At 54.0% G+C, this 69,699-nt stretch overlaps 1 protein-coding gene across 1 annotated transcript; it reads left to right on the top strand.

Annotated features, from left to right (window-relative positions):
• The first annotated feature begins 19,687 nt into the window (after positions 1–19,687).
• On the top strand, positions 19,688–67,971 carry ITGA11 (integrin subunit alpha 11). The gene is made up of 30 exons (XM_059823675.1): positions 19,688–19,739; positions 27,267–27,378; positions 40,938–41,047; positions 43,124–43,215; positions 43,505–43,619; positions 45,150–45,277; positions 45,974–46,122; positions 46,848–46,992; positions 47,420–47,585; positions 48,647–48,717; positions 49,534–49,678; positions 51,428–51,576; positions 51,873–52,013; positions 53,079–53,282; positions 53,804–53,934; positions 54,628–54,794; positions 56,138–56,280; positions 57,418–57,528; positions 58,007–58,092; positions 59,443–59,650; positions 61,326–61,424; positions 62,844–62,920; positions 63,632–63,721; positions 65,029–65,119; positions 65,244–65,357; positions 66,182–66,268; positions 66,514–66,624; positions 67,038–67,133; positions 67,501–67,614; positions 67,879–67,971. Exons 1-30 carry the CDS (start codon positions 19,688–19,690, stop codon positions 67,948–67,950), a joined length of 3,576 nt encoding a protein of 1,191 aa, XP_059679658.1. The 3' UTR covers positions 67,951–67,971.
• Positions 67,972–69,699: the final 1,728 nt, after the last annotated feature.

Here is a 69,699-nt window from a genome sequence, read left to right as displayed (position 1 = left end):
AATTCCGTGATACGGCTTTCTATTTAAATGGGGTCCGGATTTAAGGCTGTGCTAAGCCGCATCTCCTGCTGGGGAAAGGCATCCGTTGAATTTGGAAACCCGGTGGCAGATTGGAAAGCAGCTGGACTTGGGAGCTCTCCTTGCAGTGCGGAGGGCATGGAAACGGGACCCCATTTTGTGCGGAACGTCCTGGCAAGAGTCCTGGGCTGTGGGAAGCCAGCCCGGGCAATTTAAGAAGGGTTTTCCATAGCTCACGTCTGTTGTTTGGTGGATGTGTTTGGCAGTTGCCTCCAACACGCATTTTAAAGGGAAACCTGAAACGCCTGGCCCACTTGCTCTTTTTCCCCACGCAGCACGAGCACCCCCAAGCCTCCCCGGGCTCAGGGGCAGCGCGGGGGGTTTCACACCGTCGGGGCGGGCAGAGTGACCGGGTCCCCTCGATCGCTCCTGCTGACCCCCCGCGGGCGACCTGCCAAGGATCCCCACGATGATCACCTCACCCCAAACGGGATCTGCTCTCCGGCTGGAAGACCCCGTGCAATACTTGGGAAAGGGGCTGGTGAAGCAGCAGCTGATGGGAACCCACCAAAGCCCCCCGCTCCCCCCAGTTCCCCCACCCCCTGCACCCCCTCCGCCCCCCTCTGCCATTCCCACCCGGTTTGCCAGGACGAGCCGGAGAAGGGAAGCGCTGAGACACTTCACCGAGTGGCTTTTGGGTGTCGCCTTCCTACGGACCTTCATTTTGGGTGCTGAGCCTGGGCACAGCGCCGCATTTTTGGGGTCTGAGCCTGGGGCACTGCAGCATTTTTAGGGGGCTGAGCCTGAAGCACATTGCAGCATTTTGGGGGTGAAGCCGAGGCACACCATGGCATTTCTGGGGTGCCACCCTGCAGCACTGCAGCACCTTTCAGGGCCTGAGCCCGGGGTACACTGTAGCATTTTTAGGGGGCTGAAGCTGGGGTGCCACAGCCTTTTGGGGGGGGCTGAGCCCAGGGTGCACTGTGGCATTTTAGGGGGCTGAACCCAGGATGCACCCCAGCATTTTGGGGGGCTCATCCCAGAGCACATTGCAGTGTTTTGGGGGGCTGAACCCAGGATACACCAGTGCATTTTGGGGGCCTGATCCCACAGCGCACTGCAGCATTTTTGGGGGGGCTGAACCCAGCATGCACCCCAGATTTTGGGGGGGCTAAACCCCAGGTGCACCCAGCATTTTGGATGCCTAATCCCAGAGAGCACTGCAGCATTTGGGGGGCAGGTGAAGGCAGGATGCACCCCAGCATTTTGGGGGACTGAGCCCAGAGCTCACTACAGCATTTTGGGGGGGCTGAACCCAGGATGCACCCCAGCGTTTTGGGGGGCTGAACCCCGGGTGCACAGCAACATGTTGGGGGGCAGAACCCCGGGTGCACAGCATCATTTTGGGGGGCTGAAGCCAGGATGCGCCCCGTAGTTTTGGGGGGCTGAGCCCAGGCTGCACCCCAGCATTTTGGGGGGCTGAACCCTGGGTGCACAGCAACATTTTGGGGGGCTGAAGCCACGATGCACCCAAGGTTTTGGGGGCTGAACCCCAGGTGCACAGGTACATTTGGGGGGGGCTGACGCCAGGATGCCCCCAGCATTTTGGGGAGCTGAACCCTGGGTGCACAGCAACGTTTTGGGGGGCTGAAGCCACAATGTACCCCAGCGTTTTGGGGGGCTGAACCCTGGGTGCACAGCAACACTTTGGGGGGCTGAGCAGAGGATGCACCCCAACATTTTGGGGGCCTGATCCCAGAGCGCACCGCAGCGTTTTGGGGGGCTGAGCCCAGAATGCCCCCCAGTGTTCTGAGGGGCTGAACCCCGGGTGCACAGGAACATTTTTGGGGGCTGAAGCGATGATGTACCCAACATTTTGGGGGGCTGAACCCCAGGTGCACAACTACATTTGGGGGGGGGGCTGATGCCAGGATGCCCCCAGCATTTTGGGGGGCTGAACCCCGGGTGCACAGCAATGTTCTGGGGGGCTGAAGACAGGATGCACCCCAGCATTTTGGGGGGCTGAACCCCGGGTGCACAGCAGCATTTTGGGGAGCTGAACCCCGGTTGCACCCCAGCATTTTGGGGGGCTGAAGCCTGGGTGCACAGCAACATTTTGGGGGGCTGAAGCCAGGATGCACCCCAACGTTGGGGGGCTGAGCCCAGAGCTCACTACAGCATTTTGGGGAGCTGAGCCCAGGATGCACCCCAGCGTTTTGGGGGGCTAAAGCCATGATGCACCCCAGCGTTTTGGGGGGCTGAGCCCAGAGTGCCCCACAGCATTTTGGGGGCTGAGCCCAGGATGCACCCCAGCATTTTGGGGGCTGAACCCCGGGTGCACAGCAACATTTTGGGGGGCTGAGCATAGAATGCACCCCAGCATTTTGGGGGCCTGATCCCAGAGCGCACCGCAGCGTTTTGGGGGGCTGAGCCCAGGATGCTCCCCAGCGTTTTGGGGGGCTGAACCCCGGGTGCACAGGTACATTTCAGCCGCGGGAGGCCAGGGCTGCCCGCATCAAAGCTAACTGCTCATGTGTTAATCGGATAGGGTGCTCAGCCCTCGCAGGGGACAGGCACCCCGGCAGCGTGCGGCACGGGCACAGGGGTGTGACAGGATCCGATGGGATAGGACAGCATACGATGCCCAGGACCCGCCAGGCAGAGCCCCGGCAGCGATGCACCGCGCCGCCAACCGGAGCCGTGTGTTTGGCACAGTGGCTATAAAGCCATTTGCATTCCCCGAGCTTTTTACAAATATTTTTGAGGAAAACAAATAAAAGCAAACAAAGCGCCGCCCGGGAAAGCCACAAAGCGTGACCAAGGAGCTGGGACGGAGGGGTGTGTTTCCAGCGACCAGCAGCTTCACCAGCTCTGCCAGAACTCAGCTCTATTTTACACGTGGTCATCGCTGACCTCAAGACTTGCGGCGATGGAGGCCGCTGGGGCACTCGGCCATCTGCGCCCTCCCGTGCCTCAGTTTACCCAGACAGAGCGTGGAAGCCACTGCCTTCCAAGCACTGACTCCGGGCAGGCGCGGGGTCTCTGCAGTGCTCTGGGCACGTTGGCCGGACAATACTTCACACCCCCAAAATAAAAATTTCTGAGCATCATAGCTAGCAGCTACGTTTATTTTCTAAATGCTTATTTAAACGCGGGCTTTTTCCGCCCAGGAGGGATGAGGTTTGTTCCTACCGCATGCCGGATAACCCATGGAGAAAGCGCATCAGCTCTCGCCTCTCCCGGCAGTTTTTAAGAGGCAGTTTGACCCTCCTGACGGTGCCAGCACGTGCTGCACACGTTTCATGCAGCTCCGGGTTAATTTTCCGGCAAATGTCAGCAGGGTCCTGTTGGAAACGGGAGTTTGGGGCTGGCGATGGAGCGCCCACTTCCGCAGGGTGAGTCCCGCTGGAAGCATGTCTGCGTGCAGTGCGCCTCTCGGCCAAATACTGCTGAGAAAAGGTCTCTCGCTGCCGCTTCGCACCAGTTTGGTCTCTGATTCTCCTTCCCTGCTTATTTTCATCACCTTCTGCTGCGGTGGCTGGGAGGAGAGAGCCCAATGGAGAGCTCAAACAGGGGGTTTTTGGTCGGCTTTGCTGAAGTGTGGGCGCATGTCACGAGCTCTGGCCGCCCCTGTGCTCAGCCCCGGCTGGAGCCACCTGGGTCTGATCCAGCGCAGCAGCTGCCGGAGCCAGAGCTGGCCCCAAATCCTGCCCTCTCCCAGGGGACGCACCAGGCAGGGACCTCCCCTCCAGCTCCGGCACCTGGGGCTGCTTCGCTTCCCTCTTGTCCCCCACGTCCCTGTCCCCAGGGCTGCTAAGGGAGCACCCCAGCACCTTGGTGCTCCATTTTGGGGCTGTAGCAGAAGTATGCTGTCAGCTGTGAGTTCAAAGATAAATGAGCTCGTTAGGCTGCAAGTGCTAATTAGCAGCCTGTGCTTAAAAGGGCTGAAGCTGGACCAAGGGCAGTATTTTGCTGGTGCTGCAAGGAGTTGTGGTGTCCTACAGCTCCCCTGGTGCAGGACCCTGTCCTGGAGTGACACCAAAGTCTTTCTGCCCAGTTTTGCACCCAGAGCAAGCGTCTTCCCAGGCTGGATCTGTGCATGAAGGATGCTATGAGGCAGCAACCCTTTGCCTGGCTGTGGATGGCGCTGGGTGGACCACTGCGTGCTCCTGTGAGACTTGTCCCGTCGGTGGCACCCGCTGCCATGCACATCTCATGGAAGAGGGGACCCAAGGTGGCTGTGACAGTGAGTGAGCAGCGCTGTGCGGGCAGCCTCTGCCTGGGGTGTGTACTGGGGTCCGTGGCTGCTCGACCACGGGACGTGCCACGCACTGACCCAGCGTCTGTCCCGGTTGGTCTTAGCAAAGCTCAGTCGTATCTCTAGCAAAGCCTGCTGGACCCTACTGGGTGCTGCAGCACCCATGGGTGCCAGGTGGCTCTGAGCACTTTGCTGTTGGGGTCCTGGGGGTCCAGCCTGGCCCCGGTGTTGGTTATCTGCATGGGTCTGCCCGTGGGCTCTGCAGAGGCGGCTCCTCTGAGCAGCACTGCATGGCCTGGCTGCCGTAAGCGGCGTTGGAGAAGGCTGGAGTGAGCGCTTAGCTCTCCCTCTGGGGCTCAGCTCCGGAGCACGCTGCTCGCACGGGCGCGAGTTACGTGCCTGTGGGCTTGGTCCTCTGCGTGCCAGGTAAATGTACCCCTGGGCTAGTGAAACGAGCCCTGAGCGTGTCCCCAGGCTCTCTGCGGGCGAAAGGGAGCTCTTGGCCCCCCCCTCCGATGAAGCCAGGCCAATGCAGCTCCTCTGCTGTCAACGTCTCAGCTGCTCAGATTTTCATCTCTCAAATAGGAAATCTCTCTGTGTAGAGAGAAATGCCTTAATCTCTATTCTTGACTTACTCTGAATTAGCACATACCTCTGTTTTCCTGGCTCAAACACAACCTGTGGGGCAAAAACCCCAGTGCCACCCTTGCTGGTGTGTGTCCCCCGCCCCGAGGTGCCCCTGACCACAGGGCTGAGCATGGCAAGGTCTGGCAGGGGCTGCTGCAGCCCAGACCAGGCGTCCCGTGCCACGCCATGCCCGCGCGCGTGCTCCGTGGCAGGGCATCACGCAGGGCTGGGGACTCCGAGCAGCCCCAGGAGGTGGGAAGTCCCCCTTCCTTTAGCTGGGATCATCTCCGAAGGGCTTTGGGGTGGGAGGAGGGTGCATGCTACGGCCCAGCTGCTGGTACAGGGTCTCTTCCCACGATTTCCCTTCCTGTGAGCAAGAGCGAGCCGGTGCTGTCCCGCACGGAGCAGCAGGCAGGGGAGAGCTGCCTGCAGGCAGCAGGGGAGTCGGCACGCTCATTTTTTACATATTACATGCTTTTCTGTGCATAAACTTGGCAGTTTTAATAGCAATATTTTTTTGTATCCATCTGTGAGCATGCACACGTGTAGGAGGAAGAGAGCGGAGGGAGTTGAAACAACAAAACATGGGAATTTGGGGATCTGGGGTGTCCCCAAGTGCTTTGGGCCGGTTGTGCTGGTAACTGTGTGGTTGTCCTTGTAGCTGCCGGGGAGGCTGCGTGTCCCGGCAAGCTCGTTAGAGGGTCCTGGCATGGGGATGTGGATCCTGACTCTTAAACAGCTTCACCCTCCCCAGCGGTGCAATAAATTGGAAGGAGGTGCAGGGCACAGCCTGCCTGCCCTGCACCAAGAGCTCTCGGGAACGAAAAATGGGCTTTTAACTTCAATCCTGTGCCATCCTTTGCAAGGGGATCGGGAAAAGGCTGGTTCTCCGAAGCCTCAACCGCTGCCACCTTTGCACATCATTCCCCCAGCCCTGAGCTAGGAGAGCTTTGCAAGGGAAATAAAAACACCTGGAGCATGAGAAAACCCTGCTGCCAGGCTATGGCAGGTTCGCTCGTGGTGCTGGGGAGTCCCGAGCAGCCCCCAGAATGCCAGAAGTCTCTGGAAAATTTCTTTTTGGGGTGTTCTAGCTTTGCTTTTTTCCCCTGCCCAGCTTGGCAGTGGATGGGGTGGGTCTGGCTGCAAAACGGCTTGGGTAACCATAGGGCTGGATCAAAGGTACTTGTGTTTGGTCCGGGCCCACTTAACGCTTCGAAAGGTGATGAAAAGGGGCTGTGTGCATGTGTGTGAAGTGAAAAATACTGTAAAAGATTCCTCTTCTATAAATCCCCGCAGCTGCAATGGGAGCCCGGGACAGGCTGCCAAGTGCTGCGGAGGAGAAACCAATCCACCCGCTCTGGTTTGATTTGTCTAACAGACCTAGGCGAGCGCGGCAGCCGCACAATAATTTAGAGCTCCCCTAAATGGTTTTCAGGTGTGAGTAGGTAGCATAGCACAGGCTGTAACACTAAATGAAAGGAATGGCTTTGCTTCCATAAATGTATTAACAATACATCATACTTAAGAGTAATAGAGACTTGGCTACATAAACCAAGATTTTTTTTTTTACATGATAGGAGTATGGAAAAAAAGTTGAAGAAGTAATTTCACAGTTGAGAGGTCCTACGGTGATGGTTATAGCGGGGTTTCTGGACCGGAGAGTCCAGAATGGGTCTGGATCTGGGGTGCTCAGGCATCAGCGGCATCCGACGGATGCAGGTTGTGCTGTTTGAGCGTGGTCCGGGTGCTGCTGGGGTGTCCTGCGCTGGGATCGCTGTGGAGCAGGGAGAAATGTCACCGCAGTCCCTGCCTGGGCACCCTCCGTCCCCGAGGTCTTGCTGAGCTCGGAGCTGGTGGGTGCGTGGTCTCCAGCAAGGACCAGACTGGTCCCAGTGAAGGGCGGCTGCTGGAGGAAGGGTCCCTGGCTGTAGCCCTCCCCGGCTTGCCGTGCCGGGGCTGCAGGATCACACCAAGGGCTGGACGCTGCCTTGGCTCCCTCCGTCCTGGGGACGCGGGTGGGATTGGGGCGAAGGCTGTTCAGCCTTTGGCGCAGGAACCAGCTCTTGTCGCGTTTCTAATGCGGAGCTGACCTACGAGGACCTGCTCCCTCGGGGCTGCGGGTGTCCCACGTAAGCAGGAATTTACAGTCAGGCCGAGCTTGCACCCGGGTACCCCGACTCCCCACAGCCTCCAGCCGGTATTCGTGTAACACTCCCGATACAATTCTGATGGTGTCGGGGGGGGAAAAGCACCTTTAAAGGGTTTGGCAAGTCCCTCCTCATTTTTAGAGCAGGCGGAGTGCAGTGTCCGGAGGTTTCATGACATCATTTGAGGCTTTTTTTCCCTTCCCCAAACAATAAACAAGCACGTTTGCCATGGGGCTGGCTCCCCTCGCCCTGACCACCTGCACGACTTACTGCATCTAATGAAACACATGTTTTCCCAGCAGTCTGGCCTGGAGGAAAACGTCTGCAAAATGACATATTCTTCTAGTTACAGTTTGCAAAATTATAATTTTTTTTCCTAAAGTGCTAAATATAGCCTCCTCGAGGCAGGAGCGGGACTGCATCTGCCGGCTCGGAGGTAGGAGGGAGCAGAGTTGATGTGCTGCAATGCCGGCGGCAGCCGTGGAGGAGCAGGAGAAGGGAGAAAGTCTGCTTTAATATGGGTAGCACTTGCAGGCGATGAAAGTTGTCTTTCCTCATTACATGCTTAATTAAAAAGGAAGCAAAGGGGTTGCTTGTGAATGCTCATGTTCAGCTGAGCTTGGCTGAGCCGAGGGTCCCTCCCGCGGAGCCTTTCCCGGCGCCCATCAGCCCATCCCGCTGGAAAAGGCTGGTTTTAAAAGCAAATGACATGGAAATAATTAAAACTCCAGGTTTATAAGATGATTTCAAGCTTTTTAAATCTGTAACTACCAAAAGATGTTGAGAGCTTTAGACAAATGCAGCATTTTACTAAGGAGGGGCTGAAATTGAAGCGAGAGAAAGTTGGGATGTGCCATTAGCAGTCGGTGCCACTTTGCACCCGGAGCCTTGAGAGAAGTGGATGTGGGCACCGATTCCTTGGGTGTTGAGGGCTCTGGAAAATGAGATTTGCTGAAGTTGATGTTAAATTATATACCGGCCTCGGTTTTTTTATCTGAAACCTGTCATTTTTCATATTAGACCCCGATGTCAACCCGCGTGGGATGAGTGGTGTGTGGTACTCGGCTGCGCTTCACACCGGTTTTTATTCCATCCCAACAGCATCCTGACATGGGGAGAGGTGCTTTTAGACGTAATGCTTGACTCCATCACGAATATGGCATGCGGACGGCATAGAAAAATCTGTATGCCCACGGAAAGAAAGCTCTTAAAACCTGCTTCCTGACAGATTTATTTAGTTTATGAAGGTGCTCATTTATTAAAGCGCTGCATTCAGTATGAATATCTTTTGCAAATGGTGTAATTTTTCAGTTGTAACTCGGAAAATACAAAGTAGACAGCCTGTGTTCTTTACTTTTATTTCATTCTGATGCCTGAATCTCTTTAGGATAGGATTTTATCAGCGACGAGCAGCGTTACGGGTGCCCAGGCTGCTCTGAGGCCAGGCTCCCCGGCAGCACCCCTGGGTCAGGGGGTGTCCCCCGCTTTGGGACAGGCTTCCACGGGATTGACAGCAGGGAGAGGTGGAGTGATGCAGACTGAGGGTGAGCTCCAGTGCCGTCTGCCAGAGGAGATGCTGAGGTTTGGTTTAAAACAGGCAAATTGCCGGGAAGGTGGGCAGCCCTGGGGATTAACTACTCCCCGCTCTGTCCTCCCGAGCGGGTGCCAGCCCGCTGCAGCCGCTGGCATGTCCCTGGTGCGTGCTAGCAGGGAGTTTTCCCCGTTCCTAATCTGTCCCAGGCCCCTGGCTGGTTTGGGCAGCAAAACATCTTTTTCCTGTTACAAGCCAGGGCAGGTTTCTTGCTGATGCTGCATCCTTCCCCGCAAGCCGGCATTTCTGCGACACTGACTCATCCCCGCTTGCCGAAATACAGTCGCTTCACCACCCTGCGCCTGGCCCCACTCCTGCTCGGCCCCGGGAACACCCGCTGGGGATGGTCCCGGGGGGGTGATCCCCAAAACAGGCAGTGGAGAGCGGGCACAGGACCACCGAGCAGCGGGGGCTTGGCAAGCCGCACTAGCCATTGCAGGCAGGGCTTCTGCGCGCGCTGCAACTTGGAGGCTAATAGTAATGCAACTTGGAGGCTAATAGTAATGCAACTTGGAGGCTAATAGTAATGCAACTTGGAGGCTAATAGTAATGCAACTTGGAGGCTAATAGTAATGCAACTTGGAGGCTAATAGTAATGCAACTTGGAGGCTAATAGTAATGCAACTTGGAGGCTAATAGTAATGCAACTTGGAGGCTAATAGTAATGCAACTTGGAGGCTAATAGTAATGCAACTTGGAGGCTAATAGTAATGCAACTTGGAGGCTAATAGTAATGCAACTTGGAGGCTAATAGTAATGCAACTTGGAGGCTAATAGTAATGCAACTTGGAGGCTAATAGTAATGCAACTTGGAGGCTAATAGTAATGCAACAATAACATGTGGGAAGAGGTGGGAGAAGCCAGAGGAAACTCGTTTGGGAGCTTGAACCAAAGGGAGGGTGAGTACAGACCCCTGTGGCTGGGGGGGTTCTTCCCTGCAGCTGCTATAGCAAAGGGGTGATTCTTCCCCATCCCATTTCACAGCAAATACCATGGAGGGAGCCAAAATCCTAGCAGAGGACAAGGAAAAACCTTAGCAATGCTGTTATAGGACTGTAAGCAAGCAGTGGAGTTAAACCTTCAGTGAATTCGCAAACAGAAGCAGGAGCGAGCAGCTCTGATGCTAGTGTGGTTTCAAAGCAGTCTTGTCCCTGGGATGTCTCTGAGCTGGTTTTACGGACTGGAGGGAGGAAAAAAACCACCCGCTCCTTGAGGTAATAAGTTCCTTAGCCTGAAATATTTCTCGTGTGGGTCTCCAGAATCCAGGAGGCCTTTGTTTAGAAGTTGAGATTGCGTTTTGGTGAGAGACCGTCTGACGGCAGCAGCTTTAAACACTTTCACATTTTCCTTTTTTCCATTTTTCTTGGTTCCTTTAGTCGGATGCCTTCGGGTGGCGTTTCCTGCTCTGCAGACAATGCCGCATGGCAGAGCCGCCAGTGCTGCAGCCAGCACAGCCAGCCAGGGGAGGGTAAAACGTAGGGTCAGTGTTCTCCATGAAGAACTGGCTTGCTTTATAATGTCTTCAACCTTTTTTTTCCAGAAAAAAAAATAATCTGAGAATGTGCTGGCATTCAGCTTTGGAGCAAAACCTCAGATTTCATTAAGAAAGTAAGCACCTTCTTTTGGCTGATCTTTATTTAAAAATCCAACTTTCCAATTCTTCTTTGGCAGAAGCAGGAAACTTTGCACTGACTCTAGTATCAAATCTAAAGTGGTGCAGATTGAGAGACTGCCTTGAGGACGATGGGTTTTTTCTGCCTTGCTCGTGGGCTGCGTGTCTGCTGTCCCCACCACCCGACCGGGTGCAGCTCTGCACAGCTTGGCCATGGCCAAGCTGTCATGTCCAAGGTCAACGTGCATCCCTTCTGCTCTCACAGGAGCTCCAGCAGGGAGGCTTCTCTCTTTATTTAAGCTAATTGCCATTAAACAGCTGCATTCTTGATACTTGGGCACAGTTTGCATTGTGCAAGAGAGCATTTTGGAAATCGGAAGCTCAACGCTGTCCCCAGCAAAGTCCGTTGGCTTCAGAGATGATGGCCAAAGGGCCACTAAATGCAGCTGAACTCACAGCTCCATGCTTGGCACTCAGGGCAATAGAAAAGCTTTTGATCTGACAAACGGAAGGGATACAAAGCCACTTGTGAGCAGATTCACAAACGGAAAGCAAAGAGGGGACACTTAAAGGCCCTAAAGGACCACGTGTGAAGGTATTTGCTTTGTAATACTTGTGGTGGGGAGGGAAGAGTAGAGCAATTTGCCTTCTGGGAGAGTGCACGCCGGGCACATGAAGCACACCGGGACACTCGCAAGAGGCAAAGCCCTCTCTGCTAGCTCCGTTGCAGGGCAGCCGCTGCCAGCCACCCCGCTGGGAGTGAGCCCTCCATCGGAGGATGCTGAAGTTAATGCAGGTGATGAATCACAGGGCAGCGGGGATCTGCCATCGGTCTGCAAACGCTATGGCAGAGGCAACATCCTGGGCTGCTGCCGTGGCACGGGGATGCTCCCGGCTGCTGGGCATCGGTGTTGGCAAGGCAGGGGACCGCGGCGCTCATCCTCCGCAGGAGCAGTCAGTCAGTAATGGCCTTACCAGAGCACGGACAGCAAAGCAGAGCACTCTCCAGACACCTGGAATGTGTTAAATCTGTCTCCAGAGTCTAAAAATGGCTCATTCTTCCTTTATTTAGAGAGGGCTGTCTAGAAAATGCCAGCACCGAGTGCCCTTGGAGTCAGGTGAATGGGGAGCTGGGATCCGATTTTGCTGCCCGATGGGGTTTCTGGTTTGGAAAGGCATTTGAGCTGCTTGGAGGAAGTGTTTTGTGAAAGTATGAAGGCTTGTTATAGTAACCCAATTGCATCTTGGAGTGGGTAGCATGCTTATTTTCTGCAGTGGACTGTTCTGGAGAAATGACCAAAAATATTCAATCCCTAAACTGCATCCAGAGGAGCAAGAGTTCCCAATAAAAGCGATGCGAGGGCTGGGGTCACCTTTTTGATGCCGCTGGCCTGGAGGGCAGGTTGGAAGCTGGCGTGGAAGCGAGCAGCGGGGAGGAGCTGCTGGGACTCGTGCCGTGACACCGCTGCTGGTTTTCATCTCGAGCCTCCACCAGATTTCAGGTCAAATTTGTATTTCCCTTTTCTGAAGGTTTGTGAATCCCCTCAAAGCTTGTGCTAAGAGAGGCTGTTACACTGCTTTCCTTTAAGAAGAAAAAAACCACTTTTTGGTCTCAGTGTAAAAATTCGCATCCCTTTCCTTACCCTACCCTGAAGCACGTTCAGCAAAACCACGGAGCTCTGCCGGAGCTGGCTGGGTGATGCTGCCAGGGCACTGTCCCTACCCAGAGCCCATCACCTACTATTTTTTCTCCCACCCTGCCTGCATTATCACCATTTCCCCCCCTGGTAGGGCCAGTGAAGCACAAAACTGTGCGGGTGCAAGCGATACCCCTTGTTTAATCCCCAGGGGAATGTGGGGTGCACGGAAGAAGGATGCAGCACCCTTCTCCCGGCTGTGCCTCCCCTTTTCACACAACAGGGAGGAAAGCAGGTTTGGAAACCTTTTTTCTTCCTCCTTGGCCAAAGATTTTTGTGCCCAGAGTTACTTTTACTGTTGCATATTTTCCCCTCCAGGAGGTTCAGCAGCATATTAATCAAGCTCTCCTCTGATGTTGTGATTTTTATGGACTGCCAACTGCACACAGCCAGTTTGGCATCTTCTCTGAGAAATCAAGGTTTAAATGGCTTTACCGTTTGTATTTAGGGCTTAGCTCCGTGTGTCACTTTGGTAGACTTAAACTGGAAAAAGAAAAAAACAACCAGAATTCATATTGCACAGCAATTGCCTCCAGACAGGGAAGAATCGCTACACGCGGGCAAAGGGAGGTGGCAGAAACCTGCAGCTGTGAATGGCACTGCTGTGGGGCGGGCGATAAAATAATATCCGTAAGAGATAGTTCAGAATAGTTACGTAGGAGGGGTTTTTCTTCTGCAACAGAAAATTTCCCAGGGGAAAGAATCTGTTTTGATTGGTGAGGTATTTAATTTCTTTCTTTGGTTTGAGAGGGGGTTAAGTGCTCGGGATGCAAGGGCTTTCCCAGGGCCTCTCTGGGGTGATGCACTGGGGATGCACAGGGTTCCCTGTATGCTTGAGCCTGCCTTATAGGGGGGGAAAAAACCCCAACCATATGATTTTTTTTTTGTGCTGTATGTGTGGAAGATATGTGAGCAGGATCCAAGCTAAGGTACCTGGGAACTCGTCTAGACAGCGTGTGCCGTGGGTCAGGCGGGGAATTTGGACCACAGTTACTCAGCACAAGCGCTACCCCAAGGGATTCATCCTAATAATTCATTATCCAGGCAGAGTGGATGTTTGTTTGTTCAAAGTAAGAAATAAACAGGGAGAGACTAAATAAGTAGAAAAAAATAATGCTGGCTAAGTAAACAAAAGAATTCCTCGGTAGCAGACACTTCTTTTACGGTTAGTGGTCTGTAAATACAGCATTGGGAAAGCTGCTTGGATCGTGAAGTCACTGCGGCAGCGCCGGACACCTGGGGAGCCTTGGGTCCGCGGTCCAGCTGGGAGAGGAGTGACCTTAAATATAGAGAGGACCCCATCCCCACAGCTGCTTCCTCGCCCCCCTGCAGTCCCCCCCAGGGGAGGCTACGGCTCTCCCAGCTCCCTGCCCTCGGGTCCTGGGGCTCCGGCGACCCTTTTAGAGGGGCTTCAGCACGCTTCAGAAAGTGCTTTTGGAGCGTAAAGTCATCTCTTCAGAGGTGGATGTTTATAGCTGGGCGCCCATTGCCAAGACAGCAAGAAACGCCTGACAAGGAACATCTCAGCTATTGAATTTTGTATATATTTTTGAAAAAATATTGTTTGCCAAGGCTTTGCCGCATACCTCAGCCTGGTGCCCCTGGGTCCCTGTGAGCCCTGGTCCAGCTACGAAAGTGTTTGGCCCCAGCACGAGCTTGGTGGCATGGAAGAAGAGGAGAGAAGCGTTTTGGCGAGGGCTAATAAATACGGCTTATGCTAATTGAGTGCTGGGAGCTAAGGGCCAAAGTTCTTCCAAACATGGTGGGGGTGCCAAGTCTCTGCTTTCCGGAGGTTAAATTACTTTCCTCTTTTTAGAAAAAAAAAAAAGCCAGTGGGTCTCTGCGGCACCACTTCACCGGAGGAGTTTCTCTTGGGTTAGTGTATGTTTTATCTCCCGATGTTGCTTCTGGAGCTGGGTCTTGCTTGTGGCTGCCTCCTCCTTATTTTCCCCGGAGAACCGGGTGGATGGGGGTCTGTGCCTGCCGGGGATGGTGAGTGCAGGTGGAAGGACCCTGCAGCCGGCACAGGATGCTGAGGGCAGGAACCCCAAACTGCATCGGCAAGGAGGCAGGTGTTGAATGTTGCTCTCGCAGCATAACTCAAGATTTTCCTGCTCCTGCAGGCAGCACCCCATGGGCGCTCAGCGTTTTCCTCTTCTTTCCCAGGCTCCGGTCTCCCTCCCCTGGACCAGGCTGTGCTCAGGGCCATCCCAGCTGGGACCTTGTTCTTATCCTTGGGTAGGGTGAGTGACAGGGAGACCCTGGGGCACAGAAATAGCCCTGGAGCATCCCAAAGTGGGAAACCTCCAGGTCACTCCCCTCAGGCGCTGTGCTGGCAGGGCAGGGGATGCTCTCGCCTTCCAGTCCCAGTCTTGTGCTCTGTAGAGACGTAACGTTTCCTGGCTTTGCACGAAGCTGACAACCTCCGGGAGAGGCTGGCTTTCTGTTTACATCAGCCTTTGTTTTGGACAACCAACTCTCCAGAGCTCTGAGCTCAGCGGGGCTGCGTGACGGCCAGGCGTGACAGCACCACGTGCTCCGTTGGCCCGTGCTCGCCCTCGGCAGACGGCTTTGAGCTGTTCCCCATCACCCAAAGGTGACGAATCCACTCGCACCCCACTGTGCCCACCTGAGGGTCTGAGCATGCCAAGACCCCCAGGGAGCTGCTGGTGGTCCGGCTTTGTGCTGCCTTTTCCCTTCCTGCTGTGTCAGAGCTGCTTGTGGGTGTAATCCTGACCCCAGGTGCTGAGCAGCGTTTGGTGCTCCTGAGCTGGGGGATATGTGTAACCTGAGCACCCAACCTGCACCCATCCTTCCCCCAAAACTTTGGGAGAAGCTGCCCTGGGAGCACCGGGTACATCCTGGACCCTCCGCAGCACCATCACCCCGGGGCAGCTCGTGATTAAATCCCCCCATGACACCGTCAGCCCTTCCTCCGTTTATATTAGTGAATTAGGGATTTTGTTTTCATTCCTGGCCTCTGTTTACATTCCTTGTATCCTAGCTTAATTCTTCCAAAACTCCAGAAGCGATAGCATCCAATACATGACACCCTCGGAAAGGTCAGGAGCGAGGAGGCATTTGCTGCGGGGAAAGGCTGAAGTTTGGAAAAAAAACCCGACCACACGTGGGAAAACCTACAGTGAACTGCTGGGATGACTTCAAAATGTAGGGGAGAGAGGTCAGGCAGCCGGTGAGATGGTAGCACGAGCTCGTGTAGGGTTTGCTTTCAGCTCTGGAGGTGTCGGGGTGAGAGCTTGAGCTGGGACTCAGATGCGTGGATGGAAATTAAAGTTACTCGTAGGCTTTTCTCTTTAAGCAGCACACAAAGGCTTGCCTGATCCTCCGTGCAGCTTGGGGTCATCCTCGCGCAAGCTGCAACGGCACTGTCAGTGCAATATTCTCCTTATCCAGATTTTAGAAGCAGCCCATCCAAGGACGTTACTTTGGGGAAGACACGAGATCTTCCCTTCGGGAATGGCTCAGGAATGGCTTGTGTAATTCCCTGACCAGATCTGCAGCCAGATGAACTTGCTGCCTGGGTTGAAGCCGTCCCTGCCTGCTCTCTCCTTGCTTTTTACCCACTTGCACTGGCATTTGCAGAAAATGCTGATGGTCAGGAAGGTAAAAACCTTGCCTGGGGCTCAGATGAAGAGTTCAGCTCACAAGTTTTGCTTCTGCTGAAGGGGATGGGGAGCATGGATGACCTCCAATGTGCACAAGCCTTAGCTTGCACCTTGACACTTTCCTTGGAAACTGTCAAGCTTGCAGAGAAAATAGGAGGGTTTTCTTGTCACAAATTTTGACATCTGAGCCATGAGCAGAAACTTTTCTTGGGAGCCAGACGTTTTTGGGGTTGGAAGCTTGAGGGCTGCACTTCCCCACCAAAAGCTGTTGCTTTGCTTTGTTTTCAGGAGAAAACTAGTTTGTTTCTCACTTTCTCCACCAATTTATTCCTGGCTGTCGGAGGGCCCTGAGGGCTCGATGCCACTCCCATCGCGTTGGTTCTGCAGCACAGTGGGATGCCCGATTAACCATCGAGGACGAATCCTGCAAGCATCTGCAAATCACAGCATCCTGACTCTGAGCACTCCCCTACCTCCATGTCCCCCAGCAAAACCCAACGTAAAGAAAACTGTCCCAAGGGCTCGCTGAGAGCCAGGCAGAGCTCACGGCAAATCTTTTCCTACCGCCCTTCCAAGCGCCTGCGCAGGGACCGGCTGTTTGTTTGCAGCAGCACCGGTCTCTATTGGAGATGGTCGGTGTGTGTTGGCCCCATGGCCGGCCGGTCCTCGTCCCCCGCGATGCTCATGTGCAAAACCTCTCCCCTTGCTGCTGCGTTCATCACAGTCAGCAGCTGGGAGATGGGGAAAAAAAAAAGTAAAAAATAAAAAAATAACCCTCCTTCAGCTGATTGAGTTTGTGTTTTTCCCCCGTGGCAGTGCATGGGTCTCCCCGGCTGCCCCCGGCTCCACGCCGCTGCAGGCAGAGCTTTGTTGGAAAGCGCTGCCTGGGCTGGATGGAACAGCGCTGAAATCGGAGCGGGATCCAAAAATGAAGTGAGAAGGCAGCTCTTAATATGCGCCCAGCTCTTTTCTTTTTACAGGATTAATATCATGTGATGAATACATGAAAATAATCTTCTGTAGGGTTTTTAGACATTAAGGAACCCTGCTGCTGAGTTTTCTGCTGGATGTCATGGGATGGCCCCATAACAACTTTTTGCAAGGGGTTGAAATACTATTATTTCTTTGGTTTTTGTTTTCCCATCCATCACTTCCACCAACAGCTGTTTACATTTTGGAAGTATTACATCAATATTATCACAGCACAGCCCTTCTCCTTTGAAATCTTGGCATTTCTCGCTGGTGCAAAGAGGCTCGGTCGCACTAAGACGTCCGAGGACGAGCGCCGATAACTCGGCAGGGGAGGGGTCTGCAGAGCGATGCAGCCACCTGAGTGACTGTATCATTTAAACCGGTTTTGCAGAAGATCAGTGGAGTGAGACCCCGCTCCCCTGCTATCCCAGTCGGGCCCAATTTAGGCTAACGAGAAACCCCCCGGGATTTGCACGCTGCTTGCAGACAACCGACAAAGAGAGGCAAAGCAGAAGGGGTCTGATGGACATCACTCGTGAAACCAAAGAGGCTCCTGGGGTTTCTCCTTTTGCTTTGCTGCACAAGAACCGTGGCCGGTGCAGAGAAACCTCTCGCGGCCGGTCCTTTGGCAGGAGTGGAAAAGCGGATCCCTCTAAATCCGACTTTCCACTGGTTTCCAGGTCAGGGAGTGTGAGGCATGAGGCAGCTGCTGCCGCTTGGTTTTCCATGGAGTTTTTTAACTTCTCAAACGCTGTGCTTGAGACCCCGCTTGCTCTGTTTGGGGAGGGAGAGATAACACGAGGCCCAGGACCCTTTCCCCGGTGTTATTTTTCCCATCTTTCCTCCTTAACCCTTCAAGCCGGCTGGTTCCAGCAGTCTGTTTCCAAACAACCTCTCTGAAAACAGAACCAGGATGCAAATGGCAGGATTATATAGGCCTTTTGTAGGGTTTTTTTTTAATTTTTTTTCATGAAAAAGTGGCTTGGCTTCCAACTGCATGGGAGAGTGTACTCCCCAGCGAGGGATTTCCCCTCGCGTGCCCCGTCTGCGGCCCCGGGCTGGGAGCGGGAGCAGCGAGGCTGCGACTTCTGCTCAGAGCATCCACTCCTCAGGGATCCCTCCCTCTGTGCTCTGCTCACTCTGTGTTTTAAATCTCATCTGTGCTTCCTGCCCAAGCTTTTTAATCTTTCCTTTTATTCCCTAAAAACTCCTTTTTAACTTTCACCAAGCCAGAAATGCATTTTGTTCCCTTCAGCTGTTGCTGTCCCCTGACATTCTGCTTTTTCCTCCAGAGTCATATAGGGGGGAAACAGCTGGGAAACGCCGTTAAGAACTGAAAATATCTGTCAAGCAGCATTTTGCTGGTGGAAGGAGCATTGTACAAACAAGCTCAAGAGCATCCGCATCTCTGTGCCGTTTTGGGTTCTATTGCTGCTTTGATCTGCATTCCAGACATGTGTCCTCTCCCGCCTGCAGACCCCAAACATATATTTTCAGGAGGGAAGAGGGGAGAATGAAAAGAAACTGGATCTCCCAGACACTCTGTTTCATCCAAGAGCGTCTCGAGCGAAGCTTATCTCCCTCCCACAGACCCCAAACTGTCTGACAGACACTCGGTAGGCAGAGACATCGGTGTTTGGACCCATCTCAAAAGATCTTCCTTCGCTCTCGGCTGGGTGGGAAGAGGGACAAAAACCCCATCAAGGATCTTTGCTCACTCTTCTGCTTTGAGGGGAGGAGAGCTGGCACCACGGCGGTGGCTGCAGCGGGCAGACTGCTCCGGCTTGGCTTTTCTCCTGGCTGCGAGGGCAGTCTCCTGGAGCTTGACCGCTGCAGGTAGCAACCGCACGTGGAGATGATCCCCTCGGCAAACGGGGATTGGGCTGGGAGACGGGTAGAGAAGGACCTCCAGGGTCACATCTGCCATCTGAAAATAAACCGAAGACGGGATTTATCTTTTCCATTTGGAAAAGTGGAAGCAGGGTGGTGGCTCATCCTACCTCCCCACTGGAGCCACCCCAGCTGGGCTGTGTGGTCTGGTCCGCAGGCGCCTGGGGCTGCGTCCCAGCCCCAAAGCCTTGCTGCAGTCGGAGCTGAGCTCCTGCTGGAGCTGCCTCCCGGGCGCCTCCTCCAAAGGGTGTCCCCAGCCCAGGGAGGAAGAGGATGGAGGGAGAAAGTCCCACCCTGGGGACGCTGATGTGCTTCGGGTGTTTGGGGCTGCGTAGCCCAGCCCAGAGGTGATGGGGCCCTAAATGACAGTGGTGGTTGTTGGGGGGACACTGGGGATACTGGCCCAAGAGCTGTGTGCGGCAGGAGCACCCCATCGTGCCCGAGGACAACCCTGGCAGAGGAGAAGAAAACACTCATTAGCAGTTTTCCTCCTGCTCCTTTGCTGTTTGCTTCCCAGCCAGACTCTCCTGGGTGCCCGTGCCAGCAGAGACGTGCTTGTGCCTGGGTAGGTGCTGGGGAAACAAAATGATGTGACGGGGTGCCCCAGCGCTGCGTGGTGCCCTGCGGCATCGCAGCAGCCTCCTCGGTGGTGCCGTGGGCACTGGCCCCGCTCTCTTCCACCCCGGAGGTGACATCTGTGCAGAGGTGGCACCTGAGCAGAGGCGGTACCCAGCTGGAGGTGGCATCTGAGCAGACGCAGCACCCAAGCTTAGGTGGCATCTGAGTGGTGGCAGTGCCCAAGCAGAGGTGGCACCTGAGTAGAGGTGGCACCCAAGCGGAGGTGGCTGGAGGTGGCACCCAACAGAGATGGCACCCCACAACCATCAGTGACCCCGTGCAGACCTTCCATCATCAGGCCCCCACATCGGGGCGAGGAGTCCGCGGGGGACCCCAATGGGGTGGCATGGGGAGAAGACCAGGGTGCTGCCGCAGGGTTGAAGTTCCCGGCTGGGAAGCCGATCCCTAAAGGGTGCCGTGGCCGTGCGAAGGCTGTCCCCTCTCCCGTCCTCTCCTGCTGTACCTCCTACAAGTTTCGCTCGTCCCTCCCACTCCCTCCCAATGTTCGCCTTCTGTCAGGGAGCCGGGAAAGGCTCGGGATAAGGAAAGGGCTCTGCGAGCGAGGCTACCAGTCTGGCTGGCTGCCTCCCGCGGATGCTCGGGGCCGGGGAGCAGGGCAGCCAGCGCTCCCATGGACCTCCCCAGCGGGATGCTCCTCGCCTGCTCCCTCTGCCTCCTGCCTGGTAAGCACCCGCTCCCCCTTCTGTGCCCACCCCAATTCCCCAAGCAAGGGGAAAGCAACCGGGAATAACTTTTGCTTATTTGGGAAAGGTGCTGGAGACAGCCCAAGGTTAATAAGGCTGTTGGAAAAGTCTTGCCAGGAGCAGGAGGGAGGGAGCGAGACGGGTGCCTTCTAGGCGGGCAAAGGGGAGTTGAAAGGGATGGAGGGCTTTGATGGGCTCCCAGGAAGGAGCGGGCAGGCAGGCGGGCAGCGTGGTGTCCTCCCGGCCCCCCTCCTCATCTGGGCTGCAGTTGGAGCAGGATTAGTTAGTGTTTTTCTGAAGCATCAGATGGGAGGGGGGGAAAAGCCCCCCAAAAATAAAGCCAGACCCTTTTACCTAGACTTAACTTTTTTGACCCACAGGTGGTTTGTCTCGTTGCACACGAGAGGGCTGTGCAAAAGAAAATTTCTTGGGGTTAAATAAGTTCAGAGAGGTTTTAGGCAAGCGTTCCGTTTCAGGAGGTGAGCCTCCAGCTTCCCCCATTTGGCTCAGGGCGTGCGGGATGAGCCCTGCCGGGGGCTGGGGTGGGAGGGGGGGTTCTGCTTCTTGCTGGCCCCTCGCCGGCGCGCTGGGGCTCGCTTCTTGCAGAAGGAAGCTCCCCGGCAGCGGTCATTTTTGCTGCAATTACATCTGGCATCCTTCCGCGCACAGCCCAGGCTCAGAGCAGCCAGGCTGGGACTGCTCGGTGCTGCAAAGGGGAAAAAAGAGCTTTTTCCCTGCTACCAGGAGCACTGCCACGGGCTCACCCCCCCACACACCAGCCTGCAGCGCTTCTGCCGCTGCAAACTTTTCTAAACATCCCGACGGAAAAGCACGCCAGGGTGGTTGGTTTTTTTTACTTCTCTTATTTTTTTCCCCTTTCTAATTGCACTGTTGCTTGATCCTTTAAAGCAAGCCGCAGCGGAGCTGCCTTTCTTTGCTTAATAGGGAACATGTGTCTGTGCCTTGCATGGCGGCGGCGAGCGTGGCGGGGCGCGGGGCTGCCTGCGTGGAGCTGCCGGGGCCGATCGCGCCAGCACGGAGACGACAGCACATCCCCAGCCCTGCTTACGTGGGCGACCGAGTCTGTGGGGTGAACTCCACTTAAAGAGATGCTGCCTGTAGATATATGATGGTTAGTACAGAGTGTAGTCAGGGGATGTGGCAAGTCGGTGTCTCCGCCTCGGGCTGAACAGAAATCCTCCACGCGAGCGTTTTCTGCCCGTGGGTGTTTCTGCCCACGGGTCTTCCAGCCCACGGGTGTTTCTGCCCACGGGCGTTCCTGCTCATAGGAGTGGACGGCGACGGCAGCGCTGCTGCAGCGAACGTGAGCTGTACACCGGTGGGAAGGGTTAATGCTTCCAGCGCTCCGTGGTGGTCTCCAGACCGGGATGGGATGCCTTGTGTCTACCACTCGATATATTTTGCCGAGGACTAACGCTGGCGTTTTGCCATCTGGACTAAAAGCAAGTTTGTGCGACGTGCGGGACGCCCCGGGGCCCCGGGCTGAGCTGAGGGTGCTGGGTTGGGATGTGCATCCTCGGGAAGGGTCCTTTCGCCATGTGGGCAGCGCTGCCTGTCCTGGTGCATGCCCTCGCGTGCAAACCATGCTCTGGTGGTGTTTTGCCCAAGAGAAACCCCCCTCCCCGCTCTCTCCAGCGGCCCCGGGGACCCTTCTGCACGTGGGCTCTGTCCCCGCTTTTGCATCATCCCACGGGCCAGGAGTCCCCGGAGGCACCGCGGCATCTCCAGCGCTTGCTTGGTTGTTACTCATCACCAGCAATAGAGCCAAGGGTTGAGGCAGGCGATGCCGGTGCCCAGCAGCCGGTCCCCTTCCATGAGACACCCTGCAGGGCCAGGGACCCCAGTGCCATGCTTCTGTGCACAGCCCGTCTTGGGGACAAACCAAGGTGTCCCTAAACTTCAGATCAGGCTAGGTCCTCTTCCCCGAGGCTTCGGAGCAAGCAGGGTGCAGGGAAAGCCCAGCCAAGGATTGCTGAGCGATGGCTTGTTGAAATAAACACCTTTGGTGGCCATGGATCACCCGGTTCCTTGCTGACACCACGCGCTGGCAGGGAAGCTGCGACTTCCAGAAGGATCCGGGGAGGATGCTCCAAGATGCAATAACTTCCCTCGTGTCAGACCATCCATCTGTTTTCCTTCGCTGGTTTGGTTTTCCAGAGAAGGTAGTCAACTCCTTCCCTCTCTAAAGGGTCACGAAATGGTAAAACCGTTGTGCTTGCTCCATGGGGCACATTTGGGATTGCCCAGGTGGGTTCCCAAGGGACCCTCCAGTCTGGGCTTTGACGGTGGGTACTTAATTTTGGATGGCTGCACAGCCCCAACAGTGGGACTAAGGGACCCCATCTCCTCATCTACCAGTTCTCCATCCACTGGCCAAGGTTTGGCCGGGGAAGGTCCAATAAACGACCTCCGCAAGGTGCATGGGGCTCTGAGAAGCCAACCCCTCCCCTCGGCCCCCACAACCTATCGCATTCCTGACGTCTCCCTGGGAAAGGGGCCATCAGAGACCTGCTGCTATTTATTCCTGATGCCGTTTGCGTTATCGCTAATGAATACGCTGCAAATGAATAATCAACACGTTCCTTAGGGCTGCAAAACGTGGCCATCAAATGGCTCCTCCCCAGCTTTTGGGGGGCCAGAAAGCTGGAATTAAGGAAGCACAAGGTACTTGTGTGGCTAATGCCCCAGGGCTGTTTGTCAGAGATTTTGTGGGTAGCCAGGAATGTTACAACACACGAGCCGGCGATGACTGATCCTCTGTTCATCCTCGGTATTCCCTGGCTCTCCATCCACCACTGCAGCAGCCACCAAACCCTGGGTTGTTTCCTAATAGCTGATGACAAACGCTGGCTTTGAGATAGCGACCTGGAGAGGAATTTGGTGCTTTCAGCATCTCATTCGGAAAAGAGCGCTTGATAGGAATTAAAGCTAGAGGGAAGCACAGGGACACGTGGTCCACCCTGCTCCTTCTCGGGGCCTGCCAGCTTTTGCCCAAATATCCTATGTCAAGCTTAAAGGTTTTCTAGTTAAACCAAATATTTCCATCCTAAGAAAAGAAAAAGTAATGTGCACGGCAGATGGGTTGCAGAGGAACATCCGATGCCACCAAAGCCCATGTGTTGGTGGGGACAGGGTCACAGGAGCCCAGTGCTGGGAGGCCAGTGGCATCCCCAGGGATGCTGAGGACGCAGGGGTCACAGCGGCGATGCCAGGGTCCATGGACCCACTGCCCCATCGCAGAGGTCACCTCTCCTGCATGGGCTTGAGCGAAGAGAGAGGAAGCAGGAGTGAGAACAGCAAGGCAAGTTTCAAAGTGCCAGACTGAGCTGCTTGAGCCCGGCATGCTCCGGGTTTTTGGCGGATGTGAGCTTTCCCCCAGCCACGTGCTCCTGGGCTCATCCAGTGAGCTTTCCTGCAAGAAAGCAAGAGCCCGGTGTGGCACGTGCTCTTCTCGTGTCCCAGCCGTACCCTTTTCCTCGGGTCACCTGTAGTGCCCCCAAATCCCATATCTCCTCCCGTGCTGCCCCTGGGGACCCCCAGCAGCCTGGCGGTGGGCAAGCTGCCTTTGCCCTGGGGAATTTGGCAGAAGAGCCCGTGCGGATCCAGACATAGGTTCCCATGGGCCGGATTCAGCTGCAGCCTTTGAGGTTCTTCCCCCCTCCATGTCACTGCCCCATGTCGGCTCAGCCTCTCTCCAGAAACTCTGCGCTGAGCTGCAAAAGTGTTGGAGGCCTGTGAAACAGGCTGGGTTTGCGCAATGCAGTCAAAAACATTGACTGCATTTTCCTCGCAGTCAAAAAAAAAACCAAGGAAATTCTTCCGGCAGCTCCACTGCCTGTCTTGCATCTCCTTAAATTGTAAGGGTTTGGAGCAAAGGCAGCGAGCTAAAGCCCCAAACCTCTCACAGCAGCAGAAGCAGCCTTGGGGCATCACAGCAAGCACTGCCGGGCTGCATTACAACACCTTCCCGGAGTGTCTTTGCCGGCGGTGAATCCCATCGCCTGCCCGAAGGATACAGGCAGGAGGCACAGGCAGAGGTATGGGCAGGAGGATGGTGCTGGGGCCCCGAGAGCATCCTCCTCCCGAAGGTTTTCCTTACAGGGAGGACTTATTTTTATTCTTTTTGGCAGAAAAGGTGGCTTTTATTCCCAGTATTGTTTCCCAAATGTGCTTTTTTTTTTTCTTTTCAATGTTTGACCTGACAAGAATCAAAAGTTTGGACTCGACAGAAGCTCCAGTTCGGAAAGGAGGTATTTGAGGCTTCCTGCCTTGGCAGCAGCGCAAGCAAAACATGTGGCTTTTGGTCACTTATTTATGACAGTGATGTCACTCCTGACAAGAAAATGAGGCTCGGTTCTTCGGGTTGCTAAATCTCCTTGATGACCTCTCAAAAATCTCCCATTAGTTTAAGTCAGTTTAAATATTCTCCCATTATTTTTTTTTTTCTTTCTGCCTCGAATGCACCCACATCTGTCGGCTTTCTGAAATTCCTCCCCTCTGCCACCCATTGCCTGGAAACTTTCTTCCAGATCATTTTGCTTTTCCAGCCCCATCGCCTCCCCTGGATCCTGCTACCTGCTGCGAGCGGGATGCTCTGGCATGGTGAGGGGCACGAGCCCCTTGCAGCACTTCTCCCCACTCCCCCCCCACCCAGTTCAGACCCCTTTGCACTTAGTGAAGCATTCCTGCTATTTATTTGGGGGTTTATGTTGCTTTTCACGACCAGCCTGGCTGTCTTTTGCAGGACGCTGCAGCTGCGTGATGGTGTCCTAAAGCAAGGAGCCATGGGATGGTGGTCCCCAACTTGTCCCAGTGTTTCCACTCCCCGAAAACCTCTGCTTGGGGGTCTGCAGTCCAAAATCAGAGAAACTCTGCTGAATGCAAAAAATCAGAAGAAAACCCCTCGCATCCTCTCTGACACTTGCTCTGCACCCAAGTGATGAAGATGCCTCTGCATCACCTGGAATTGAACCTTGCTTGAAATACAAAACCCCCTCCCCAAAAGACCCCCCTCGTCAGCCAGATCCAGGGTGTCACCCCATCTCGCCGGTGGCAGCGATGTGACACCCCAGGGTGCTCCCAGCTCCCCATGACCTCCCCCCCTCCCCTTGCCCATCACCGCTCTTGATGGCCGGTCCTGGCCTCTGTTTCTCTCCTGGGTAACGGTTAACTCAGAGAAGGGTTTAATTTGTTTTGTAATGTTAAATAAGGTCAATCTACCACAAAATATGCTGGCTCTCATCCCTCGTCTCCTTTTTTTCCCCCTGCTTTCTAGAATTTCTTTTTGTAGGATTTTAAAGCTCCTTACCTCAACTCTGCTTGGCGAGACTCCGCGGTTCTCTGCTTACGGAGCCAATGTTGCAGATTTGTTCCTATGACTGCAAAAAATCAGGTTTATCCCTAACATTCCTACCTCTAAAAACACTTTCCATCCTGAGTTTTTCTGCCTGGGAAGTGGCATTCCCAACCTTTCCTGTTGACAACCCCTTTATACCCCTATAAATAGCAAATGTGATCCTTCTGCTGCTTTTAAAGCTGTCCTTACTAGGAACGCCAGGATCTTTTATTTGCAATCGCAGATACTTTCTGCCCAAAGGCGAACAAAGAGCCGGGATATCCTGGCTATTGGTATCCTTCCCTGCAGCACCATCTCCCATACAGTTGCTGGGATCTGGGCCATGCCCCTCTATGCGTAAGCAAATCCATGGGGAAAATCATATCGTAAATGAAAAACACCTCCCCACAGAAGCCATGCAGCATTTGCACCCGTGGAGGGTTTGAACTTGATGCTGGCCTGAGACAAAGTGTATGCATCTCTGGATGAAGACCGGGATATTGTGGGGTGATAGCTGCCGGCTACGGGACATGGACCTGCTGGCTATGGGACATGGACCATGGGACATGGGTGGCTGCAGCATTTTGTAGTCACCAGTAATAGAGGCAACACAGTGCCGGAGCCCCTCGGCACAGAGAGGGCTCTTCCCCCCTGCCCAGGGGTTGTCTTTTCCCTCAGCCAATTTCTCCATCAAATGCACTCAGAGGGGCTTGTGGGCACAATTCGGGGCAGCTCCTGCACCCATGGATGGGCAAAGGGGCATCTCCAGCAGCCCCGAAACACCCCAGTCCTGGGGAGACTCACTTGACGCCCCTGTCTGCACACCCTGCTGCTGGGTCCGATCCCCCAAAATTTGCTCCCTGGCAAGCAAATGGCTCTTGAAGGTTGACCTACGTGGGCTGTGAGCACCGGGCTCCCTAGAGCTGGGACGCCGTGGCCAGGGGTTCTGCTCCCACTGTCCTGCGGGAAGGGACAACCTCCAGAACAGCCCTGGGGAGAGGAGTAAGCCCGAAAATTGCCCCATCTGGCTCTGAGCATCCATCCTTGGGGACATCCCCTTCCAGAGACGCCTCTCCCTAGCAAACCCACCCCCCGCAGCGGCACCGGCTTTTGCTCAAATGGGAAAAGTGAATCCCAGCTTTGGCTTTTTGGTACTGCAACACCCTCGGGGACAGCAGGAGGTGGCCCACAAGGACAGCCGGGCTGGGAGATGGGCTCTAGACCAGGCACATCTGGTGTGGCCACACATTTTCTATGTACCCCCAGCCCGTGGTCCCTGCTGGGGTGCTTGGGGACATGGTGGTCATCTCCACCATGAGCAGCTGCTGCTCCACAGCTGGAGGAGCAAAGTGTTGCAGAGCAGCATTGCCCATCGCAGGGAGATGTCAGGAGGCTTGAGGAGATGTCAGAGGGGAGGAGGGTGCTCTCCCCTCCCCTCCCCATGCCTGTCCTGGCAGCCCTGGCTTCAGCTGATTCACTTTTACAGCAGCCTAGAGGAAAAAGATTTTTTCCTTTATCATAAACCAGAAACACACTTTTGCTGCTGGTGGGCACCAGCTCAGCGGCCCCGAGGAGCACGTCGGTGCCTGCCGGGGTGAAGCCCCTTTGCAGCTGGACTGGGGAAGGGGCTGCCCTCCACAGCTTGTGCAGGTGTGGCCTCTAAACCCTAAACGAACCCGCTTAAAGCTGCAGCCCTGGGGCTGGCTACTCCCTGGGGCTCAGTGCTGGAGAGAGGAGTGCTGGGTGGCTGCAGGTGAGGTGGGACTGGTGTGCTTTGGCTCTTGCAGCCTCCTCTCCATCACGGCTGGCTGTGAGAATGCTGTGCCGCAGAGCTGCTGCGATGGGGTAAAATCACCCCTGTTTCATGTAGGACCCTCCTGGAGCATATTATACAATTTGGGGCAGCAGCATTCCTGGGATGGTTGAGGTTGAAGTCACCTCTGGAGATCATCCAGTCCAAGCCCTGCTCAATAAGGGTCACCTGGAGCAGGTTGTCCAGAGCTGCGTTCAGTTGGGGTTTGAATAGCTCCATGGGTGGAGACTGCACAGCCTCTTGGGGTGACCTGTTCAGTCTCTGACCACAGTAAAAAAGTGTCTTCTCCTACCATCTGAGCACCTTGGCTGATGGGATCCTTCTTTTCTCTCCCCAGGGTTCAGTGACACCTTCAACATTGACACCAAGAGACCCAAAATCATAGCTGGCTCTAAGGAAGCGTATTTTGGCTACACGGTGCAGCAGCATGACATCGGGGGAAAGAAATGGTAAGTGAGCTCTGCGCCGGGCTCTGAAGAGGAGGGGATCTAAAGCAACCTACCCAAAACGCTGAATATCTCCTCTTGCTCTGCCTGACCGCCGGTTTGGGGTGGGCAATGCTGCGGCTCCAGGGGAAACTGGGGCTTGCTCTTGGTGATGCTGGTGCCAAGCCAACCTGGGCAAAGTAGAGAATAGAAACCCTCTTCCTTTCAAAAAGAGGAGGTTTATGTGGCGGATAGCAGTGTATCTTGGTTTTGATAGGTGTATGTGTATGGAGGGTGCCATGTTCTGGGTCCTGCCTGGTTGCGTCTCGGTGGCAGGTGCCGTGCACGCGGCTTTGCTCCAGGCAGGTTCATGGTTCCTCGGGGCCCCTCGGCCTCCGACGCTTGCTGGAAACCCATCTGGGTTTTTGGGTCGAGGCCATCCCATTTTATATAGTTTCCACCAAAGAGCCACGGTCTGCAGAAGTGCTCAGACCTGCCTGTGTCCGTCAGGAGCGCAAGATGAGACTCGGATGGGCTTTGCTCGGGTTTTGGGTTTCGCGGCAGGTTTTGCTCCTCGCCAGGGCTGATCCTCTCTGGGGAATCCTGCACAGATGCTGGCAGAGACCCTTGGAGCTCTCCAGGAGCAGATCTGGATGCTGCAGTGATGAGGGCAGCTCAAAAGCCCATGAAATTCCCTACATTTCAATTACTGCGGAGCTGGAGGGTCTGCCCCATGGGTGGATGGCAGCCAGGCTTAAGGCAGCAAGCAAACGTGTAATTAATGCAGATGGATTCCTCTGAAATTCAAAAATCAGACCTGTGCTGCCTTTGGATGGGCTTTGCTGGTGCTGGTAGGGGTGCAGGGCTGGGTCCTGTCCTGTGTCCTCGAGCCGAGCTGATGTTTCGCTGCAAGGAGAGGCGGGGAGGTTTGGCTTTGATCTTGGTCTCCCCAGCTGCCGTCACAGCCTGAAACGTCCCCGCTCGCTGCTTCCCTTCTGTTTAATGGAGGGTCGGGGCCAGCTGCCTAGGCACGCTGTGGTGAGCCTTTCCGCTGGCTCCGAGCCCTGGTTTCCCACAAGGATTGTGTGCTTTTCCTGAATGGTACCGTGCATCCAGTTAATGGGGTGATGCCGATACTGCGGCCCCTGTGCTGCATCGGGGCTGCAGGGGCTGTCCTGGCTTTGGTGCTCCCAGCTGCATCCCGGGAGATGTTTGCAATTAAATCCATGCTGGTTTCCACGCTCTGGGTCACTGTTTCCTTCCACCATCCAGTAGAGACCCGAGTTAATATTCATAAAGCTTTGAATGGTGAGATAAGGTTCAGCTTTCCGCTGGGAGCGTGTTCTCTGGGATGGGCTGGGAAGGGAGGGGGGTGCCCGGGGTGCAGCCCATGAACCTCCCTCTGCACCATCGTAGAGACGAGTCCTGAGCATGTATTTTAGCACCCAGCATCCCCTCTGAAGTTCAGAGACACACATCTGCATGGCTGTGGTGAGCTTGTCCGCTGCTTCAGCTCAAGACCGAGCGCAGGGCTGCTCGTGGCGGGGCTGAGTCCCCCCAAAAGCGTGACCGTGCCAGGTACCAGAGCATCCTCACAGGGGGACATCCCTGTGGTCCGTGAGCAGGTTTGCATGCAGCACTCGGGGAGCTTTCTCCTAGAGCTGACCCTACCTGGGGCCGTGTCGGGGACCAGGTGGTCTCTTGGGATCCTTTTCATCCTTGCTGTCTATGAACCTGTGTTATGGGACTGTTACCCAACCAGCCAGCTTACGCTTAAACTAGAAGCCAGAAACATATAGCGTGGGACAGCCCTCCACCCTTTCTTTGCTTGAAAACATGGATATTTACCCAAATAAATGCTTTTTGCGGGGGGTAAAGAATCTTGGGCAGCCTGACAGCACAGTTGCTTGTGGCCAAAGCTACCGGAGCACGGCATAAACACGGCTCTCAAGTAGTTCCAGTAAATAAAGCAAGTTCCTGCAAGGTCCCCTGCTCAAGACCTGGGCGGGGGTGGCTGACGTTAACGCGTGACGTTGCTCCGCTCGGTGTGAAGTCTTCCATCCTCACCTCCCTCCAGGCGATGCTGGGGCACATCTGGGCAGCACCTTGAGCTTCATTCCTAAGGGAATCTCAGCCCAGCCTGGCGTCTCCATCCCTCTACCTGCTCCCGGGCAGGACCCAGGCACGTCTGCGAGATGGTGGGCCAGGGCAGTTGATGTGATGCTTCAGAGCATGCGAGCTCTTCGTTTGCACTGACCTCTGCTGTGAATTATTTTCTGTCGGGAATGGATCCAAAACACCAAAAATTTGGTGGTATTTGTGCTGGCGTCTGCACGTGACTCTGGCTCTGCAGAGGTGTCTGCGGGGTCAGGGCTAAGCCCAGGAAGGGCTGTTCAGAGATCGCGGTTCTCCGAAGCAGATAAGGAGCAGGAACCGAGTGTCTTTGCCATCACATTGCTCCCTGCCTCTGCTTCTGGTTAATATCCCTTTTCCACATCTCATTTCATCCTAAACCATGCCAAAAGTCTCCCCTTGAAGGAGAGCAGCGTAACCAGGTGCCAACGGCATGGAGGCACCTTGCTCCAAGGTGCTTGTGTGCCACCGTGCTCCTCAAATGACAAAATGACATACAAGGGTGCAGGTGGTGGGGAAACCCTCCTGGGACCGCAGCTGAGCCTTATTCCTGAGGAAGGACCCTCCTCGCCCACCCCTGGGCAGGAGGAGCAGGGCATGGATGCGACCGAGCCTGTCCCATCCCTCGGCCCATCTTGCAGGGGTCCTGGCCGAGGCGTTTGAGGGATCCGGTGCAATTCCCCCTGCCCCTCGGGGTTTGGTTTCCCTGCCAGGCGGGGACGGCAGCGGTAGCGAAGCCATTGGGTGTTCAGTGCCACAGCAGCTGGTTTTGCTGCTCTGCAGAGATTTCTGCCCAAAGTGAGCTCTCTGAAGGAGAGGCTCTGCGAAGACTGGTGGAAAACACCCATTTTTTGAATATTTTCAGCCCAATTGTAGCTATAGGTGCTGGTTTAGGGGTGATCCTGGCTGCACCCTGGCAGAGGGACTGCGATTCCCGTGCCATTTGGGGACTTTTATGCTTTTTTTTCTCATGCCTTCGAGCTGCCACCATCACTGATGGGGTGGTCAAGGGCTGGCTTCCCTGGGGACCAGTGAAGGGAATATTTTTCCTCCTTTGCCTGGCACAACACTGGAGCAAAGACCAGCTCTGGCTGGTTTTGGCCCTTCTCACATCTGTCCTGCCAACATCAGGCAGGACACAGCTGAGTTTTCTCTTCTGTTGGTTCCTCTGCATGAAAAAAAATGGATGTTCTCTGCACAGAATGAGTGTATGTATATACATAAGTACAGCATCTATTTGAATATGCAATTATGTAGTACAAAATGTCTATTAAATATGTGTACATAGTTAAAAAATGAAGCCACCATGACTCACTCTGGTTAAAAGATAAATGACCGAACAAACAAAACATCTATAGTATAAACCAAGGACGTACAGAGAGAGCAGGATAATAATTGTGCTGAGCCTCAGCCAACCCCAGGAGTTGGCAGGAGGCAGAAGAAATGGAGAAGCTAAGATGAAACCCCAGTTGCTGGTAAAGGCAGAAGCCAGACGAGCATCCTTCAAGACCATCCCAGAGGAGTTCAACAAAACCCACTGAAATGCAGAAGAGCTCACAGAAACTAAATGGTTATCTCAGAAGCGTGGTTCGTATAGGAGCGATGGTTATAACAACGTGCAGGGACCCGGCTGCCAAATACCAAATGTGGAATCTGAGGACTTTGGCACCTATCCTTCAGTCTGAGTCTTTTAATGCTGCTTTTGGCTAGCATGGATGGTTTTAGAAGGGTTTCAAGGCAGCTTTTATATATACATATATACACATACAAATTTATATATATGTGTATATATATCTGTGTGTATAGACATATTTGGGTGTATGTGTGCACACAAATTTACATATAATATTCTGAAGGTATATTTTTTGTCGTGACTATTTCCCTTTTTCTAACCTTTCTGGGAAGGAGTCAGATCATTTGCACATGGGGGCTGTAACTGCAACCCTGATAGTGGAAAATCTGTGGGGAAAGAATTTAGATTATTAAACTCCAGGGGAAAAAAAATGCTTGGATATATACTGCTGGAAAAGCTCATCGATTTGTGGGGTGGCTTTCTCTGCTCACCATCTTCCTGAGTGGCTTTCAGACCTCCCTCTCACACTTTCTCTCCCTTTTTCATTAAGCTGGAGGTGCAACCCTAGGGCTTTCTCCAAGTATGTGAATGGAAAAAATGACAACAGGCTACTGAAACTCATACTACTGTGCAACGTCGCTTCGTACAGGGGCAGTCAGGCAGCGGCTGCCCTGCCCCAGAGCACTCCTGGTGCAGGCAGGGCAAGTGGTGCTGGCGTTACGGGGTCTGAGCATCCCCAGTCCTCAGGGCTGGGCATCTTGGGTGAAACCTGGGGGAAATGGGAGCTCCCCGTGCTGCTGTGCTTGGTATAAAGTGGCCTGGCAGGAGTTTTGGTAGAAGGAGAGGGAGTTACTGTAAGGGTAGAGGTGATCGTGGTGTTGACTCGAAGGGGTGACTTGGCTTGGAGCTGTTCCTCTGCCCCAAGTCATGCTTTGGTTCATGCTGTTTTGGAGGTACTTAAGGTATGAATCGCATGAGTTCAAGCACATTTGTTGCTATGGGTGGATTTATTTGGGCAAAAGACATGTGTTCAAGAATGAAAAGAGTTTCCACAAATGCACGTGGGACGTATGTCCCTCAAACATGGAAGCTCCCATCCCCATGTGCGCTCTCCTCATGCTGCACATGGATGGTTGTGGCAAACACAGACTGGAATTGCCTTGAGTTTGGGGAGAAAATATTCTTAGAGGTCCAAAATCAGGTAAAAAAGGGGGAAAAAAGTTCCCTCCATCTTTCACCTCCCCTCTCCCAATTGCTTTTCCTGATTGCTGCCCATCAACCCATGAGCAGGAGCTGTGTCACTCCCTAAGGAAGGACAAAAGGCCCCGTTCCCTCCTCCCCCACGTGCACGGGAGGACATGCCAACCACTGCCCTCCGCTTTCCATTGCCACCAGTGCCCCCAGCACAGAAGCAGGAGAAGGAAAGGGGCCCGAGGGGTGGGTTGTGCCTCCACGGGGCAGACAGTAGTAGCCGTGATGCTCCATGCAGCGAGCACCGGGACTGCTGCCCCACGCCGGCTTGTGCCTGCGGATTGAAAATTTCCAGCTATGCAGAAAATGAAGCTTGAGAAGAACTGGCTGTGGAAGGAAAGCCCTGGGAATAAACATCCATTAGCCTTCAGAAGCCGTAAAAATAATAAATATAGCATTCCCCAGCTGGCTGAGGCCAGGGCTTCGCTGGTGTTGCTGGCAAGGTGGCATGGCCGGGGAGTGGGTCCCAGGTGGGCTTCAAGGGCTGCGGGTCTGGCATTTGGGGTGCTGGATGCTCTAGAGAGCTCTCTGGCTGCTCTCTCCCTCCTGAGCTTGTGTCTCGTGCTGTCCCGACCCCGCTTTGCAGCAAAGGGGTGCTGTGAAGCCTCGGTGCAGGGTTTGGCCCCTTGAACCCCCCCTGTGCACAGCTCCCCACCACCCTCAGCCAGAGCTCATCCTTGCAAGCACCCCAGGGCTGACCCCCCTTCCAAGGGTGCCTGGAGGGGGGCAGCCCTGAGCCCCCGTCCCCGTGGCAGCTCCAGGCACAGACATGACGTTTCCAGTCTGAGCGCGGCCAAAGGGAAAAGGAGGAGGGAGAAGAGAGAAAAATCTGCCCGGTGGATTTAAAGCTATAATTGTGCTGATCTGGAAAAACAGTTAAAGGGTTTGCTATTTCCCTACTACTGCGAGAGGCTTTCTTGGCTGTAGTTCTCCTGTGGTTTGGCTAGTGCCCGAGCGCTTGGATTATTTTGGTGAAAGGGTACATAACTGCAAAGCATTCCTCCGGCGCGGGGATAACGTCTGCTCCCGGCTCTCCCTCCCACCACGCTGGGGCTGCAGGCACGGCCGCAGGGTGCAGGATGCTGTAGCAGCCCACCCCACCTCCCATCTTCAGGGGTTGTCCCCTTTTCAGCACACATGGGGTCTTTTTTTTTATTTTTTTCAGAAAATCACGTAGGCTCTATTATTAGCATCGCTGGGCTCTTCGGGGCTGCTCCGCAGGTTGGTCTGTCCCTGCCTGGCACCTTCCCAGGGCGCCATGAAGGACACGGGACATCTGACATCCCTGGGGCAGATCTTCCTTGGCATAAAGCAGCACGGTTGTCGCACGCTCTGGGGTCGGTTTGCATCAGCCGGTTAGGCCCTTTCATTATTTTTTTAAATTTTTTTTTTAGAAAGCATTTGGTCTAATCGGAAAAATAGATGTGGTCTCGTGTTACTCGCTGTAGGACTTGCAGAAGAGAGGGGCTCATGGGAGGGCGTCCACTTCCAGACAAACCCAGTCTGCACCAGCAGCACTCAGCTGACACTCTTCATGGTTGGTGGCAGCAAAAAAGCAAAACTGTACTTGGGTTTTTTTTTTTTTTTCCTGCAAGGGACCCAAGGGGAGGCACGTGCAGAAAAGGAGATTTGGGCTACACGACAAATCTAGCAGGCGGAGAGCAGCTGCCCCGCAGGTTCTGGGCTCCCCGGCATCCCAACTTCTCCATCTCCCCTTCCCCACCTCGAGAGCCTGAAAATCGCCCCTGCCCCAACCCTGTGGGTTTACCCAGGGCTTTCCAAACCGCTGCAGCAAAAGCAGCATTCCCTAACCTACCTTTGCTTGCTGTGACACACAGGTGGGCTTCCCCCTCTGAGGTGCACCAGGATTTTTAGGAAGAAACAGAGGAAGCCCATCAAGCACGAGCTTTGGCAGTCAGGCCCTTGGCGCATAGAGGAAAATTGTCTCCTCAGCGTTTTTTTTTTTTTTTAAAGCATCCTCATTGCACCATAGCGTTAGCATTCAGGTGCAGCCCTAAGACCCCAGCACCCCTCCCGCGGTGGGAGGCTGGAGGTGGGTGGACACCAAGCCCTGCCTGTGCCATCACATTACACATGTGCTGCAAAATATCTATAGCCTCATTTATGAAGATCTTGATGGAGGAAGGGGGTCTTGCTCCTTCCCATCCCATATTATTCACCCATAAAAAGGCCTTTGCGATCACATCTTCATTATTTAGGGCTGGGGGCTTGGTGCCCTGGTCTCAGAGCACCGAAGGGCAGCTGGACGGAGCTGTGGTATTGGAGCGGTGACCCAACAGTGCCTCCAATGCAGAAATGCACGGGTGGGGGAACCCCCCGAACACCGTTAGCTGGTGATAATGGGTGACTGGGGAAAGCAAGAGGCAACTGGTGAGAAGCGGAGTCGCAGATCAGGGTTTGCTTTGGAAAACTCCAGAAGAAAGCCAGAAATCGCACGAGTCCTGATGGACACGTGCAGTCCACAGAGAGCATCAACCAGCACCTCCAACCGCCGCAGTGGAAACCCGCGGCCGAGCCAAGAATCACTGACGGGCCTCGCCTGTAAACACCTCTTTATTACAATATCCCTAAGTAAAAGGGAAAAAATTACACCAGGAAAAATAAGAAAGTATCATTACTGCCGACCACAATATTCTGCGAGTTCCTCAGACATGTTTTGCAACACGCCCGTCATCTGCTATTTTAAGGAGAGCGCCGGTAGTTTTGCTTACTGCGATGTCTGTGTAATTGCTGCAGCAGCGCGCGGGGTTCGGACGCTGCGCGCCTCCGTGTTCTGGTGCTGGGCCCCCCCGGGGCTCTTCCCGTGACGTGGCCGCTCAGTGTGGGAGGAGGTGGCCCGCCGGGTCCTGCGTGGCCACGGGAGGGGTTTGCAGACGCACTGTGGGAACGGGCTGTGTAATTAGGAGCATCCATTCCCAGCTCAACCCGGCGTGCGGAACAGCTGGTTAAATTGCAGTCGTGTTTACGTTTTGTTTTGCAATGAGAGGGTTTGTTATAAAGCAGAGAAAACGTTGATCAGCCCTTAAAAAAACAACAACCGAGGGTGCTCGTGCGTGTCGGCGGCAGATGGACAGACTTCTGCAGGCACTCCCCGTGCGGGAGCGGGAGGGGACAGGGATGGGGACAAAGCTATGCCCAGGGGTGCGTCTGGGTCTGGCCCCAGTCACCTCCGCTCCCTGCGCTGGGCTCTGCGGGGTTGGTGGGACCCAAACCTTAAAGCAAGGATGCGCTATGTCTTGGGAGAGATATCCCCTAAACTGACGGAACGTGGGGATGGAGCACAGCGACTGCACTGTCCTTAATGGGATAATATGGGGAGCATAGGGAGACTTGGGAGTGAGCGAGAGGCTCTAATGCCTCCACCGGGAATGCCTCTGCCAAGGGGTCATTTACCAGGTATTCAGTGGGCAGAACTCTCTTGCAAAGGGTGTAACATTCCCCTGCAACCACTGCTGAATAACGAGCCCGAATGGCTCGTCGGTGATGAGTCGGACCAAAGCCGGGTGCTGGAGAAGGGCCCCTCTGGAGCTGGAGATGAAGGATGTCAGCCCAGAAGCAGTGTTAGGGCTGGAGATGATCGGGAACGGATTGGGATGAGACGATGTTACACACAGGAGAGAAGGATGTGGATGAAATAGCCACAACTGGGAGGAGCATCCTCTCCTGGGTGGCAGCGCCCGGGGACATTGTCCTTTGCTGAGGGTAATGGAAACCTGATGTGGACAGTGCAAATACTTCCCCGCTGTAACCATCCTCTTCCTCCTCCTCCCCTGCCACACACCCCGGCCTCAGCTCCTGGGCTGGATGAAACCTCTCACTGCTGCCAGGTGGGAAAGCAAAGGTTTGCATCGCTCCTGGCTTTGTGCGCCATGCTTCTTCAAAACTGCTTTCTGAAAGTACCCACCTGATATTATTTAATGCCCCATTAACCCAGCGCACACCGGGATGGCTTGTTGGTGCTCCCAGAGCCAGCGCCTCTTCTCGCTGCCAGCCTACGCTCCTCTCCCAGATGCCCCAAGCTCCCTCGCTGGCTGCCCCCAGCCCGTGGGTCTGCCCTGTAGAGCAACGAAAAAAATCAGTTTGCCATCTTCCGAGATCTCTGCTGCACCTCCCCGGGCTTTGGGCACTGCTAAGGGATGGATCTGGGTTTAATAACGCAATCGCCATCGACTTGAACTCCCTCCATGAGACCATGATGGAGGTCAGCCGGCGCTCGGCCGCGGCTGTTTGTCCCAGGCGTGGTTTTGAGGTGGCCCGTGGTCACCAACGCGTGGGTTTTATCTGCTCGTGGTGAGCAGAACTGGCTGGAGCGGCAATCTGTCCATCGCTGCCCATGCAAGGCGATGGGATCCTCACCATCAGCAGAGCCCTCCTGCATTCTCTGTGCTCTTCAGTGAAGCCATCTTGTATTTAAAGAGGTAAAAAATGACTGGAGATTGATAAATTGATTTGCTAGAAGCTGCACAAAAAGCTGCTGTCAGACCAAGGGCTCATTTTCAGGTCCCACATCCTCCTGCGCCGCCGTCTCTTTGACTCCTCCGCTGTTTCTGCCTCTCCTTGGAATCCCACTAGGTATTTTTTTCCACCGTTGCCAATGTGGAGAAAAACATTTCAAAGTCCATTCCTCTGTCACGCTCCCTCCAAGGAGCCCCGATCCCATTTAAAGTTTTCCACAGCTGAACTCTCCCTTTCCTCAACCTCCTTAATCACTTCTTCATCCAGTTCCATCTTGAATAAATTAACTGCAAGTGAATTTGCCTTGCAGGAGATTAAGTGTCCCATTGATTGAAAAATGCTGTGAAAAGCATAGTTGCTTCTCCGTTCCTCCCTAATCCCTGCATTCCCGGATCACCAGCTAGACATACCTTCCTTCCCTGATTTCTTTCCATTTAATCAAAATATCTTAAGGTTCAGAACGAGCTTTGCAACCTCTCCGCAATGCACCCGGGGAGCCTGCTGCGCCGGGGGGGTTATTCCCTTAAAAAGTCAGGAAATTCCTGGATGCAAAAAGGCTGAGGGGTCTCTGGGGTGTGGGATCATCATGCGTACGGGGCGAGGGGCTGAGTACATCCAGGCGAAGGTGCTGGTGAGTAAAGCCCTGGCAGGAGAAAGTGCAGGTAAAAACCAACAGCGCTTTAGGGGCAACAGGCAGAAATTAAAAATTTATGCAATAGCGAATAATACATGAAGATAAATAGGGACTAAAGAAATGAAGCAGAACCGGACCCAGGACTGTCGGAGGTTTGATGGCGGTGGTACACCGCTCCGGGAGGGGATGCTGGGGACGGGCACATCCCTTTGGCTCAGCCTGGAGGTGCAGCCAAACTGCCAGGGATTTTTAAGCGCTGGACTCTGCGACAAATTTCCCAGGGAAATGCTGGCTTCTCCACCGCCTGATGCCTTCAAATCAGGGACGGATGTTTTTCCGGGAGATGTGCTCCAGCCAAACATAATTTATTGGGTTCAGTGCTGAGATAACTGACATGAATTAATGTCTGTGACACAGGGAATTCCACCAGATAATGTTTTGACTAAGGGGAAAGAAAAAAAATACCCCACCAATTCAATCAGTACCGAGCAGGTGTGGCTCTAATTGTTTCACACACCGAAGCACGGCAGCATTTCAGATTTTATGTTGCCCGGTTGTGCTAGAAGCACCGCGCACGCCGCTCCCGCACGCGCAATAAAATCATTTACAACAGTGGAGAAAAACGCAAATTGAGCTCGACACACCGTTTTGCTGTTTGCTGTGAGACTCGCCCAGCCTGCAGCCACGGGCACAGCCGTCCCGGCCCGGGAAGCGGGACCCAGCACGGGCGCTTTGCTGGGAAAGTGCTTTTGCAGAGCAGAGGCTCCCTGGGTATTTCCACCAACAGCCTCGTTTTCCTTCTTTTTTTGTTTTTTTCCCAGGATGAAAGTTAAAAATATGTCCTCAGACATGTTGCCCTGAGCAGTCTGCGCTTTTCACATTTAATCCCTTTTTTTTTTTTTTGCTTTTGTCTTCCCCATACGGAGCGCATGAAAAGGAAGGCGAGGGCGGGCTTGTTTGCTTCTGATTTTCTTTTAAAGCTCCGTTTATTAGCCAAGCCGTGACGCAAGGGCCTGCCGCTTCTCTCTTTGCAGAGGGCTTTGCTTGTTTAGCATCAGGCCGTGACCGGGCGAGGATTGCAGCCCTCGGGGAGTGCAAGGCGGGGAGATTTGGGGTGACCCAAGGGTGCGTGGGGAGGGAGAAAGCCGGGATGGAGCAGGGGACGGCTCCCTGCTGCGGCAGGATGCTCCGATTGGATTTAGGTGATTTGAGTGATTTTGGATGGGACTTTTATTTTTTTTTTTTAAGGAAAAAAAAGAATGTTTAGAGCACGGGTTTACAAACCACAAAGGAAAGGAAGAGGTTTGTAAGCAACCGGTGAGCTGGTGAGCAGAGCAGCGTCTCTGACAGCCGACTTCGGGGAACGCTTACAGCATCCCTGCCACCGGCACCTTTCAAACAGCTGGAAAAGCCTTTTCCCGAGCTGCCAAGTTTCCATGAGAATCTGACAGCTTCAGCTAATTAATCATTTAAACTTAACCGAAAAGGGAAAACAATGCCATTGTCTCTGGGAGACAAAAATTCTGGTTTCATGAGCTTCACAGCCCCTTTGCATTCATGGCAGCGTCTGTAAATATTTGGGCTTTCTTTGAGCTTCCAGCCCTGACGTAGGGCTGGGGAATTGGGGGAGTGGGTGGTTTGCCCTCGTCATCGCCTCGCCTTTGGGAGAGATGCTTCGACCTAATAACCACTGGTGTTTGGGAATGTTTATTAATGGGTAGTGCGATAACAGTAATACGTGACTATTAATTAATGGGAAAGTCCCAGCTGGGATTTCCCTGCTGGGAGGTGAGGGGACGCATCGAGGTGGAGCTGCTTGGAGAAGTTAATGTTAAATCCTCTTCATGTTAAACTCTTCTATTGGAATGAAGAACTAGAAAATGAGAACATCATCTTCTGAGGTGTCTCAACCTTCATTTCTTTTCACCTTCAAGGTCTTTTTCTCTCCCCCTCCCACACTCTTTCACTACATTTCCCGTCTTCCACCTTCCCCCCGTCTCTGACCCTGAGCAAACGCGCATCGATAGTGCGGCAGAGGCAGAGGGAGATGAGCAAACTCCTTGTACAGGCCAGAGAGAAGGTACCAAATCTCCCCGCGTTTCTGGATGCTGTTGAGGACAGTTCCAGATGGTTATTATTTTCCCCTAATTAATCTCCTCGTTAGCAATGAAGCTGTAAGACAGGAAGTATTTCCATGAGAATCCTTAAATGCTGCTTAGATTTTGGAGCTTTTAATTTGGTGAGCAATTCCATTTTATAGGGATGGAATAAAAGAATGAGTGTTTAGTGTCTTTGTAGAAGCAGCATTTAAAAAAAATGACCATTTCTGGTCTAACAGGGAACATCTGTGCCGGGGACGGTCGCTTTGCCAGCTGCTGGGTAGGGCAGCGTGGAACAAAAGAGGTCCTGTTTATCTGGGGTTCCGGACTCGGATGGTTGCATCCACCGATAGGATTTTGACAGCAAAAATGCAATGGAGCAGATTTATTTTGGGGCTAACACATTGGGAGTTGAAGATGCCAAAAAAACATGGTTCGGGGTATTTTTGAACTAGCTTGGAAGGAACGGCCAAATTCCTCAGGTCCTGCTCTCCTCCTTTGGTTTGCTGTTTTGTACTATTCTGGTCAAGTCCCCAAGAAAAAGCGAGAAAAATGCTTGCGATGTCCCAGATACATCCCGACGAGTGGCCTGCACCCTTGGTGGTTGTTTGGTTTTTTATCAGCTCCGCTTATTTTAAAGAACAGATAGACACCCAACGTCCTCACCCGCCGCTGAGCTGGGGATCCTCACGTACTGCTCTGGGCTGCTCGTAAGTGAACAACCCCAGGTCGGAGCAAAACTCCTGGAAATTCACTTTTTCAGCTTTTTAGTGGGGAAAATTCCTCACAGCTCCTAGTGTGAGTTGCTGTTAGTGTTATACCAGCTCTTTGCTATTCCTTCGGGTATCACTAGGCAGGACTTCTTCGTACGCATCCAAGTCCTGAAGACAATCCTGGCATGAAAAAGTTCCTACCTGAAGCAGTGGTGGGAAGGCACACCTCCGTTCCCCGCTCCCGGGGGCCAGCCGTGCCCACCACGGGACCTCAGACGGATGCTGAGGGTTTCGGTGGCGGTGCCAGCCGTGAGCCGAGGTGGTGATGGGGGTCCGCCGCTCCTCCCCGCGCCGTCAGACGGTTGGGCAGACCTCGCTGGCTGCCAGGCATTCGTTCACCCTTCGTGCATCTGATGGCCATTACTTCCAAGCAGCTGAATCATCGTCCCCGGCTTATTGCTGCCTGCTATTGTGGGATGGGGAAGTCAAAACAATGCTTTTGTTGCTTGCGCCAAGTCAGGTCAGGGGAACGACAGCGTCTCCCCAGCAAGGGACCCTCTCCTGACACCTCCCGAACCATGAGCCGGGGGCTTGGGCTGAGGGATCCCTTTTCCCGGGGGGTTTCCCCTCCGGCGGTGGCCGTGGGTTTGCTCCCACACCTCCCGCCCAACCTCTGGGCACTGACGGACCCTTCTTCCCCGCAGGCTGGTGGTGGGAGCTCCCTACGAAACCAACGGCCAGCAGAAGACGGGAGACGTCTACAAGTGCCCGGTGACCAGCGACACCCACAGCAACTGCACCAAACTCAACCTAGGTACCGCACACCCGCGGGGCAGCGAGGGGGAGCTGGGCATTTTTAACACGGTGCTTTCTATCACTGCTTTGGTCTGTAAAGATGCACCCTGTCACATTGCCCCGATTATCCCCAAAAGCGTGAAGACTGCGTGTTTTAGGAGGATTTTTAGATAAGGAATTATTTCAGGTGTTCACGTTACTCCTGGTGCTGAGCTTTAGGCAACATTAGGGTAAAACCAAGCAAACTGGAATAAAGTAAAAGAGTTATTTATTTAATATAGCTTAAACTGGCTTATTAAATTATCAGCATAAACTTATCAATGGATAATGGTCCCACTAGCAAATACCTGACTGCACATGGCGGTGTCCGTATTCCCCCTCCGGGGGATGCTTGGACAACGTGCCCACCGCAGCAGGTTCCCTGGGCGCAGGCAGGTTTTCTCCCAGCACCCAGCCTGCCCCCGTGGCTTTGGTATTTGGGCAATTATCACCCAGCCCCACCACCCCCCGGCCCCATCCCTGCCGTCGCAGGAGGAGAGAGGCCAGGGGTGCTCCGGTCCCGCAGACATCCCAATCCCATCTCCCTGGATGGAGAGAGCGAGCTCTTTCTTGGGGTTTCTTGGGCTGGTCCAGCACCGACTGTGCCGACGGCACTACAGCGTCATATCGGGATGTGCCCTCCCTGGGTTGGGGCAGTGCAAGGCGTGAGGGGATGAGTCCCCTTTGCTGCCCAAAGTGGGACGCCCGACAGGCACGTCGCTGTCTCAGTGGGGAAAGTGAGAGCTGGGGACTTTCTCATGGTCCTGAGGAGCATCGCTGGGGTTTGGGGGCAAGGTCTGGGATTTTTTAACACTGGAGCAGCTGGAGCATCTGTTCTCACTTTATTTTTCATCATTATGAATCTAAACTATCCTGGGTTTCTACCAGAGCTGATAAGAGGCGAGGAACTTTGGATCATCTGCAATATTTGATTGATTGGCTCCAAATATTTTCTTTTTTTTTAAACATTGTTTTCTTTTTCCTTTTTTTTTTTTTGTTATTTGCTATGAGAACATAGAGATTCTTCAAGGAAATAATTCTCTTGTGTGTGTAAATTTGGATCTTGCTAAAAAGCAATCTTTTTTCCATTGGAAACAAGTTTCAGATGAAAAGATTGGTTCCATGAGCACATCCTATTTTACTTTTTTCCCAATTAACTCGTCTAGTTAGCGCAGTCCAGTTAGTCAGCATAGCTGGGTACCAGAGCAGGACGGTGGGGCCTCAGCATCTGCAGCCGGGGTCCTGGGGGATTTATAACGTGGGCTAAAGCCCCTTTGTCTCTGGTTTTGCTGCAGCGTGCATGCAGACAGTGGGTCGGAGCAAGCTCAGGGTGCATGGCTGAGAGCCGGGGCTGCAGCCGGCTTGTGGATCTCGGTTTGCAACCAACACCTCAATTTTACCATTAATTGCCCAATGTCTTCCCCTTCTCAGTTGGCTTCTTGGACAGAAGAGAAAAGAGGAGCCCTGGGGTGCAGGGAGCTGCGTTGCCCAGACCCCCTGAAGTGGGGAAAGCGTGGCGGGAGCTGGCACTGCCGGACCCCCCCAGGCAGAGGCAGCTTTGGTGCCCTCAGGAACTGGGTTGGGCAGCATTTGCGTGGCAGCTGAAGTTTCTTACCGTTAGCAGAAAGACAGGGTTGTTCCCGGTTTCTGGGCTGACATGGGAAACGAAAGCAGTGCACAAAGATAAACCAGCCACTAAATGCCTGCTGGCCTGGCAGTAAGAGAAGAGATGCTATAGCTGCTCACAGGGGTTGCTTCCTAAATATTGACTGTGTAAGAGATGCCGTCTCTGACTCACAGCTTCATCCCCTAGCAGACGTTTCTCTTTGTTGGTTGCGGCATCTAAGAAAAAAAACAGTTCTCATCTTGACAACTGTTTCCAAAAAAAAACCCAAAAGCACAAACTCTGCAGTGTAAGCACGCCAAGAGGCTCTCCTCCGGCGTTCAGCTGGATTCCCTCTTGCTCCAGAGATGCTGAGGAGCAACACGGGGACATGGGCTGGGTGGCTGGCATCCCTGCCCGGCGGCTGTCCCTAACCGCATCCTCTCTCCGAAGGACGGGTAACGCTCTCCAACGTTTCCGAGCGGAAGGACAACATGCGCCTCGGCCTCAGCCTGGCTACCAACCCCAAGGACAACAGCTTTCTGGTGAGGAACGGGGGCTTCGGCACAGCCGGTCTCCCTGCGCGGGGAGGTCGCTGCGAGGTGCGCGTACATCAGAGTGTAAAGGCACGCAAAACCAGATGCACCTTCATAAGCACATAACGTCGTGCAAATACGCCTCTGTGTATTTATATATACGCTGTGTGCACTGCGGGGCTCAGAAACCTCGCCTTCCATGGGGAAAAAGATGCCAAAGGAGAGGACAGCCTTGCACGGCAGCAATTAAAAAGTGGTGGTTTCAAACCCATCCCTGACGCTTGATTTTTCCCCCCAGGCCTGCAGCCCTCTCTGGTCCCACGAGTGCGGGAGCTCCTACTACACCACGGGCATGTGCTCCCGGGTCAACTCCAACTTCAGGTTCTCCAAGACGGTGGCTCCGGCTCTGCAGAGTACGAGAAAAAATCTGCCCCGCAGCTCTAACCCCGCCTTTGAAGTCAGAGGGAATTTCTGTTCTCTAATCGCTTCAGTCCCATTGAGAAAACAAAGCGATGTCAGTGTTTAAGCGAAGGCAAGAGAGCAGAGGAAATGGTTGCAGGGAAGTGATTCAAAGGGGGTTACGTACACAGACATCTGGTAAACATTTTCCTTTTGACTGACACCCGGGGAAGACAAAAAACACCTTATTCTTCCAAAACCAGAAATAAAAGTATCCAGAATATTTTATCAGCACAGCTAGGAAGGCGAAATAGGGAAAGAATTCAGACCTTGGCCACACAAAACAAAGAGCTCGTTGACTGCAAGCTAAATATTTTGGCCCATGTTTGTAAATTTGGGTACGTGATTTTATTTTGAGGTATTAAATAAGCTTCTGGCTTTCCTGTAGGTGGTAAAAATTGCCGACTCCTGTCCTGCACCGCCGGAGCTCCCAGAAGCTCCTTGCCCCCACCGGGCACAGGGTGCGATGCCCCAGCTCCATCACCCGTTTGGTGTCAATTAATTCTCACGGCATAGAGCAGGGCACGGGAAAAAGTGACTTTTGGGGGGCAGAGGCAGTAGAGGCAGAGCCCACCACCAGCGTCGCTTCCGTCTTTATGGCCAGGAGATGCTTTTAGCCCTCGCTGCAAAGAATAATTGTTTTTTTTAGAGAGGAGGTGGTTAATGAGCAGAACGTTATCGTTTAACGAGTGGGATGCAGAGGGTCGGTTCTTCTCCGTGGGTCCCGGGGTGAGGGGGGGATCGAGATGGTGGCACGCAGCTGAGGAGCACGGTGATGGAGCGACCCACGTGAGACCCCAGTCCATGGATGCGCTAACCCATAAACGCTTGCAGTAGGCGAAAAGGGCAACCGATAAATATCTGTCATTGGAAAATTCAGCATCTCCTGGTTTTCTGCTACTTTTCTAAATAGTGTTATAAAATATATGCAAGCTAGAGAGATGACACTGAGCAATTTTCCCCGCTGGAAACCAGTCGACTGCCTAAAACCTTCGCAGCTCGTTCCGCGGAGCCAAGGCCTGGGGTCCTCGCCGGGGTTTTTGGCTGCCTTGTCGCTGAGGATTTAACGGGAAGGGGAGGAAATGCCCGACTTGCGTTGTATGGCGAGTACAGGCAGGGCTGAGGAGTGACTCAGGGGTAAAGCATCGCTCTGCGGGAGGAACGGAGGCCGGATCCTGCCTGCAGCGGGCCACTCTTTGAAGTATGCAACTATATTAGACCGGATAAAGGTCCAAATCTGAATCAGAAAAGATACCACTGAGTGTTATTCTTAGAAAGCTATCCGGTCTTTTCTCGGCAGAGAGGATGCTTGTGGCTTCTCTCTACCTTGCTGAAGCCCTAAGGTCTTTATGAATGATTGAAATAAGACCTTTTTTCAAACAAATCATAGGAGCAAGTACCTGACTGCGAGGAATGAAGCCATAAATCTCCCCTTTGCAAGCATTGCCAAGGTCTTTCAATAAGACACTGCGTATTTTTCACAGGATGCCAGACGTACATGGACATAATCATAGTTCTGGATGGATCAAACAGCATATATCCTTGGGTTGAAGTTCAGCACTTCCTGATAAACATCTTGAAAAAATTTTATATTGGCCCCGGCCAGATACAAGTAAGCCCCTGCACAAATTACGCGTGTCCCCCCCCGCGTCGTGCAGAGTCCCCCGGCCGCGCTCACGGGGCCGTTTCCGACCTCCCTTTTTCTGCCGATACGCTGTAATTTGGCACCGCGCTTTTTCAGAATGAACTTTCAATGTATGGATTTTAAAGCCGAGCCCATGGAAATACCGCTGACATTAATGGCTTTAACTGAGCTATGGAGAGAGCAGCACCCCACACCCTGACGGGCGTGGAGAGGGTGAAATCATGTGGAAATATAGAAGTATTGCCCTGCGCGGGGGCAGCTTGTTGCAGCTGCGAAGAGCTCTCCATCCTCTTCCTATTAGTAATCATGGGCTGATTTCGGCAGCAATTTGTGCAAGGATACCCTCGACAATTTGCACAAATAACCCCCGGTTTGGTCCCATCTAGAGATGCTGTGGGTCCGCAGCGGGCACAGCACATCTGCATCACCCCAACCCCTTAAGGCAGGGCAAGGGTTGCTGCGCGTGGGTGAAAGCTGTCAGAGAATGGAAATAAAATTGAGCATTATCAACCGTCCCGTAGAGGGAAAATGAGCAAATCGGGACAGGGTGATTGATTTTCACCGGTGGCTGTTATTTCGTGTGGTCGACAAAGCGTGCTCGTCGTGTCACAGGCCCTTACTATGCCTTGTTGGCATCCTTTGTGATATTCCTTTAATCCCTAGGTCGGAGTTGTTCAGTACGGAGAAGATGTCGTCCATGAGTTTCATTTAAATGACTACAGGTCTGTAAAAGATGTGGTAGCGGCTGCCAGTCACATAGAGCAAAGAGGAGGTACAGAAACCAGGACTGCCTATGGGATAGAGTTTGCTCGGTAAACATCTCTCACGTTCCTGTTCATTCTGATAACAGGTTTAAAATCACCGTTTGTTTTTCTTCCCTCTCTCCCCCTTCACTTTTCCTCGCTGCTTAGAAAACAGGGGATACCGCCGGGCTAAAAATGCTATTGCAAAAAGGCTCAGTCCTTAACTGGTGCTTTACAAATGATGCTTTGTAAAACCGCTCCATCCTCGGTTGCAGCTGGACCAGAAGGAGGGGGCAGAGCCTGACTCCGAAAATGCAGCCTCTTTCTGAAAGCGCTCAGCCCCCAAACACGACCCCACATCTGCCCCAGGCACCGTAGTTCTTCTGCAGACCCCCGTCGGGTACCCGGGAGCTCAGTAGAGCCCCGACCCACCGCTCCATCTCCTCTGTTACCTGGGACACGTGCCTGCTCCTGCACTTTTTTGCCGCAGCCCGACCAGTATTCCTGCTGCAGATTTAGGGCATTTTGCTGAATTAACGGCTGCTCTCCCGCAAGAAGCCAGCTCCATCGGTGGAAAAATCCCCTTTGAAAGTCCTAAAATGTTTCCCGAGAATCCTGCACCCGATTGCACCTCCCCAAGGGCCAGCAGCCCACCAAACACCTCTCGGCGCTTTACGATGCGGGCGATCGGGCGCGCGTCTCGGCAGCCGCGGCGGTTTCGGCGAGCGCGCGGCGGTGGGAGCCGCGACCCTCCTGGTGAGGCTGAGCAGCCCAGGGCATCTCTTCAATTGCAGCTCGGAAGCGTTTCAGAAAGGTGGCCGGAAAGGGGCAAAGAGAGTAATGATTGTAATCACAGATGGAGAGTCGCACGACAGCCCAGACCTGGAGAAGGTGATCGAGGACAGCGAGAAGGACAACGTCACCAGATACGCGGTGGCGGTAAGTTGGGGGGGAACACTTTCGGCAGCGAACAGCTGCAAAAGCTATGCAGAGCTTGGCAGCGCCCCATGCACCCCAATGCGATGGGGCTGACAGTGCAGCCCACCTCCACCGCTCCCAGCGCATTCGCAGGGGTCCTTGTTGTTGGTCCTGCTGTTGCAGGAGGCGGTGGGATGCTCGGCACTGCATTGGGACAGGCAGGACCCTGCGTTGTGCCAGGCTCCCAAATTGCATGAGGGGTCCCCAGCCTGGGCTGCCTGGAGGAATTACAGCAGCTCCTCGCCCCTCGGTTTGCTCCCGCAATGGGGTGTCGGACGCCAAGGCTTTCGGGCTCCTTCTATATGGACGCCCCTCACTTGGGTGCTTTGGGAGAGCTCCATCCATCGCATGAAAACCCCTGAATCTTGCATTTCTGTTTCAAACCTAGGTATTGGGTTATTATAACAGAAGAGGAATCAATCCCGAAGCCTTTTTGAACGAGATAAAATTCATAGCGAGCGACCCAGATGACAAGCATTTCTTTAATGTCACGGATGAAGCAGCACTCAAAGACATCGTGGATGCGCTGGGGGAAAGGATATTTAGCTTGGAAGGTGAGTGATGCTCGTCCCCGACGCAGCCCAGCTGGCCAGGCTGCAGCGGGTTGCTTCAGATGTGCTGTCGGTCCTCGGTTTGCTGAATTTGAATGGGTCACACCGGGGGTTTCCCTAATATCTGTTTGATACAGAACCTAAAATCACACTTTGAATATCTTCATGTATAAAGGATTGTCTTTATTTTGAGTGGTTTGCATCCCTCAAGCATCAGGAGCACAGATGCCTCGAAAGGTGACCCCTCATTCTTGCAACCATTATTTGCAGAGCCGTGATGGCTCTGTCATTTATAGCAAACCTTTGAAATTTGGCATGGGGGCCATCTGGGTGTCAGCATCTTTCTCGCCCATCAAACTCCATTCAAACCCAGCCGGGTTATAAACAGGCAAAAACCACACGCCAACTGCCAGGGAGTCCCTGGGGTGGCAGGCATTGCGGCGTTATGGGAATAACGTAGGGGTTTATGGTTTATTGGCTGAAATTAAATATCAGGAAATATTTCTGGTCTAAATGACAGAGCTTCTGTCCACCTTGTGACAAGTTTGTCGGTCTCCAAAACTAAATTTATCTAAATTTCATAAGAAAAGCGCATCCTGAGATGAACAATCCAAACAGAAGATGGAGGGCTTTCACTGGAAATTAAATATCTCAGGGTTTGGGGGAATTTCGGTCAAACCAGCTCACAAACTCCCCACCAGTTTGCCAGTTATCTCGGTCCACCCTTCTCAGTGGAAGAACGCTTCCCTGGGTGAGAAGCTTCACCCAGTTGCAATTATGAAGAGAAATCCTCTAAATCCACATTTTTGTGTGACCTTGCAGCTAGGAAATCAGACAACCGCACTGCGGCAGAGCTCCCAGTATCTATCAGCAGCACAGGTTTGTGTAATTGTGGCCATTTAGGGAGAACCAGGCTCATCTGTGGCAACTGAGGTCCTTTGTGCCCCAGGTGGGGTGGAGGTGGACGCTCATCCCATCCCAACCCACCGAGGCACCGCTCAGCCCCTCCAGGAAAGCAAAGCTCTCCATTAAGTACAAATTCCCTTTTTTTTTTTTTTTTTAAGGAACCAACAAGAATGAAATCTCCTTTGGCCTGGAAATGTCCCAAACTGGATTTTCATCACATGTTGTGGAAGTAAGAGAGTAAATGCGGGGATTTTTGCCCCTGCCTGCGCGAGCAGGCACCCCGTGCTTTTTACCATCACCGGCAGCTGCAGGTGGGGAGCCGGGAATTTTGGGCAGGTTATTAATCATGAAGCTAAATTGCTAACATGAGCATAAGGAAGAAAATGCTGTTGCTGCCGGTTTATCCCATGGGGAAGGGAGCTGCTGGGAGACCGGTGCTTTCCTCAGGACCAGCCTGCAGCAACTCCTCCCGATGCCACGATCTCAAGGTGCTGGGATGTGCCATGGGGGAAGGCGCTTGTTGGTGGTGGGATGCGGAAGGTGGTCAGCCCCCTTCCACCCACGGGCTCAGCGGGCTGGCAGGTCCGAGCGAAAAGCCAGCAGGAATTCCCGCTCGGGCTTTTCCTGGGGAGAGGAAAAGCACACTGAAAAAATATGGGTGGGGTGGAAATGTCATTCCAGCATGTTTAAAAATCTCCATCTTTCCAGGTGTGCTTTGGAGAATGGTTTGCTTGATTATTCTTTTTATTATTATTGATTTTTTTTTCTTTTCCATTTGTGAGATTCCTCCCCTTTTCTATAAAATGTGTTATTTCTGGGAGGGACCATTTGCTGTTTTTCTCTTCTGCACTCTGCAGCCTCCGATAAGTATATCGTCTAGGATTTGGGCTTTGAGGCACCCCCATATGTGTTCTCACACAAAACCAGCCCGTCGGGTCCCCTTGTCCATCTCAGCATGAATCGGCTTTGCCCGTATGGGCAGCGTGGAGCAGAATTGTCTCCATTTAGCGAGAAATACCCTCAAACTACTCCTGCTTTCCCACAGGATGGGATCTTGCTGGGGGCAGTGGGTGCCTACGACTGGAACGGAGCCGTCCTGAAGGAAACCAGCAGCGGGAAGGTCATTCCCCTGCGGGAATCCTATCTCCAGGAGTTCCCGGAGGAGCTGAAAAATCACGGAGCGTATTTAGGTAAGAAAGCCAAATGAGGCTCTGCTGCCAGGGCTGAATTCATGATTTTATGCTTAATAATAGGAAGCACAACATATTTCTCAAATGACTAATAGCAGCCAGCGCTCCCAGCGTAGGCGGTACCGTGCCCGGCTGTTTGCGAGCTCCCGTCGGTGGGAGACCTGTGTTGCCCCTTGCTCAGGGATGCAGTGTACGTGAGCATCCTCACCTGGGAAGAGTCCAGTGTGGACCCCGGTGTGCACCACGAAAGTGATTTAAATGCAGAAGTAGCTCAGACACCGGCCAGCCCGGCTCATCTGCAGCGCTTACTGGAATAGCTTAAAAAGCACCGATGAAATTTCATGCCTAGGGAGGAAATACCGGCTGGGTTAATCCATTCCATGTGCGACCATTGAAGCTCCGGAGTAAAAATATCAGCCTGGTTTGCAAAACGAAGCCTCTCTCCAGAGATCTGCGTGCCAGGCTGAGCTGCCCCGTGGCAGGGAGCGGGGTGGGATGCTGCGGGGACACCCGCCCGTGTGTCGGGGCTCTTCCCTCCGCTGGGGACGTGAACAGCCCCTGGACACATGGGTCATCTCTTTGGGGTGACAGCAGAGTGTCCCCCGGACTCGGCTGCAAGTGCCTGGAGTGGGGGTACCCATGACAGTAGGTGGGAGCTCAGCTGGGCTCTGTCTTTCCCATTGCCTGGAGTAAGAAAACCAGAAATATTAAGGAAAAGCCGGTGCATCCTGTGGAACAACCCGGCTCGCCCAGCGCTGGGACCTGGGGGTTTCAAGGCTGATGCTCAGCTTAGGACTATCCCCCCAGAGGGGAAATATTTAGGGAGGCAGAGACCCCAGGTAAGGTGAATACCCCTGGGAAAGGGGTCTGTAAACCCTGATAATCCCTGGAGATACTCAAAATTCAACTGGATGTGACCCCGGATGATCTGATCCAGCTTCATGGTTGGCCATGCTTTGAGTTTCTGATAATTTAAGTAGCATTTAAAACTGACTGTGAACATGCAGGAACCTGGAGCTGGGTTTGAAAAATAGGATTTTGCAGCCCCGGCGTTATATTCCTACATAAGCCCATCTGCAGACGGGCAAGCGCCGCAGCCCAGCGTGCAACGTGTGGTGTCGGTGATCCGGCGCAGAAAATAACCCCTCTGGGTAGGAGAGAGGGATCGCTTACCCACTTACGCAGGGTTATTTCCATAAGGACTCATGAGCAACGAACGGCCTTCATGGATTCGTGGCTTTTATTGGGCTGTGTATGTTAACGTCAAGCATCAGCAAAGTCTTTCACGCTTGGTTTCGGATGCGGTGTTGCCGGGGTCTCGCAGGAGCGGAGCAGTGGGTGCCGCAGCCTCCCGGCATGCACGCACCTTGTTAGCGTTTGTTTGACTTGATGTCAGCCGTGAAGTAAAACACTTATCAGGCCGGGAATTGGACTTGCCTTCCATGAAAGAAGGATTTTGCACGGGGTTTGCCGGCTGCGTTAGGCAGTGCCAGAACTCCTGGTGCAGCTGCACTGCTCAGGGTGTAGGTAGGACCTGAGCAGGCGGCTCAAAGCCCAGGGTCAGGGCGCTGGGATTTATATGAATGACTTTATCTTTGAAGAAATCTGGGTTTCTAGCTTCCCGATCTGGGAGGCAGCCAGAGTTGTGTCAGCAGCTGGGGGCTAATGGGAAGCAGAGCACCCGGCAGCGGCTGGGAGCAGGCAGGGAGCCGCTCGGCTGTGCTAACCCCGCGCCTGCCCCCCTTCCAGGTTACACCGTCTCCTCCGTCATATCCACCAAGCATGAGCGGATTTACGTCGCTGGAGCGCCCAGGTTCAACCACACTGGGAAAGTCATCATTTTCAGCATGCACAACAACCGAAACCTCACCATCCACCAGGCGCTGAAGGGAGAGCAGGTAATGCCGGGGCACTCGCTGCCAAGGATGCTGCACGGATTTTTCCACCTGGCATGCATGCTCCTCCATAAATCCTCCCCCTTCATTTTGCAAATTGTTCTGTTTAAATGGCTCAGCAGTGTAATGCATCCACAGGCAGCTGGGAATCACCTGGCTGTCACTGCACCCCCAGCTCTGAACCGCATGGCTGTAGCAGGGATGGGGCTCGGAACGCCCCTGCGGTCCCCGCCGGGGAGGGTGGCAGTGCCCCTGCACGCCGGGAGCATTGCTGCGATCCCCTCCTCTGCCTCCTCCAGATCGGCTCCTACTACGGCAGCGAGATCAACTCCCTCGACGTCAACGGCGACGGCGTCACTGACGTTTTGCTGGTGGGAGCCCCCATGTACTTCAGCGAGGGCAGGGAGAGGGGGAAGGTCTACGTCTACACCCTGCGGGAGGTACGTGGCAGCACCACGAGGTGAGCCAGCGATGCCACAGGGGCCGGGGCATTTGGGCACTAGCACGGGAACTGTGTCCCTTCATGTCACCTCCCTGGGGTGGCTCCGGGCTGTGAGCACCCGCCAGCTTCCATCAGACATCACAGGGCACGGCACCGGCTCCAAAGGCAACAGAGCTTGGCAGCGCCTTGCTATTGTGGCTGCTGCAAGACTCGAGGAGGATTTCTCTGTTTTCCTTGTTTATAAACAATCTCAGGGGGTTTGCTCGCTGCCAGCGAAGGGAGTCCAGCCTGCGCTGGAGCGGAGCCACCTCGTCTTGAGGCTTCGCTGCTCCTGGCCAGGCAAGCTTCCCGGTCCCAAGGAGGTGATGCACAGGGTGCAAGGCGAGGTCCTGCTGCTCCCGGCCTCGCAGAGGCAACACACGGGGTGCAAGGCACGGTCTTGGCAACGTGGGTGTCTCTCCGGAGAAACAGTCCCCATCCACTTTGCCTCCCCCAAAACCGTTCCCTCCAAGGGCACCCTCCTGCCCAGGGTCGTGGGGGGGGCAAGGTCGGTCTCTCCACCATCGCCTCAGGGCACAGACGGAACATGTGCCTGCCCCCGTCCCCTTCTCTGGCACCCAGCCGCACTCTGGGGCAGGACCAGCTTTCCCGCTGCCCTCAAATCTGGGTGAAAATGCAGTTTCAGAGCCAAAACCGTCAGGCTCCAGGGGCACACGGGGCAGTGAGCAGGTCGTGCTCCATATCCAAGGCTGCAGAGCCCACCTGGAGCAGCAAGAGCCCCTGTATCTAAAGCACAAATTTTATGCAATTATTTACGTAGGTTGCTATAAAAGGAAGGCAAAGCAGGCATGGGGCTGGCACGGGCTCATCCATCCCCATGGACACGCTGAGCAGAAAGTCCCGCAGCCCCGGGAGGGATCTCGCCTCATTCCTTAGAGAAATTGCTCACACAGCACTGCGTCTTGTCTGCTTGCCTTTGAGGGTTTTCTCCTCTTGCCAGGCTTGCTGCTGATGGTTTTGGGGTTGGGTTTTTTTTGCCTTTTCTCTTTGGCTGGCCCAGCAGAACCGCTTCGTTTCCAGCGGTGCCCTCGTAGATCTGCAGAGCTACCAGAACTCCCGCTTCGGCTCCTGCATCGCTGCCGTGCCAGACCTCAACCAGGACTCCTACAATGACCTTGTCGTCGGGGCGCCTTTGGAGGACGAGCACCAAGGAGCAATATACATCTTCCTCGGCTTCGAAGAGACCGTCCTGAAGAAGTACAAGCAGGTACATCTCCCGGGTGCTTCGGTTGTCCTCATCCTTCATCAGAACAAATGTCATTTATGCCCATTTTAAGGACTGATAGAACACATTAAATTCACGTGCAGTATTGCATTGTTAATTATTATTGCCAGATATTCTCTCTTGTGAGGGGTCCAAGACAAAGCGAATGTAGGTTATGAAAACGTGCTTGAAATCAGGGGCAATGCTTAGCGCTCGGTGCAATGGATTACTATAGATATTTACTATATATATATATTTACTATATACTATTACTATAGATATTACTATAGATATTTCTCACAAGTGTGAGAAATAGTAAATATGCAGAGTAAATTCAGCAGAAATCTCTGCATGGTGACTCCAAAGAGAAACTGCTCTCATTCCCTGGAAAATTATATTTGGTGCAATCACCTGGAAAGGGGCATCTTCAGTAGCGTGGTGGAGGTCGGCATGGCGAACCCCTCCTTCGCAGGCAGGGATGCTCCTGCTGGAAACCAGACTGGATCCTCCCCTTTGCTTTTCAGCGGATAGCAGCTGCGGACCTCGCGCCAGGCCTGATGTATTTTGGATGCAGCATCCACGGGCAGCTGGACCTGAACGAAGACGGGCTCGTAGACTTGGCCGTCGGCTCTCTGGGGAACGCCGTGCTGTTGTGGTTAGCTGTATCTCCTTTGGCACTCTCCTCTGCCCGAAGTTCATTGCAATATGCTGACATTTTTTGGGGGAAAACTGATCTCCCAATGATCTGACCCATCTTTCCACAATAACAACCCCCTGTCCGATGGGGCCATGGGATTTCAATGCTGTTGGGCCCTAGAAGGACGTCAGAGTTAGTTTTGCATTGAATTTCGACATTAGTCCCCCAGGAGTTTTAAACCAGCTATTTGATTTGTGGTGATTTGCCCAGGCTCCCTCTGTTCTTATTGAATAAGAACAACTTAATATTTTCAAATATTGATTCATGTTTGGAAAGTCCCTTGCAGCTGTTAGGACGGAGGGTAGCTGTGCCCAGCAGAGATGGGCCACCCTGGGGTCTGCCTTGGCAAGTGCTATGTGCACACAAGGGGCCAAATCCTGCCCTTGGTTTTGAGCTACTTCACTGGCGTAAGCAGGAGTCAAACATGTGCAAGAGATTTTATCCTTCAAATACTATATAGATGAGCTGAGAGTAGATCAGCATGCTGTGATGGCCTTCGGTCTTCTTCAGCACCTTCTTGATGTTGCAAAAATGGGTGAAAAGGTGTGAAAAGGGTAAATCGGGAGGTATGGGAGAATTTTGGAGGCTGCTGCAGATGTCTGCGGGCATTCTGTGCTGCATCACATCTCCCGACCCTTGCTTGCCCCGCAGGTCCCGCAGCGTGGTCCAGATCAATGCCAGCATCCGCTTTGAGCCCTCCAAAATCAACATCTTCACCAAGGACTGCAAGCGGAATGGGAAGGATGCCACCTGCATGTCAGCCTTCGTCTGCTTCACCGCCGTCTTCCTCTCGGCTCACTTCCAGACGGCCAGCGTGGGTAAGTGGCACTGCTGCTCGTGCAACAAAAACCCCAATTCATGCATTGCTTAGGTCTCCAGCCCTGAGGGAGCACCCGGCTTCTGCCAAGGGAAACCATCCAGGAGCTTGGCATGTCTGGAGGAGTGCACGGTGCCATCTGCCACATCCCTTTTTACCCACAAATTTGTCCCTATCCTGGCTGATGTAGCAGGGTCGGTGGCTCTGCCGTTAAGCAGTGCCAAGAAACACCCCAAGGATCCGACCTCACCCGTGCTTAACCCCTTCTCCCACCTATGCCCCGGGGCCAAGCTCTCCTGCAGCTTGCCTTGCCGTGGTACTTGTGGCGGGGATGTCACCACCACCTCGCCGGCCAGCGGGACAGGAGAGGACGTGCCCGGACCGTGTCCCACAGAACTCATCCGTCCTCCCCGCTGCAGGGGCAGGACACATCTGCTGGCCATATGTGCATGCTTCCCTAATATCCTGGGGAATCTCTTGAAGTTTTTGGCCAGCTCTGCTATTAAACCCTTGCATGTTGCTGTGACCCCGAGTCTACCCGGCGGATGCTTGTGACTCAGCTGGAGCGGGGGGAAGTGATAGCGGCCCGGCCCCCTGCAACCCGGCAGCAAACGCTGTCAAAGGGAAATTGGGTCCCAAGCGAAGCTGAAGGAAAAAATCCCATCCCCTAGAGCAAGAATTTTGATTTGTACTATCAAACCCAGCGTTTTCCTCCTCCCTACTATGATTGTGAAGCTTGCAGGATGAAAAGTTGAGTGGGGGTTTCTTCATTTATTTACTTTTACACTTATTTCTACCCAGAAGAGCCCCCCGCGGACAGTCCGTGCTGGGGGATGACGGTTGCTCTTTGCTTATGCGTGTTTTGCATCACATTGGTGTAGAGGGTGCAAATCGCCCCCCTGCACAGCACCAGGTTGGGGGTCTTCGGTTTCTTTTCAACAGCACTGCAGGAAGGAAATGATCTCCAGTAAAGCATCTAGGAGAGGAGGGTGCTCCAGGGTGCAACACCTCTAGAACTGGTACAGGCCAGCATGTGAATGCATAAGAGACAGATGGTTATATACCCTGCACAGGTTTTACTCAGTGCCTTGTAGTAATGCATTTTTAAAGTTCTTCATTCGACTTGGAGAGAGGTTGCTTTGCCCAAAAGAAATGTCTGTTAGAAACAGGTAACAATAACTATAGCCTGATTTTCCCGATTTTCCCTTAGCGTGCTCCCTGCTGCACTCCTCCCAGGGGGGCAACAGGGGTTTGAGTGCACAGAAGCCCATTTTTTGACCCGGTGTTGCTATATAGCAAGCATAACCCCGGGGAGAAGCCCTGACGGCGCTGCTCTCCTTCCAGCGCTGCGGTACAATGCCACCATCGACGAGCGCAGGTACACGCCGCGGGCTCACCTGGACGAGAGCGGAGAGCGGCACACGCAGAAGGGGCTGGCGCTCCTCGCCGGGCAGGAGCACTGCGACAGGCTCCAGTTCCACGTCTTGGTGAGTGCAGAGGAGGACAAGGCTGGGGTCTCCTCTCCTGCCAGCCCCGGGGGAGAGCCAGCAGCCCGTGCAAAGATGCTCTCCGCCTCGTGCGAAACAGCGATGAGCCAGGACGTGGTCGGAGGAGCCTCGATGGTTTCATGGGGCTGGAAATGAGCCTCATCCCCCAGCCTGGATTTCTTCACGCTGGGTTTGATGTGGTCAGGGATGGAGCTGCCGGCGCGCGGCAGCTGCTGGGTCCCCAAGCGCTGACTTCATCGCAGCCCCGGCTTGCACTGTGCTCCTTTCAACGAGCCGCTAGCCGCGCCCTCGGGAAGGGTGTGCGCTCCTGACGCCCAGGTCAGGCTGGTCCCCCTGCTCCAAAATCAGTGAAAACTCATTTTTTCCATCGGGAATCAAATGCCTCCATGCCAGTCCCCGGTGCCCTCACCCTTTGCACCCCTCTGACTCTCAGGGTGCCCCTCCCCGGGCGCAGGAGCTGGCGAAACCCTCTGCATTGCTCGCAGGGAACAGCTGATGCTCAAACCTGGCCAAAATCAAACATTCCCAGTGAATGATGTATTGTGGAGGTCAGGGAAGGCTGAGCTGCCAGACTGGCCTGGCCCCAAGCCCCAGCCTGAACAGCCTTGAACTTCTGGGAAATTTGAGTCTGGAGCTTGAGATGGAGCTTGATTTAGCCCAAGAAGCATCTCGCTTCAGAGCGTCTAAGTGCACCCTGTGCAGCAGAGGCAGTGCATGGGAAGAGCTCACAGAGCTGCAGGAACGGTGCAGCTTCGCTATCGGCCAGACGAGCCCCAGGTAAGGGTTGCAGGACAGCTCTGTCCCCCCTGGGAGCCTGGCTTGGGGTCAGTCCCCCCGGAGCATCCATCTTTTGGAGCCAGCATCTGCAGGGTGAAGCATTTCCCACACCATCAGACGGTGCTGAGCAGCACCGCTGAGCTTGGGTTGTCCCTGTCCCTTGGGTAAGGGTTAGCTGGAGAGACAGAATGATTACACACCAAGTATACTAGATTGCAAAGCTTTTATTTTATAAAATAACCACACATGCCTGTAGTTCTGCCTCACCTTGCTCTCTGATCCTGCCCCTCCACGAGCAGGAGTCCTGTCCTTCCCAACGACGCTTTCTGTCCACCGCAGGACACAGCTGACTATGTGAAGCCGGTGACGTTCTCCATCGACTACCAGCTGGAGCACCCCGAGAACGGCCCCATGCTGGACGACGGCTGGCCCACCGCGCTCAAGGTCTCGGTAGGTAGCAGCACAGACCTCCCAGGGTGCCTTTTATCAGGCACTTGGTCAGCAGATCTATCTCTGGATGTAACATTTGCTCCTTTATCTTGGGGCTGTAATCCCTGGTCCCTCCCGTGATAGCAATATGTTCACATTCGCTGCAGCCTGGGATCACCGCCAGAATGAGAATCACTATGGTTGGAAAAGACCTGTAAGACCATCATGTCCAACCATCACCCCAACCCCCCCATGCCCACTAAACCATGTCCCGCAGTGCCACATCCACACGTTCCTTGAACACCTCCAGCGATGGTGACTCCACCACCTCCCTGGGCAGCCTCTGCCAGTGCTCCACTGCTCTCTCAGGAAAGACATTGTTCCTAGTATCCAGCCTAAACCTCCACTGGTGCAACTTGAGGCCATTTCCTCTTGTCCCTTCTCCTCGGAGTACAACCTGGGGCTGAAAGCATCACCGAGCTGCTCTTGTCCCCCTCAGGTCCCTTTCTGGAACGGGTGCAATGAGGATGAGCACTGCGTCCCTGATCTGGTCCTGGATGCCAGAAGCGATGTGCCCAGTGCCATGTGAGTAGATCGCTCAGGGCATCCTCCCAACCAGTATCACAAACCGCGGGGGCTCCGAAACCCAGCCCCAACCCATGGTCCATAGGTACCAGCATTGCAGCGGGTCCTTCATCCAATACCACCACGAGGTTCTTCTCGGCACTTCCACTCGCAGTGGGTCTCTGAGCCTCTGCCTGCTCCCTGCCTGGAACGAATCAGTGTTTTTTTCCAGGGAATCCACAAAACAACTAATATTTGATACCATGGTGATGAGCCCCAGGGAGACAAATCAGTAAATAACAGAGGAGAATAAATGCAAGGCTGGCATTACCCACTTGGCAATTACAGGCTTGACTCATGCAGCAGAAATAATTATACGCTACATCTGATCGCTTAAAGAGCTTTTAAAGGTTATCTAGGAGCACAGGAGCCTGAACATCCACCTCCCGTTGACGGCAGTGAGCTCTGGACCAAGTTCATGGCCAGTGCTGCTACTTGGGGATTACTTGTATCCTGTAATTCAGCATTTATTGCTCTGTGCCTCCTGTAAAGCTCTTGGTCCTGAGGCTGCGACCCAGGGTACGACTGGTCCTGGCTGGGCTGCGCTGCGGGAGGCTGAAGTGAGCTGTAGGTAGAGGATTATTTATGGAACTTAGTGGCTGGAGTCCTACAGATAATCATGAGCAGACACCGTAGGCTGTCAGGATGCCAGACCTCTAGTCCAGTTTCTCCTGAAGCCTGTGGAGCTTTCCCAACGGCATCGGTGGGCACCGGGTCGTGGGCTGCAAGAGCAGCTGATGTGGAGGTGATTTCTGCTGAGAAAACCACTTTTCAGGTGACTTGTTGGAATAGAGCTATTCCTTCAAACCAGTGCCCTGGCCGCCCCGCTGTTAGAGGCAGAAGGTGGCTCTGAAGGTGGCACCGTCCTACATTTTCCTTTCCTTTTTTATTTTGCATAAAGAAAATAAATGCCCAAACACCCGTCAAGTCTCAAAAAGCGGACGCTGTCATTGCAGAGTTTGTGCCGATAAACTTAGCGGGAGGTAGATCTCAGCCAGGCTGAAACTGAGTTCAGCTTTGCCTTTTGCTCATGGTATGGGATCTATTTTTTCCTTACATCCCAGCTGTATTAAGAGCTCCTAACCGGGTCTGAGAAAGCTAGGAGAAAGCTAGGCACCGTTAGCCGAAAATCACCAGCAAAATGATGGTCCACGGGAGGAATTTGTGACTCCTCTTTCCACAGCAGCGCAGCACGACAGAGGAAGAGCGGGGATTTCCTTGCGCTATCATACGCAGATAAAATTCCTGGGGCTAGGTCTTGGCGAGGCGTCGCAGGCAGCGCTTGCCTGCACCGCTGCCCTCCTCTTGCAGGGACTACTGCCGGCGGGCTCTGCGGAGGGCACCGCCGGACTGCTCAGCCTTCACCCTCTCCTTCGACACCTCCGTCTTCGTCATCGAGAGCAGCAGGAGGAGGGTGGCCGTGGAGGCGGCGCTGGAGAACCGAGGCGAAAACGCCTACAGCACGGTCCTCAACATCTCCTTCTCCAGAAACCTCCAGTTCGCCAGCTTGATCCCCAAGGTGAGGCCGCCGGGGGAGATCCAGGGCTTTCCAGGGGCGCTTCTAATCCCAGCCGGATGAGAAAGCTGTGGCCTAAACCAGAGCCCGAAATTGCCTCCCTCCCTCATAAATCAGACATGTTTATGGGCTTAGTTTCTAAGCACTTACAGCCCTTTCAGCTCTTTATTTTGGAAATACCAAAACGTTTGAATTTTAAGAGCTTGAAAGGTCAACTGCAGATGAAATTATTTCCCTCTTTATTTTTCTACTCCAATAGTTTAAAAATACTTGCTGCACGTGGCCAAGTTCCCGTCAGGGATGAATTTTTGCAGCTGAGATATAACTCCTGGAAATACGGGCTGATAGCAGGAACGTGGCCACAGCTCAGCGTCGAGCCGGGCGATGCCACTTCTCTATGGCTGTCCCCTGGACGAGCCCGTCCCCATGCCACGGGTGCCCTCCCCAGTATTTCACCCCCACCACTTGCTCATCTCTGTGCAACCCCTTCCTTCTCCCAGGGAGGTTTGGGAAATATGCTGATGCTGCTGAGCCTTCCCTCATCCCCCCGATGACTTCATACCCGCCCGCAGATCCCATGTCCTGCGTTTGTTTTTCTACAAGCTGTGCCAAGGGAAAATTGTGGGGCACGTTGCCCACAAAATAAGAAAAATGCGTTTTCTGAGAGATTAGTCCAAATTAAGTGAGGGGGAAAAAAACCTTACGACGGTCGGTAACAGAAAGCACCGTGCAGCGGTGGTCGCAGGAAATATTTGCAGCTGGTTATAGAAGCATCACTCTGCTAATGGGTTCCTGGCTGCCGTTCCTTATAAAAAGGCAAATTGCCAACCGGAGGGGATGGATGTTTGTGTCAGAGGCCGCACAGAGACCCAAATAAAAAGTAGCTGTGGTCCCAGCAAGCCCGTCATCTCAGCAGATGAGTGGGAGAAAGCCCCGGGCTGTTGTTGACGGCTGCCAATGAGTTTTCCCTGCGGCTGGTGCTGGGATATTTCAGCTCCTGGGTAGGACTTGTCCAAGACCCTTACGGGGTCTACCACAGGGCCAAAAACTGGAATAGCTCATCATCTCGTGGTGGGGATGAACGCGTGTGTGCAAACAGGCTACAACCACTTGTAGGTTTACTACAGCTTGGCAGCGGAGGAGGCAGAGCAGGGTCGGTGTCCCAGCTCACCCCAGCCCACGCTTGGGCTTTGCGATGGGCAGCAGCTTCCCCAGCTTGGTCGGTGAGCTGGAAGGTGTTCAAGCAGCAGGAACGTAATTGTTGAGACAAGGGAATTAAATATTACTCCTTAGCTGGTGGCCGTGCAGAATAAGAGCTCATGTTATCTCTTGATACTTCCCTGTGACTCCTCAGCACAGAAAAATTTTATTCTTCCCAATTATAGTGCCAAGAATAATTGGGTTCATTCATTCACCACTGTAGTTAAATTTCTAAAGAGGATTTAAATCAGAAAGCTGGAAGCCACTTGCTAGAAATGCCCCTCTCCAGGAGCGGCCCTATAAATTCAGCTGCATGGGAAGGATTCCCAGCCTGCAGCAAGCAGGGGAGGGGTTGGTTGGTTTGGTTGTTTTTTCCAAAAGTTAAAGCCTGTTTTGAGCCCCGTGGTTGCTGCTTTCATAAAGAGCCAGGTCATGGTCCTCGTGCCCGGTGTCACGGACACATCGCGTCCCGTTTTAGGACGACACGGACGTCAACATCGACTGCGTGACTGAAGACAAGCACCCCAACAAGAAAGTGTGCAACGTGAGCTACCCTTTTTTCCGAGCCAAGGCCAAGGTAAAGCTATTCCCTCCCGCCCAAATGAGGCTTCACCCACGGGATGGGAGCCCTCGGCTCCTGGCACGGCCGCAAGGCCGTATCCATCCACCTTTGGGCTGGGTGGCTTTGAACAGGGTTTTGAAGGAGAAATATTTGGTTTCTACCCTTTCTCTGTCCGCTGCTGGCATTCGAAAGGCGCGTTAGGGGAGCTGGGATGGTTAGGACGCTGCCTTGATGCTAGGAGATCGCCCGGCACCAAATCAAACCCCACTCCTCTGAGTCAAAGAATTTGACTCCAACTCTTTGGAGCAGTTTAATGTGGGCTTCAAACCACTGCTGGTGACTTCCCCGAGCTCCTTCCTTCCTCGTAGGACGAGGCACCCTTCTCTGAGAGATTTTCCTTGCTCCGAACACCCGGGGTCCAACCGGACCCTCCTCCGAGCCTGCCCGAGCCCCCTCGGGCTGGTGGCATCCTCTGAACCGCAGCTCACAGCGGTTCCCAGCACACGGGGTAAGGCCAGGTCCAGTGAGCGGCATTTTTTATATGCCATAAAACCCTTTGCAAACATGACGGGCAGCATTAAGGTAGGGAAGTAAAAGCGAGGAGATGCCCCGGGCAGAGCAGGACCTCGCTCGCCGGGGCCACTCTCTGCAGTCATCATCTTGTGAAATCCCACCTGCCCATCCTGCATCCCGGTGGGAAAACGGGCCGAGACGAGCGGGATCTAAAGAAATAAATCTTTCCAACTGCCGTATCCGTCTGAAGCCTTTCCTTGACAGAAGCTTGATAATGACAGATGAGCTCCAGGCACCTCGGTAGGCTTTAAAGCTCCCAAAAAAGCCCTCTCAGATGCCTGTGGCCGCACACGAGAGCACAGCATCCCCGACTCCCCATGACCTACGGGGGCTGAGAATGCATCTGCGTGGCATCAGGTAGTCCAGGTCCTGCCAAAACAAAGACAAGCTGGAAATGGAAATTTGGCCCAAGAGCAGCAGGAGCTTTAATATTATAGTCAGCTGTGCAGTCCCAGACAGTTTGAGGTCATTGCCACAGCTCTTGCAGATGTGACATTTATCACATTTTATTGTTGTTGGCCTCTCTCCGGCTGCCTTCCCCCGCCAGCCGACCCCGTGCCGCAGATGGGAGTGAGCGGCCTCTCGCTGCAGGTCCCCCGGAGGGTTTCTTTTCCAAAGAGGGGGCTGCTTGCTTCTCCAATCTCAGAGCAAAAAAAAATACAAAGTGCAGGGCTGAGAGCAAATCCTGCAAATGCCCGGCGTGGCCTCTTCTCTCCCTGGAAAGCCGAGGCTCTGCCCAAAGCCTGGCAGCATCTCCCGCTGGGATCACGGGGATGCTCTCACCCGCACCGCTCCTGGCCGGCACTCAGGGCTTTATTTTTTCCCCTAATGTTTTCTCCAATCTGTTTCCAACCTCCGCAGGTAGCTTTTCGCCTGGATTTTGAATTCAGCAAGTCAATTTTCCTTCAAAGCATGGAGATCTACTTGATCGCCAACAGGTTAATGGTTGCTTTCTCCCTTGCACGTGTCTGCGAGGTCTACGGGACGTTGCCTGCTTGCGCTGGGTTTCCTTCTTCCATAGCCGTAGGTGACGCTGGAGGCTTTACTCGGGGAATAACCACAAGAAAACCTGATTGCCATGGGTTCTTACGGAGTGTGCAGCCCTGTATTCACAAACCAGGATATTTTTATTTGTCTATATATTTATATCCATCACTTTTCTGTATACGTGGAGGCTGTGCAGTCGCTGCCAGGCTCCGCGCTGAGCAGAAAGGGTCTCGGCCGCTGCCGCTTTCTTACCCACCTTCACAACGGCAAACACTCCCGGGAAAAGTAGTTCCTAACAGCTTTGCAAAATTCTCCTCGCTCACTTGCCCTGCGCGGGTACGGTTTTCTGACAGCCAAGGGAAATCTCGTTAGGGTACTTTTTTCGTTTTCATCAGTCGTGGTGGCAGAGAGCCGCCGAGGATTTGCTCTGCCGGGGCTGCCGCACCGTTTTAAGGCTGCTGGGTGGGAAACCTCTCTCCAAATGATCTACTTTTATGGCCTTGGGCTAATAGAAGTTACCGAATAAAAATGCTCCTCTTTATGCTTTAGCCAAAAAGCAAAAGTTCAGCCCTTCCCCATCTGCTTCCTATGACCCCCCCCAAAAACCAACCAGAGGGGAGCCGGCTCCCACCTCACCCCCGCTTGCCCCGCTGCTGTTTCAGCGACAGCGAGGAGAAGGAGAGCACCAAGGAGGACAACTTCGCCCACCTGAATTTTCAGCTGAAGTACGAAGCCGACCTGCTCTTCACCAGGTGCGTGTTCTGGAAGGGGACGCAGCTTTTGGGGGGGACCCGGCTTGCAGGGTGTCCTTCGGGAAGACCAGCGCCGGCCCCATGGGAGCTGCGTTCAACCAGAGCCCAGTGCAAATTGAGCTTTAATTTGGGGAATTTGTTTAGAAAAGGGGCTCGAAGGAACCATAAAATCAGGGGCATCCCGCTCAGTGGGTCCTTATACAAATCAACAGCAAGGAGCAAGGAGGTGCTGTGCTTTCATAGTGTTTAAACGCACAAATGTTATTAAATAGGTGTGAGGGCAATTTTTTTTAAAGGGGAAAAAGTACTTATTGTAGGCAATAATGTTCATAACATGTGTTACTAGCCAGTCTCTGGGCCGGGAGCCATCCCACTAAAAATCCCCTTAGCAGAAGCTCAGCTGAGAGATGTGCGGGGAAAGGTTCGGGCATCAGCAGTAACTAAAGCAGCGAGCGTCCTCGGTCCAAGGCGAGCAGGGAGCTAAGGCACAGATGATAATTTATTAACCTGATTATAAGAAAAAACGTGGACCCCAGAAGCACATTCCCTGGCACCACTTGCCGTACTTCTTAGCAGCTTTTTTGAGACTTCCATTCAAGTTATTTTTTCACACTAGGAGCAGTGGGGCACTGAAAATAAAACCACTTTAATACTTACAATTTGTGGGGAGCGGGGGGGATTCTCAATTTAAATACCAGAATCGCCCTTATGGGAGAAGGGAGAACTTGGGGAAAAGGTAACAGCACAAAAAAAATTCAAATTTAGGCACCTTGGGGGGAAAAAAGGGGCAATAATTTCAAAGAATCTGGGGGGATTTGGGCCATGTGCTCCGTGTCATGACACCTGCAAGTGTGCGCCCCAGGGCAGGCGCCCCCAGCCACGCACTCACGGGCACCCATCGGATGCTCCTGGCTCCTTCCCCTCCTCTCCAGCTGCAAAACAGAGATGTGATTTCCCTCCTCTGATTTACACATGACATTCAAACCGCCGACCAGGGCCTTGGATGTCTCTGTTATAATAAAAAGGTGAGAAAAGTTCTACAAAGAAAGGGAAAATACTGCAGAAGCAGAAGAGCGTGAAAATACCCGTCTTTTTTTTTTTTTTTTTTTTTTTTTTTGCACGAGGTGGAGCCAGGCGATGGTTTCCATCCAAAATGGGGCCAGACTGAAAATCCTCTCCTTGGGGAATCTGCCTGCGGCGGGGCTGGGGCAGCCCAGCCTGGTGCTGGGGGCAGCTGGGTGCGGGGCTGCTTCGTGCTCTGTTTGCTCCGAGCCCTCCTCGCGACTTGTCCTCCTTCCTCACGACAGGGCGTCGAGCCTGGACTACTACGAAATCAGGTCGAACAGCTCCCTGGAGAGATACGACAGCATCGGCCCCCCCTTTCATTGCACCTTCAAGGTAAGGAGGGGGTTTTAAACTGGCTGAGGGACCCCCCTGAGTGCCGTCCCAGATGTGCCATGGTCACCCTGCTCGTCCCCATCCCACGGGACGCCGGGCACATCCCTGTCCTCTGCCCTCGCAGCTGCAGAACCTGGGCTTCTTCCCCGTGGAGGGGGTGACCATCAAGCTCACCGTCCCCGTGGCCACCCGGGCGGGCAACCGCCTCCTGCTCTTGACCGAATTCGTGGTGGACCAGGTAGGAGGGGGTTTCACCCCTATTAAGCACGAATGGGTCCCCTCTGTGCCAGGCGTGGGGATGGAGACACCCCACAGCGGGTCACCCCATCCTTTTGCAAACCCCCCCCATGATCGCACCTGCACGGACGGTCTTGGCTCGTGCCCGGGCTTCTCCCCTTTGCATTCGCTTGGCTGGAAACATGGAAAATAGTAGCGGCCAAAGGGTTTAGTCTAAATATTTCTCCGAGCTAGACCTCCCTCCGGTATGCAATTAATTCTTGAGGGTCTTGAAAGCATTAGCTGTGCCTGGGGGGAACTGCAGGCGTGAGCGACCCTAAAAGCGGTGAGAGGGCTGGTGGCAGACCCCGGGGCATCCCGAGCCTCCCGCTGCTCCTGCAGCCGTGCGGGACTCATGTGCCGGTGACGGAAAGAGCCCAGCGCAGGAGACAGTGTTTACCGATGGGTTTGGCCTCGATCGGGGTGTTTTGTATTGCCGGCTCTGGCAAAATCCCCGTGTCGCTTGTGACACCCCAGCGCACGTGGGTGGCGCCTTGGATGGGGCTCTCTGCCGGGCTGAGTTTTACTGGGGAGAGGCACAAAATCACCGGAATTAATTAAATTAAGATGCTGGACTCCTTTTGGGCCAGGACATCCTCCAGCCCCACGGTGCAGCAGCAGCAGCCACATCCCACAGCGACCCCAGCTCAGCCCCAAGCACCAGCAAAGCCCATGGGGTGCCGGGACCACCCCACTTCCACCAGGATGGGTGCTGAGCACAGGGCAGGACGTGGGGTGGCAGCCGCCGTGGTCCCTGTCCCCGGAGCCCATCGGTTTCTCCCGCAGGAGAACGCAACCTGCAACATCTGGGGAAACACCACTGACTACCGCAGGACACCCGCCGATGAGGACCTCTCCCGCACCCCCCACCTGGTACGTGCCTCCCTGGGCCTGATCCTGGCCCCAGGTTGAGCCCTGCCGCCCCGGGCAGCCACCAAACCAGAGAGAAAGACCCCGGGATGGGGCTGCCCCATGGCCACGGGGGAGGACGGGTGCACGGCCCCTCCGCCGGGGTTTGGATCTCGCCCCCCTCGGTGTGTGCCAGGGGAGAAGCCCAGGGGGGTTTTATCCCCTCCTCGGCAGCGATGCTCCCGCCCCACAGACTTCTCCCCTTGCAGAACCACAGCAACTCCGACGTCGTTTCCATCGACTGCAATGTGAAATTAGCCCCCAACGAGGAGATGAACTTGCACTTGCGTGGCAATCTGTGGATGAAGTCTCTGAAAGCAGTAAGTCCTCCCAAAGCAGGCACATGGCTTTTGAGGAGAAATCCCCCAAAGGAGCTCTCGCACCACGAAAAAGTGGGGTTTCTTCCTCTCCCACGATTGCCTGCCTTCCCCGGGAGCCCGGGCACGCGCGGGGTGATTTTTGTTTTCAAATCCTACTTACTCTATCAGTGAGTGCATCCAACATCCCGCACAGCACCTCATCACAGGGAATTTAATCTCCAGCAGTCCTTTTTGCTGTAATTTAGCCGCACTCACTACTTGACCTGCGCTGTCCTCCCCCACAGACGCAGCACACAGCATCCCTGGCACGGATGCAAAGCTGTGTTGGGGAGCAGAGCCGTGGGGGGGCACCCGGTCGGGGCGCTGGGTCCTCTCCCGTGGCCGGTGCTCATGACCAGCATCTCTTTGAGCAGCTGAAGTTCAAGTCACTGAAGCTCACCACGAACGCCGCTCTCCAGCGACGCTTCGGGAGCCCCTTCATCTTCCGCGAGGAGGACCCCAGTCGGCAGGTGAGCCCCCGGGCAGGACGGTCACACACGGACCCAGCAGCTTTGGGGATGCTGCAACACCCTGCTCTGACCCCAGCGGGAAAAACCCTGCGGCCGGCAGAAGGTCTGGAGCAACCCACGCTGGGCACCCGGCTCTGCAGAGCCCGGGGCAGCTCGGTGCAGGTGTGGTCGGAGCCAGGCAGCTCCGGTCCCGGCCCCACCGGCTTGAGTAGGAAAAACCTGAGCCAAATCACTGGTGCATGGGGCTGGCACCCTCCCCAGCAGCTCCAGCATCCTCCCAAAGGGAGGGGATGCTCAGCATCATCCTGCGGCCACCCGGCTCTTGCACCCCAGGGCAGCAGCGTATTTTGATGCTTTTTCTTTGCAGATCACGTTTGAAATCTCCAAGCCGGAGGAGTCGCAGATCCCCATCTGGATCATCCTGGGGAGCACGTTAGGAGGTCTCCTGCTCCTGGCCCTGCTCGTCCTTGCGCTCTGGAAGGTGAGCAGCGCTTAAACCGTGCGCATCGGGGGTCAGTGGAGAACCCCCTGCGTGGAGGGACCCCCCAGCTCCGTGTCCACAGTACCACGAGCCCCTCGGCACCGCTGGGAACTGCAAAAGGTCCTCTAACCTCTTTCCGCTTCCATATTAGTTATAGTCAGGGTCTAAACCTCCCGGCAAATATCCCGTTAAAAGAAAGGCTCTTCCCAGCAACCAGCTGAAGTAATGGTGGGGTTTTCTTTTGTTTCTCTTTAATCCCTGCAGCTCGGATTTTTTAAAAGCGGGAGCCGCAGGCGAGCGGCGGAGCGGGAGCGGAGCGCCCAAGGGCTGGAGTGATGCTGCCGGGGCCACCGGCTCCCCCCGCCCCGCGCCCCATCCCAGCCCCTCGCCGGTCACGGAGCAGAGGTTCGCCTCCATGCCGAGGGATTTGGGTGCTGAGTTCGGGTTTGCATCGAGATGAGAGTACACCCCTTTGTGCAAAATCACCTAAACAGGTCCAAAAGCCAAAAAAACCCCAACCCCAAACCCCCTACACGTACCAAAACCCCCAAGCCCTGCTCGTGGCACCGTGCCGCAGCGAGAGGAGCTTCAAACTGGGTTTGCAGTGAGGTGGCAGTGACGCGGGGACGCAGGGGCCACCGGAGCAACGTGCCCCGTGAACTTGGGGCGAACTACGGGGCTGCAAAAATCTTTAAAAAATACTATCCTTAAAAAAATGAGGATTGCTCATTCCCGTGGCTGAGCTGTAGCAAACCCCCGGGCTTTGCTGGCCGCGGCTCTCAAACTGCGTTGCATTCATTAACCGGAGCAATTGGGTGGAGATTTTAATTTGCCGCCTTCTTAATGCACTGAATACAAACGATAGCAAATTAAAGCACCTTAATGCAAATCTCCAGTGTCCAGCTGTACATACTTATTTTAAAAATATTCACCTGTTTAAGCAAAGGAGAAAAATAAATCAAAAAATTTTAAAAAATATATAAATAAATAAAGCAGTTTGAAGTGTTTTCTACAAACGGAGCAGTTTCGAAGAGCTTATGTCCAGCAAGGGTCCACACGTGTATTATAATTGTACATACTTGGTGTCACGCGAGACCGGATGATCGGTGCTGTTTGACAAAAATCTTTCTTTTTGCATAACAGAATTATTTATGCTAATATTAATTTTATGGATGAAAAGAAAGCATATGTCCGCCGGATGTGTAATGAAGTTTGTTAAATACTGTCCTAGTATTTTTTAAGGATTAAAAATACAGTGTTTTAAAAATGAATAGCTTCTCCTCCCATTCTGTGCTAGCCCACTTCCACGGCTCGGCTGGGTGCGAGGGGCAGCGGCTCACACCCCTCCGGGAGGCAGCGGAGGAGGACGGGGCTCAGACTTTTTCCTCCGCTTATTTATCGTGGGATGCAAGGTTTTTGCAGCCTGTTTTTAAAGGGACGCTCTCGGGTGGGACGAGCGGCTGGGCGTGCAGCCTTTGCTGCAGAATCAGCCCCACTCATTGTATAAAATGGGGGGAAAACCATCTGATTTTCATTGCTAGCATCCTCACCTTGAACGGGAGTTGTTCACGTCAGAGTTTTGGGCTGAGCCGGGTCTCGGCTGCCTTTGGGGGCCCGGCTGGGGTGCAGGGCTACCCTGGAGAGCTGAAATCCCGGTGCAGTTAACAGGGTGGGTGCCTGGGGCTCCATGAGGCCAGGGCACTGCCAGCACTCCCACAGCCCCAAAGAGACCAAATTTCCCAGATTTATTTTTTCTCCCTCTTCATGCTCACCCAGTTTTCCTCCCCACCGTTGCAAGCGCATAGCCAGGCTGCACGAGGACTGCTGACGGCATCTTTCCAACCTTCTATTGCTAGGAAAAAAATAAAGTAAGTATCTGCTTTACAAGGCTTTGCCCAAAAGCATCTCAGCCCTTGGTGCCATGAAAATAGCAGCCGCTTGTCTCCCCTGAGCCCCCGCACCGTCCCTCCCTCCCTCCCCAGGCTTTAGATACCTGCGGCACTGGCTGCGAGGGAAATAGCTGAAGGTTGGCAAGGGGTGGGCAGGATCCTCCGGCGGGGTGTCCCCGGGGACGTGGAGGGTGGT

The sequence above is a fragment of the Gavia stellata genome, chromosome 13, assembly GCF_030936135.1.
Source record: "Gavia stellata isolate bGavSte3 chromosome 13, bGavSte3.hap2, whole genome shotgun sequence".
NCBI classification, from domain to species: Eukaryota; Metazoa; Chordata; class Aves; order Gaviiformes; family Gaviidae; genus Gavia; species Gavia stellata.
The sequence above is the reverse complement of the archived record's forward strand: the minus strand, read 5'-3'. Positions and strand labels throughout refer to the sequence as shown.

What these genes read in the sequence shown, in the direction of transcription:
- ITGA11 (XM_059823675.1), top strand. Translation starts at nt 19,688, where the DNA reads ATGGACCTCCCCAGCGGGATGCTCCTCGCCTGCTCCCTCTGCCTCCTG. An exon ending in ATCTACTTGATCGCCAACAG is followed by an intron (nt 62,921 to 63,631) that starts GTTAATGGTTGC and finishes CTGCTGTTTCAG; the next exon opens with CGACAGCGAGGAGAAGGAGA. An exon ending in TCGTCCTTGCGCTCTGGAAG is followed by an intron (nt 67,615 to 67,878) that starts GTGAGCAGCGCT and finishes TAATCCCTGCAG; the next exon opens with CTCGGATTTTTTAAAAGCGG.